Below are 72,089 nucleotides of genomic sequence, written 5' to 3'. Positions count from 1 at the left end.
GAATGTCTGGAACACAGACTACCCAGTGAAGAGGCCATTTGAGACGGTGACTGCTTTTCTACAGACATCAGGGACTCATTGCAAATGTCAAAAGATCTGTCACTTGGGCTTTCTATGCCTGTGAGCTGAAATGGCCGTTATTATACCGCTCTCTTTCCTCTACCTAACTATCAGTTTTGCTTTCTCTTTTCCAAGGCAGACGCTTTCAGGTCTTCCAGGCCTACCTCACACAGCACTGTTGTACATCCTCTAGGTCCTACCTCCCTCTCACAGGTCTCTCTTGGTCAGCCCAGCTTCCCTCTTTTTTTTTTTTTTTTTTTTTTTTGACAGGCAGAGTTAGACAGAGAGAGAGAGACGGAGAGGAGAAAGCTCTTCCTTCCATTGGTTCACCCCCCAAATGGCTGCTATGGCTGGCGCACTGTGCTGATCCAAAGCCAGGAGCCAGGTGCTTCCTCCTGGTCTCCCATGCAGGTGCAGGGACCAAGCACTTGGGCCATCCTCCACTGCCTTCCCAGGCCACAGAAGAGAGCTGGATTGGAAGAGGAGCAACCGGGACAGAATCCAGCACCCCAACCGGGACTAGAACCTGGGGTGCCAGTGCCGCAGGCAGAGGATTAGCCTAGTGAGCCATGGCGCCGGCCAACCTGCTTCCCTCTTGAATGGTAGTTCCACACAGAACACCCCTGCAGGTCAAGGCTGAGCAGCTGACACTAGCTCCAAGCTCCACTTCCCCCATGATGCATCTGGAAGGTTCATGAATTTCCTTGGCACCTATATCAGGTGGTATTGAGTCTACCTGGACTTGGTAACTTCACTTACTCAACAGCTGTTCCATCCTGCACTTTTTCAGGTGTGAATGAGGGTTCAAGAGCCGCACTGTATGGTTACCTGCATTCCATGCCACCTTCCTGGGATCACAACCCAAAGGAATCCCAATAGGAAGGAACAAAGCGTCAAATCTGTCATTCCACAAATCACTACCTCTTCCTTTTTTATGTTGTCATTGTAGTTAATAACTATATCTGAGAGTGCAGCTTGGTTTAAAATGTAGGCTTTGAATTCATATTTCTTGGGTCAAATTTCTGCTCCTTTGTTTATTATTTTGGTGGCCTTGCTCATGTTGTCTCATATTTTTAGCTCTAAAATAATAATCACAGTGATACCTACTGCAACGATTATTATGAAGATGAAATAAGACAACACATACAAAGTACAAAATAGGCCACATTAAGTGTATATATGCATTGATGATTATGGTTCTGACATCTTACTCCAAGAAAGTTTTATTCCTTCATAAAGAATGTGGCCATAAAAGATGGAAAAATCTTCCATGTTCATGGATTAGAAGAATTAATATAATCAAAATATCCATATTACCCAAAATAATTTACAGATCAATGCTATCACAATCAAAATACCAAAGACATTTTTCTTCTCAAATTTGGAAAAAAGTACCCTAAAATTCATATGAAATCACAAGACACTCTGAATAACTAAAACACTCCTAAACAATAAAAATAAAGCTGGAAGCACCACAATACCAGATTATAAGACATATTACAGAGAGGTTATAGTCAATACATCCTGGTACTGGCACAAGAATAGACATATGGATGAGTGGAACAGAGACTCCAGAAATTAATCCATGCATTTACAACCAATTAACCATTGAGAAACAAACTAAAATCATTTCTGGAGAAAGGACAGTTTATTTAACAAATGGTGTTGGGAAAATTGAATTATTGCATGCAGAAGTATGGAACTAGACCTTTACCTTACTCCTTATACAAAAATCAACTTGCAATGGATCAGGGATCTACATCTAAAAACTGAAACCATCAAATTACTAGGGGAAAACAGGGGGGTTGAGGCCGGTACTGTGGCTCAGCAGGTTAATGCCCTGGCCTTGGATGTCAGCATCTCATATGGGTGCCGGTTTGAGACTCGGCTGCTCCGCTTCCGATCCAACTCTCTGCTATGGCCTGGGAAAGCATAGGCAAAGACTCCTTGGATAAGACTCCAGAGGCATAGACAATAGAAGCAAAAATAGACAAATGGGATTACATTAAGCTAAGAAGCTTTGGCACAGCAAAGGAAGCACTCAACAAAGTACAGAAGCAACCGACAGAATGGGAGAGATTACTTGCAAACTATACATGTGGTAAAGGATTAATATATAGGCGGCTGGTGCTATGGTATAGAAGGTTAAGCCTCCACCTGCAGTGTTGGCATCCCATATGGGTGCCCGTTTGAAGCCTGGCTGCTTCCCTGCCCCCTGCTGATGCGCCTGGGAAGAGCAGAAGATGGCCCAAATACTTGGCCGCTGCACCACGTGGGAGACCCCAATGAAGCTCCTGGCTCCTGGCTTCAGCCTGGCCCAGTCCTGGCCATTGAGGCCATTTGGGAAGTGAAGCAGTGGATGGAAGATCTCTCTATCTCTCCTCCCTCTGTATTTCTGTGTTTCAAACAAATAAATAAGTCTTTAATAAATGAATATCCAGGATATATAAGGAGCTCAAAAAAACTCAAAAACAACAAAACAAGCAATCCAGTTAAAAAATGGGCTAAAGATGTGAAAAGGCATTTTTTAAGGATAAAATACAAATGGCCAACAGACCCATGAAAAGATGCTTGTGATCACCAGGCATCAGGGACATGCAAATAAAAACCACAATGAGGTTTCACCTCACCCAGAAAGGCTATCATCCAAAAATCAAAGAATAGCAACTGCTGGCAAGGATGTGGGGGAAAAGATGCCCTAATACACTGTTGATGGGAATGTAAACTAGTTCAACCATTATGGAAGACTACAGTATAGAGATTACTCAGAAATCTGAAAATAGATCTACCATATGACCAACCCAACCATCCCACTCCTGGGAATTTACCCATAGGAAATGAAACCAGCATGTGAAAGAGTTATCTGTACCCCTATGTTTACAGCAGCTCAACTCACAGCAGCTAAGATAAGGAATAAACCCAGATGTCCATCAACTGATGACTGGATAAAGAAATTGTGGTATATATACATGATGGCATACTACTGAGCATAAAAAAGAAGGAAATCCTGTCTTTCATAACAAAATGTATGCAACTGGAGACCATTATGCTTAGTGTAATAAAACATACCATGTTTCCCCTGATTTGTGGTAACTAATATGTAGAATACAAAAAACGTAATGTATATGAGTGATATTGACATTATGAGATTTTATTACTGTTTATAGCCCTTGTCTATACTCTTGAGAAACATTGGTTTTCCACTAACTACTCTTTTTTTAATTCTTCATTTAGTGGAGGGTTAAGCTTGTGATTACAAAATAAATTGAAGGTATGCAATTGTAAACATTAGAAGAAAAATAAGAAAGGAAGGAGGCAGGGGGGTGGGAGTAAGGGATGCAGAGGGGGCGAGGTTAGGATGAGAAGTATCATTATGCTCTTAAAACTGAATATATGGAATGTGTTCTCTTTATAAAAATAAAAAATAAATTTAAGAAAAAAATAAGAGATCTCAAAAAAAAAGGACTGTGTCCCACACTGCACTTGCATGCTGCACACCCAGCAGCTATCACTCTTGACCCCCTGTACTCATTTTTCCTATTTGCTTGTACCTGGAGGTACTGAGTTTTCAGCCTTTGTTTGTGTATCAGTCAGGGTTCTCCAAAGAAACAAAATCAATATGATGTATATTTTATATAGAGGACCATATTTATTTTAAGGAATTGGTTTGTGAGATTCTGGAGGCTTCACTAGTCCAATATTTGATGGGGAAGGTCAGCAATGTAGAGAGTCAGGAGTTACAAATCAAGTCCAAGGTCATCTGTTAGAGGACCAAGAAGAGCTAATGTTGCAGTTCAAGTCTGAAGGCAACTGCTAGAGAATTCCCTCTAGCTAGGGTAGGAGAGGATATCAGCTTGTGTGTGTGTGTGTGTGTGTGTGTGAGAGAGAGAGAGAGAGAGAGAGAGAGAACAGCAAGAGTGAGTGTGAGAGCAAGAGCCAGCACACTGCCAACCATTGGTTCACTCCCCAAATGCCTGTAATGGCTGGGGGTAGGTTGGGGCCAAAGCCAGGAGCTGAGAATATAATCCAGATCTCACACTTGGGTGACAGGAACCCAACAACTTGAACCATCATTGTTGCCTGTTAGGGTCTGCATTAACAAGAAGCTGAAGTCAGAAGCAGGATCTAGAGATCAAACTCAGGTCCTCTGATGTGCATACAAGCATCTTAACTGCTAGGCTAAATGCCTATTTCCAGTCTTTGTTTTATTCAGGCTTTTAATGCATTGGGTGAAGTCCAGCCACATTATGAAGAGTAATTTTCTTTACTCAGAGTTTTCAGATTTAAATGTCAGGCTTTTCCAAAAATCATGGTAAACACCCAGGATAACATTTGAACAAATATTAGCATTATCATGGCCCAGAAAAATTCACAGTTTGATATCATTTCTGTGGTGTCCCAACCTGCTAAAAAGTCTTCAAAATTTCGAATATTTGTGTTACATGCAGGAGCATGGAGGTCTTCTCATTTAAAGGATAAGAATTAGAAGATGAATATGGGAAGACAGACACTGAGAGTTTCAGAAATCCAAATTTTGTTTTGCAATTTGGTTTTCAAGAAAGAAAGTTCATTAGTACTGAAGGTACTCATAGTTTATCATTCAACTAATGTATATTTTTTCTAAAGAGATTCACATGACATTTGTGATTATTAAATTTTATAGACACACATTATACCCTACAGAGATGTTTTCTTGTGATGGCTAATTTGATGAGTCAGCTTGGTTAGGCTATGGTGCCAGTCCCTTGTCAAACACTAGTCTAGGCGTTTCTGTGAAGGGATTTTTAAAAAGTGATTGACACTTACAATCAGTTAACTTTTAGTAATGTAGATTACTCTCAAGAATATTGATGGGTTCATCCAACTTATTGAAAATCATAGTAGCAAAAACTGATGATTGCAGATAAAGAAGGCATTCAACCCCAAGATGGCAACAGAGAAATCATGTCTCAAGTTTCTATAATTCAGACTTCCCAACCCCACAATCACAGGATCTAATTCCCTGAAATAAATCTCTTTGTATGTAAGCACATCCTGTTGGCTCTGCTTCTCTGGAGGACCCCAAGTAACACAACAGTGCAGGTTGAATATCCCTTATCTGAAATGCCTGGGACCACAGTGTTTTGGATTTTAGACGTTTTTTAATTTTGAAATGTTACACATACATAATGAGATATCTTGGGATGGGACTCCAGTCTAAATAAAAAATTCAATTATTTTTATACACACTGATACATATATTCTGAAAGTAATTGTATACAATATTTTTGGTGTACCTATGTTTTGAGTATGATCTATCACAAGAGGTTAGATAAAAAATTTTCCACTTGTGTTGTCACATTGGCATTTAGAAAGTTTCAGATCTTGAAGCATTTCAGATTTCAGATCAGGGATAAGCTCTCTCTCTCTCTCTCTCTCTCTCTCTCTCTGTGTGTGTGTGTGTGTATCAAATCTCATAGTTTAGGTAAGGCGATATGCAATATTTACCATTGGCTTTCTGGATCTACTGTTTTAACAGGAAAAGAAAGTAGGATACTAAAAAATAAAAAACTGTGGGGCCGGCGCTATGACGCAGCAGTCTAACGCTCTGGCCTGACGTGCTGGCATCCCATATGGGCACCGGTTAGAGATCCAGCTGCTCCACTTCCAGTCCAGCTCTCTGCTATGGCCTGGGAAAGCAGCAGAGATGGCCCAAGTCCTTGGGCCCCTTCACCCATGCGGGAGACCTGGAAGAAGATCCTGGCTGGGATTGGCACAGCTCTGGCCGTTGCAGCCAATTGGGGAGTGTACCAACGGATGGAAGACCTTTCTCTCTCTCTGCCTCTCCTCTCTTTCCAACTTTCAAATAAACAAATAAATCTTTTAAAAAAAATGTGCAGTAAAGCCGTGGAAGAGGCAAATCTGTGTCCCTCTTCACGCTTCACCTCTCAAGCAACATCTTTCTCCCGAACTGACACAATTCGTGAATGAGTTTCACAGACAGCACGTAGTACTCAAACGGACACGTTCTTCCTAGCTATCTGTGTCACGGCTCTGGTCCAACTTCAGATGGCTGTGGGATCTCAGGCAAATCACCCAAGCTTCTCAGGCTTAAGTTTCCTTATGTTTAAATGACAATGATCACACACCAGCCCTTCTTTAATTCTTGTGGCTCTGAGGATAAAGTGAAACTTAAAGAAAGGTGAAACCATGTCCTAAGAAGTGGGTGAAATGACCAAATAAAAGGTAATGGTATCCTCATATTTCCTTGCAGTGGTTTTTAAGGGATACCTTCTGAGTTATCACATGTCACTGCTGCAGGCTGTAGATAAACATGGGCTTTTCTCTCCCTTCCTTCGACATCCCCCAAGCCACATTATGAAACTATAGTAGAGAGTATAAAATTCTAGAGAAGATTTACAAAAATAATGTTCTGTAATATGAAGATACACTCGGCCGTGCAGATTTAGAGCTTTCTATGGTAAGACTTTTAAAATTGCCTGACTTCTGTAGCTGACAGGACTTAGAAAGATTGTTGGGTACACTAATTTGAGCATTGGCTATAAATTGTTATAAGTGAGCGCTTGTTTTCATCTCATGGTGAAGGATGTGATTTATCATGATCTAGAGATTTAGCGGAGACTTATAAACTATTAATAAAATAAGTGTGGAATGTGGTAAAGGAATAAATAAGCCTTTCAGGTTGTCCCTTCTCTTCTGGGAGGAGTTAAGATTCATATCCAACTATGCTTACAAACCCTCGATCCTCCACATCTCACCTCTACTAGCAGTGGACACTCTGTCATAAACTCAGTGCGCATCACAGTCTATGTTTGGCAAATCAAATCACCCTTCTTGCTGGGACCCTTTTAAGGAAAAAAATATAAATATTTAATTGAATTTAATTTTGAATTTAAAATTTGGATTTGAATTTAAAATTTGGATTTGAATCTCGGCAAGACCTCATCAGGGATGCAAATTATATAATAACTTCATGTATGACTTGGAAACAGTTACTTTATTTTTGGGGATGTTAGTTTAGCCCTCTGTAAAACGGGAATTAAAAAAATGGGAATGAAAATGACTAATTCAAAATGTTGGTTGCAGGATTCTCCGGAATAGAAGCTACATAGAAATAAAAGAAATGGTAGAAAATTGTATCTGATGTAGCATCCACTGAGCACTGACCGTGAGTAAAAACACTGTTCTTGATACAAAAAATAATGGGAACTAAGTCTTGCATTTAAGAGGTAAACATTCTATTGCAATGCAGAAAAATAATCTTCCTTCAGTTACCTAAAGGTTCAATGGAGTAATGAGAAACAGTCAGTACGTTCTTCCTTATCTTCTTTCTGGGGAAAAAGCAAGCAAGGAAAAATTTCTTATGCTTAGTGCTACAAGGGTTAGCACCAAAATAATGTAAAATAAGACCCACGCCACCTTGACTGCACATTCCTCAATGGACAAGGCTGAGCAATTGTTTCCACATCCAACAGTAGCCGTACAACAGCTCCAGTGATGGTTGCTAAGAAAGAGGTTTATACAGAGAGAAAGAGAGTCCCCTGGAGACTGCAACAGTCAGAACAAGGTAGGGAGACCCATCGGGTCACTAAGTGGAGGACAAAGCTGCTCTCCTGTGCTTCATGGCCTTCTACCAGTATTCTCACCCTCATCTCCCCTGTCTGATCTACCTCAATTGTCTTCTTGTCAATTAGCCTCTCGTCTTCAAACAGGAGACCCTTCCCAGTTTTTTTTTTTTTTTTTAACTCTCTTTCTTCTCCTCACTTTATGTCAGCAATGAGCAGCTCTATGTCTAGGAAGAGGATTCTGCACTCACAGCCCTGGCCGTTGTTTTGACCTCCCATTCATCCCTCAACCCAAAGTCTCTGATGCCTGGCTTCTCCCAGAAGGGCTCTTTCTGAGTCACCAACGAGCAGCCAACCTTCCTTGGAGTTCTTCATCAGCCTTGGCCATTTTCAGTCTCTCTTTCCTGCCTGAAAACTTCTCTTCACTGCATTTACTTGTTATCACTGTCCATCTCACTGCTTTCAGTCCCTGCTCCCAGCCTTTCCAGTGCTCGCTGTCTGCTGCTCATCTCCTAGTGTTGGCTGTGCCTGTGTTCTGTCCTTTCTGTAGCTCCTGGAAGACACACACATGCTGTGAACCTACATTGATCTTCAGGACTTCCTTCTCTCTAAGGCCCAGGCCAAAATTGGCTATTTTCTGTATTTGCCACAGATGGGTGTCTTACAAAATGCATTTCATCTTCTCCGTCCTCTGCTATTTCTCAGTGATATTTCTTAGTGAATGAAGTGAACATCCATCTACTACCAAAGTAAAATATGAGACTTACGTTCCAAAGACCCCTCTCCCTGTGAAGTACTATAAAGTCTTACCAAGTCTCTCACCTAAGACGCTATTACATCTTTTCCACTTCAGCCATTCTTTCTGGGGTTGTGGACATAAGGGCTTAATCCCTTTTCTTGTCCCAGACGATTCTCCATCCATCTATATTTCTAACAAGAAACTGTGATCATAGCACTCTCTTGCTCAGAATGTAATGACTCCCCATCACCCACTCAATCTCTTTGTATGTCAGGCTTCCCACTCCTAATCCAGTCTAACCCACCTCATGTTCAAGATTCTATGTCCACCTAAGTCCCCTTGAGCCTGACCATCTGTGTGCATTGCCATCTGTGCCAGGAGTCCCTTCCTACCACGGCTATGTGACACAATCCTATGCAATTTGCGAGCCTGAGCTCATGTTCCACCTTGGGCACGAGTTCTAATCAGCACTCATTACAATAATTTTTATAATCATTACTGTTTACCTATCTGCCCACTCCCCAGACTATAAGCTTTCTCTTAAGTAATTGTGTTTAATCAGTGCTTGCCCAAGGTAGGAAAAGAATAAGGACTTGTTGATGGTTGAGTCCAGCTTAGCCTGTATTCAACACTGAAATTCCTCCTTAAACATAGCTGCCTGCTCCTCCTCCAGAGTTTATTTAAACCCTGCAGATGATGCTTGGTCTATTCTCAGCAGGAGATCCCCACCATTCTTAGATAATTACAATTATTACAGAGAAGCAAGTTTCAGCCTAAAACAGGAGGAACTCTTTTACCTCTCTACTCAACGGTTTGTCCACCTGCAATCACACATGGTAAAATGAATTCTTCCAAATCACTAGAGGAAAGGCAAGCTTACAAGATACTTGGATGATTTGGGGTGTAAAAGTCCAGTTTAAATCACAAAATGTTCGATTTTAGGGGAGTGAGGAATCGGTTTGCTCATTTTTTTGGAAGTGACACAAAGCAATTTCATGATTCCCCCCCCCCCTTTTTTTTTGACAGGCAGAGTGGACAGTGAGAGAGAGAGACAGAGAGAAAGGTCTTCCTTTGCTGTTGGTTCACCCTCTAATAGCTGCCGCAGCCAGCACGCTGCGGCCGGTGCACCGCACTGATCCGAAGGCAGGAGCCAGGTGCTTCTTCTGGTCTCCCACGGGGTGCAGGGCCCAAGCACTTGGGCCATCCTCCACTGCACTCCCGGGCCACAGCAGAGAGCTGGCTTGGAAGAGGGGCAACCGGGACAGAATCTGGCGCCCCAACCAGGACTAGAACCCCGGGGTGCCAGTGCCGCAGGCAGAGGATTAGCCTATTGAGCCACGCACCGCACGGGCCTCCTGACTCCTTTTGTCCTACTCCCCTTGACCTTTTCCCTGCGTACCTCCACTAAGATGCACGAGGCAAGAGAAGCTAGCAGGAGGATCTAGGGAACATCTTTCTCAGGCAGACTTTGCAAGCAGTACCAGCACCACAGACCATGCAAGCCGTTCATTGAGTCATCAGAAAAGCATTCCCAGGACTGGAGAGAAATGAATAGAGTTTCAAGGAAATGAGGGGGTGGGTCTCCTCAGGCTTGTTACAGCAGCATGGGGCCCAGGCTTCCAGATACTATGACTGCCTTCCCTCAGTCAGAGCAAAAGGGTCCTCCACTCTCAGGCTGAACTTCTGCTACTGCACATGACAGCTGCCTTTCCAAACACCCATTGGAGGTAGGAAGAACAACTCCAGAGCAGGCTGCCCTGGTGCAGATGCTCTGAGCACAGAGACCATTCCAGGTGCATGAAGGGAAAGAGATCTCAGAATGGCCTCAGGTCATCAACGAATCTTGGCCAATGCTCAGGAACACAATAACATAGTATTTTTTTTATTTCTGCTAATTTTGGGCTTATCCTTTAAAACATGGCAAAATTATTGTGAGCTTGTAAAGAGTAGACACTACACATTTTCTGTTCCATATTATTTCCCAGCTTTGCTCAATGTCATGTCATATGCAAAATGTGAATCAAAATACCTTCATCAATTGTCTTTAACTGTGTTTGTTTGTTTATTTAACATGTGCTTAATATAACATATTGGATGGCCTTGATTACTGCTCAAATGAGATGGGGTTCCTGATCCTTCTAGGAGAAAACAGAGCCTATTCTCATGAAGGTGTTTAATTGTTTTAATGGGATGGAGCGGTCTACATTATAGAGAACAATTACATGAGAGTTGTATTTAACATGTATTACAATTTACATTTTTAAAATCATGTCATATACCTTTCCTTATTTGATGCTTTCAAAGAAGGAAGGATGGAAAATCTGTATAGAACACAATTATCTAAAAAAATATTAATATTCACATTTCAAAGTACTTTCCTCAAAGCCAAGAAGCTAGTTACTGATAGGCAGAGGCCAGCATCCTAACTCACACGTGAACCATCATGGTAGTCTTGCTGGTTGCCTTGCAATATGTCCAGAATTACTTATGGTAAAATGCCCCATGCAACATTATGCACAATTGACTATTATTTCCAAACACATTCATCTAATTTCACAATTAATCTCTCTCCCTTTCTTTTACAGATACATGGAAGTGTATTCATACATAATAACATATGAGTTTCCAAATAAAACAAGAAAAGCACTTGGTTCTTCTTTGTCATATGTAAACTATGGAAGTACCTCTGTTAGGTAGGAAGTCAGTTATGAGCTTATGTGTGTGTAACAGGCCTAAAGAGAAGACGTCTGTGTCCAGCATACGCATCTGCATCTCAACGTCATCCCGATAATGTTTCAGGGGCAGCCCAGAGTTCCCATCCTGCCCTGCCCCCTTCTACCTGATAACCTGCCAGGTGGAGGTCCCTGCCCCTTCTGCCTGACAAATCTTCCACAATCTCCCAGGTGCAGCCCAGTATCTGCATCTCAAACACCCTGCTCCCTTCCTCCTGCCTGATAACATTTGCATCCATAAAGTCCTTTGTTTCAGACCTTCAAGAGAGAAGTTTTTCTATTTACATCCAAAAAGCCCTTTGTTCCAAGAGGAGCAGAGGTGGGGAAGCAAGACCCATCTCCTTAAAAACCCACACCTCAACCGGACTCCGTGCTCAGCCCTCTGTCTGTCTACTGAGCCGCCCACCCGCCTGCCCAGGTGTACTCTCTCCACTCAACATGTAACCTCACTCCTTCCCACTCCCCCTCCCCCAAGTCTCTCAGGCTCTGTCTGGAGAGGTGCCCATCCATCCTTAGGGATGTCCCTTCCCTAATAAACCTTGCTATTTTACCTCCCACAACTCTCTGTCTCACGCCTGAATTCTTTCTTGAGCGAAGACAAGAACCCTGCAATTTCTCAGGTAATACCTCCTGCTAGTGACAGAGAACAGTATGGCCACAGAATTGGAATTTATCATTATTGTAAGTAAATAGCACCTTAGTTTAAAAAATGATAAGTGTTATGTGCTGAATTGTGCCCCTTCCCAATTTTATAGTGAAGTCCTAATATCTAATACCTCAGAATCTGATTTTAATTGTAGATGGGGTCTTTTCGGTGGCAATTATACAATGAGGTGACTGAGGTGGGCCTAATCCCAAATGACTTATGTGTCTTCACACAAAATGGTGGACACAGACGTACATGCAGAGGGCAACAGGATTCAGGACATGCTACTCCAAGAAACTGGCACATGGACTATGTTAAGCAAGGGATATTCCTGCCTGAAGGCATTTGAGACACGGCAGGTGTAGGAAGAACTGTAATCGCCCCTCCCTCTCCCTTGAAGCAGGTCATGTGATCCTCGTGTGAGCAGTGCCCTCTCTGTACCCAGGAGCACCATTTCACTGATGATGACAACAGGCATCCCTAGGTTTTCCCACGCATAACCTTTCACTCTTCCCCTCTGTCCTGTTTCCCCATGATTTCCCACTCTTCATCAGACTAGCACCAGAAACTTCAGGTTTGCTACTTTCTGGTGCTTCACTTCCTCATGAAGACTCTTGAGCTGTATAAAATGTACATTAGGGCCGGCGCCGTGGCTCGATTGGCTAATCCTCTGCCTTGCGATGCCGGCACACCGGGTTCTAGTCCCAGTCAGGGCACCGGATTCTCTCCCGGTTGCCCCTCTTCCAGTCCAGCTCTCTGCTATGGCCCGGGAAGGCAGTGGAGGATGGCCCAAGTGCTTGGGCCCTGCACCCGCATGGGAGACCAGGAGAAGCACCTGGCTCCTGGCTTCGGATCAGTGCGGTGCACCGGCCACAGCAGCCATTGGAGAGTGAACCAACGGCAAAGGAAGACCTTTCTCTCTGTCTCTCTCTCTCACTGTCCACTCTGCCTGTCTAAAAAAATAAATAAATAACGTACATTAAATATGCTTTGATAAATCTGTCCATCTAATTTACAGGGTCCCAGTCAAACAACCAAGGAACGTAGAGGGAAGAAGATGTTTTCCCCTTTCCTACAAGGGATAACTCCATGCTAACACAAACGTCATCAGCAAGGCAAGGAGAGGGGCCTAGCAGAGACCCTTCATTAATATCCCTGGAACTCACCCTCTGATGCCTGGATTTCAGATCAGGCACTTGGCCTCTGCTGTTTAAGCTGCCCAGTCTGTGGTATCTTGTTAGTAGCATCTCCAGAAAAGGAACACAGTAAATGCTCTGGTCTGAATCTACCAAATGATATGTCTCTTATTTCCAGTGAAGGATGTCGATGGATTTCTATGGATCCTTTGGCTAACAGAAGCTCAATTTTTTTTTATTTATGTATTTGACAGGAAGAGAGAAAGAGAGAGCTCCCATCCACTGGTTCACTTCCCAAATGCCCACAAAACCGGTAGGCATGGACCTGGTGAAAGCTAGGAGCTGGAAACTCAATCCAGGTCTTCTACATGGGTGGCTGGGATTTTACTTGAGGCATCACCTCTGTCTCCCTGGGTCTGTTTTACCAAGAAGCAGGAATCAGGAGCCAGAACCGGGAATCCAAGTCAGGCATTCTGATGTGAGCATCTTCAATAGCATCTTAACATCTAGGGTAAATGTCCATCTCAAAAGATTCTATTTCTCCAGCCACTTCTGTGAAAGGCAATCACTTGCACACCCATATGAATTACTCCTGTTCACATCAGAACTTTACACCCTCAACAGGGGAGTGACTATGGTAAGTTAACAGAGGGGATTTCAGCCTGGTGAATGGAACCTGCTATGGTTTTGCTCACCATCGGTTTGGAAAAGAACACTTTACTCCAGAAAAAAATCAAGTGCCCCATGGCAAATCCTTCATCCATACTTGCCCAAATTGCTCTCTTTCTCTACCTAACATTCTCCATCCCTTCTCAGTGTTGCTAAATCACTCCGGACCACTATGGCAGAAGGTCTTTTCCAGATCGCATACCTCTATCAATTACTTCCCACCATCTGGACTCCTGAATGATATGTAACATGCAATCATACTGCATTTTCTGCCCTGGGCTATTCCATCCGTGTCAACCTTCTCTCAGCAGCAAAGTTGCAAGCTCTTTGGAGCTGGGCTTGGACTTGGACATCTTCCCTCTCTTCCCCATGAGATTTCTCCACCAGGAGAATGCCACCCACACTCAAATGTGCTCTGCTCAGGAATCTGATTCCATGATTGAAAATCAATCCTGTTCTGCTTCAATAAAAACAGAGATCTGGGAAAAGTCAATACTCTGTCAACACAGTGTGCAGGTTGGCAAACACAAGGACAACACAAGGCCACAAAGTCCCTTGAAGTTGCACCACCCCCAGACCTTTATAGATTTCCTCCCTTATTTAATTAGACTGTCTCCTTCTCACATATTGATTGGCAAAACTACTTTTGAGAAACATAAAATTTGGCAACTTTATTGGCATGACCATGACCCTTAGGCGTATCTTTAGAGGAGAGTTGCAATGAATAAGGAAAACATGGGCAGAAGCCCCCGCCCATGCAGTCACAGGTTTCCCACCACAAACCCCGAGTCTCTCATTCTTATCTGAGGAGATTTCAGAGACCCTTTCCTCTATCACTCCATTTTTTTTTCTAACTCTCTAATTTCACAAGTCATCCTTTTTCTCTGAAAACATGCTTACTCTCACTCCTTCCCCTTCACGGCCTCTGTCTTAGTCCAAGCAGGTGTTCTCTCTTCTCTGTGTATTTCAACACTGTCTACCAGGACTTCCAGCTCTGGCTCTCAGCCATTCATTTAACAGACACTCACGGATAGCATCCTCTGTGCCAGGTAGGGTTAAGTAGTGGGGAAGAGAGAAGATATGGAGATGGGCCCGTCCTCCCATGGAAATTAGGAGAAGAAGGATTCACAGCAAACAAGCAAGTAGAGAAAAAGGTAACTACAAGCTCTGCAGGGGTCTGGGGGCATAAACAGAGTGGTATGGTGTGGAATTATCAGCACAGAGTGGATCCTCTCTGTAAATGAGGTTCAGATGGCCCTTCAGAGATTATGTCAGAGAAGACATCTCCAACACAGTCATATTTAAGTTGACACCATGAGAAAGAACCAGTCCTGGACACGGCAGGGCACAGGTGGTGATCTGGTAGCAGGAATAGCAAATGCAGTTAGTTCAAGGAATAGAAAGGTAGCCTCTGTGTCATTGGCCTCATGCTGGGTGATCCAAAGAGGAAACAGAGCAATGATAGCTTTCAAGACTCTGTGTGTTGTGAGGCCTCCAGTATCTTCTGTCTCACTTTTGTGCACCACTGTTACCCTCTTTGCCCATGGTACAGAACAACAGGCCATTCTCAGCACCTCCGGACTATACCACAGCAACTTGACAGGTGCGTCACCCTTCCTTCCCTCCCTTATTATCATCCCATGAATCAGACAGGGCTTGTGTCGCCTCCTCACTCCTCCACCTACAGATCCAAGGGCATGGCTTGGCTGATAGCACATGTCGAAACAAATTGTTAGAAAGACCTTACTCTAGCATGCATGCATATACACACCACCCTCCCCATCCCCCAACACACACACATTAGCTGACCTTAGGTCAGAGCACATGCTAGTTGCTAAGTGAATGGCCAGACAGATCTGAGCCTGGGGTGCATTGGAATCAATGCAGTAACAAGGCTCATTATAGCAGGGCTTTATTATGCAAACTTATTTCAATTGATAATTTGGGGGATGATTTCACATGCAGGAGCAGCCTCCTCCGTTATTTCACTTGGACCATTTTCCATGTACACAGCAGATGCTCATTTGCCTAAGTGGGGAAACCATGGAGCTGCTATTCGAGGAGGGAGAGAGGAAGGGAGGAAGGAACAAGACACAACAGATCCAACTGGAGCTGCCTTTGTTTCAGGCTGGGCACTGGAGCTCATCATTCTTTTAAATTCCCTTTCGTAAAAATTGCAGTGTAGCATCACTTCACTTGGGGCACAGAGGTGTTTAAATATTAAACATAAATTTTCTATTACATGTTTAATAAACACTGCTAGCTTATGGGGAAACAAAATTGCTTTTTATAAACACTGGAGCTGGCAGACACATTTTTCTGGCAATAATCTATGAAAAACTCCTCTCATTGACTTGTCCATTCACACCACGGCAGGAGCTGAATGGAGCTGAGTGTGTTGCTTCCTGGGGGTGTTGGCGATTTGAGATTGACACTGGAAGGGGAATGAAAACAGAGGCAAGTCATTAGAAAGCAAATGAATATCTGAAACCAGAGCATGCCAAAGGAAATCTTGAAACTCCCCAGTCCCGCCCTCCCCACCTGAGAGAAAACACAGCGAGATAATAGGTAAGGAAAGAAAGAGTGTGTGTGTGTGATATGAGGTGCTTCAGGGGTCCCCTGGCATGGGTCTCAAGTGCTGAATTAAACTGCCCTCTGAAATTTCCACGACTAGTCACTCTTTCGGGTGGATCACACAGATGCTTACTGATAGATTTGGGAAACAAGGGAAGGTCTACACACCTCAAAATATCTCCCTACCAGCAAGATAGTGTGATGAATTGGCTGTTAGAGATTCATCCCTTTGGATCCTATTTTAAAAAGTAGGCCCATCCCTACTTTGACTAATGTGGAGTAAATCACATTAGCTTAAAAAATGTTATAGGGATATATTGATACTTAGTGAAGAACAAGGCTGTTTTAAATTAGAATAGCCTAAAAGGAAATAGAAAAGTAAACATAGGGATAGGGGGGAGGTGGTGAAATAATGCCAAAGGCTCACTCAGACGGTTGACAGCTTAGCATTAGTTCAATCCTGCCTTTGAGTGAAGTCCTTGCCCACAATTTATAAAGGTCAACTCTGAGTAGAGCGGCTGTTTGATGGTTAGCATAGGGCACATCCATCATGTACACTGTAATTACTGGATAGGGTGCTTAAATACATAGGCAAACAGGGAAAATGTGATGACAGCAGGAGCAAGGACTCAGAAGCATGGGCAAACACAGACAGCAATCTACTGACTAGGTCCCCAGGAGCCAAATATGGGGCAGATTTATAGATGGCCCAAGGATCCCACAGCAAAAGACACAACCTGTCTTAGTAAGAGTGGCCACAGAGACAGGTGAGGGAGCATAATGACAGCACTGGAGTGGGGCTGTCGCTGGACACTGCATTTTTAGTTTACACTGTTGAACTCCTCAGCCCATTCCGAAAACATACAGTGCTAGGCAAGAGATCAAATTTTAGCAAGAGTCTGCCCACACCCATGCGTTCTCTCAGGGCAGTGGCATTTAAGTTTCATCACACAGGGTCATGACAAAATTTTGTATCCTCAAGCAAGTTTTGAGCACCAACAAACAGATGAATTGTACAGTTCACAGAATTATTCAATGCTGCCCGCACTGTGGTGTAGAGGGTTAAGCCACTGCCTGCAATGCCAGCATCCATTGTAGGTGCCAGTTCACGTCCCAGTGGCTCCACTTCATTTTTTTTTTTTTTAATTTTTGACAGGCAGAGTGGACAGTGAGAGGCTCCACTTCTGATCCAGCTTCCTACTCATGTCAACAGGAAGCAAAATCCAACCCTGAAAAAGACTGAACTTGGAAGGTGTTAGGATGCTGGATGGGTGTCTGGCACATAGAAGATACCTAATAAGGGGATATTGCAGGTTTGGATGGATGGGTGGGTGTTTTGCCTCTTTTTAATGGAGACGTGCACAATGGAGGTGAGGGAACAGCAATTTCCTTAGATACCACTTGACACTGGAACAGCTAACTCAGTATTCTCTCTGCCCAGTGTCTTTCCACGGAAGGTTTAAAGTTTCCATTGCAAATATTCTTCAGAGACACTTGGATCATCACACTTCCCTTATTTACCAGTGGGATAAATCACTAGGCTAAAGGAGTTTATATAAATTGAACTTTCCTAGGAACCACAGGGAGGAAGGAAGAGAGAGAAAAGGGGGGCAGAGAGAAGGAGAGAAAAATAGAAGAAAGAAAGAAAGAAAGAGAGAAAGAAAGAAAGAAAGAAAGAAAAAAATTCTTATTTAGCATATACTAGAAACTCCTCTGATAATTCTCTCAAAAGCCTCAGTGGCAGAAATTTATCCTTTTTGGTTAGGATTGCATTTCGTATATTGCCGGGTACCTTATACTTCTTTAGCTCCATGATCAATGGAGCGTAAAAGCCTGATCCTTTAAATTCACGTTTCCAGAAAACCCAGAGCTACATGTTCTGACGTGAGGAGGTATCCTCAGATTGTCATAGATGAAAGGCAGTGGCCTCAAATTCCTTCTTAATTTTCTTTCTTTTATACAAAAAGGTCACCCAAGTGATGGGGCCTCCTGGGGCTCTCCCTCCATCCATCAGTGTCCTGCTGCCAATTCATCCCATGGATGTGAAATACAGGCTTGGGCTTCAGGGAGAGCATCTTAACCCCCTGATCTCAGAGGGGCCTGCAAATCTCTGTTCCCTACAGAAGTCATTAACACTACCTCCTACCTCCAATCTCAGTGGCCATGGAGATAATGAAGTCCATGTCTGCTCTAGAGAAAACATCATGGCTGCCCTGGTTGGTTCATTTGACATCACGGGCCATAGGCAGATTTAGGGTTCTGAGCTGGCCTGGCTGCAACTATAGCTGGCTTCTAATCATGATGCACTCTAACATCCAATGGCACATTTCTGTGTCGGTCACTTGTGCCCTCCGTACCTAAAATACATCAGCTCATTTCATCTTCATTAGAAACCAATTATGTAGTGTACATTTATCTAAGACATCAGAAGAACCTTTCAGGGACAACACATACACAGCAGCAAATCCACAATGAACAGATATTCCATCCATGGTTAATGTCTTGGTTAACAATGGGAAAACTCTTAGGGCAATTCAGGCACTCCTGGAAAACAAACTGTATGCCTTAACACCCTCTGAGTCTCTTCTCTGTGAGCAGAGACCTTGACCAACAATGTCACAGTAGTTCTAGATTTCTACATGGGAGACACAACAGTAACAATCCGATTGAAAGAAGAGGTCCAACGCCTTGCTTAGAGCTGCACATGCCTAGCAAACACTCGGGTTTTAGATAGATCGTGTGTGTATTTGCGGTTGAAGATCAGGGCCATGGAGACCGTTCCAAGTGGCAGCTGGAATGGTGACTAACTCCTGGTAGCCAGGTAGGCTCTCCGATCTGAGATCAGGGATGGAAATTGAAAGGAAGAATCCACCCGTGGGATGCAAACTGTCAGAGTCCTCTGAGGACTGTAGAGGAAATGGGTGCAGCGTAGTAGACGCTGCAGCTGGAACCTGCACTGTGGTGCCCATCCCTACTTTGACTAACGTGGAGTAAATCACATTAGCTCCCCAGGACCTTAGCTTCCCCTGCTATAAAATCATGGATCACCTCAGGAAGGCAATTACAAAACCACTCGCAAATAATTCTTAGCCTGTTCTTGAGACCACATTATTGCAGAGTGATGACCTACATTACTAGACATTTAGATTATAGCCTATTTAGTTTGTATCAATCCTGCCAAGAGTCAAAATAAAGGGTTTTCATGAGAACATTCCAAGCCCTTGAACCTTTCCAGTACTGATTTTGGGTCTGGACAGAGGTAGTGAGCAGGTCTACATCAGCCTTTAAGTAGAGTGACTGAATGCCTACTGCCCTTTGGCTCCTGAGCAATTTCTGCAATCTACACGCAGGTACCCATGCAAAAAAACTCTTCCCTGTACAGTCAGAAGAAGTAGGAGAAATTTAAAGCACCTTAGTCACTGGTAGTATGATCTTATTTGTGAAAGTAGCCATTCCATCTCTTGTCCTAGCTAACTCGCCAGTGCAACGTACTAACCAGCCTTCTTCACATTCTGCTGCTCTGATCATGCTCATTATCATATGATCGTCAGTATCATTTCCTTCCCTTCACTTTGTAAGAGAAAACCTAAGGTTGTACTGCCACACTGTCAACTTGTCCTCAAAGATCCAGCTGTTCTTTACAGTCCACTGTGCTGCTGTCACTTAGTTCCTCCTTCTAGGAGGGCACCCAACATATCGTCTTCCGCAGAAAAACAGAGTGAAATGATACAGTAGAAGTCTGAACAATTATTTGCTTTTTATAAGTGTCTCTCATTCTGGAGAAGAAGAATTTTGTCTTACTCATCGTCTTATCTCCTTGATACATTCAAATAAATAATAAGGTAATAAATGAAGCCATCAAAGAAATCAGTCCTGGGGGAGGATTCTCTAACCTCAACCTGGGTCAAGCCCTTTTCTCACACTCCTCAGAGTCCCCAGTCTCACCTTGGTGTCCTAACCATTACACACATAATTTAAATGCAATTCAGTGATTGTTTACCATCTATCTTCATTGCTGGATGGTGAGCTGTGTGCTCTATGAGCCCTGAGGGCATGTCTGTTTTGCTCAAGCTGTGGCACAGAGCAGGCAGTTAATAAATATTTGTTGAATAAAAGAATAATCCTTGGCAGTCAGAAGAGAAATTTCACAGTGCTAGAAGTTCATGCTTGTACTTTATAGACTCTATGAGGTATCTAGAGCATTTTGAACTGAGTCAAAATTAACTGATAGTACAGAGTTTCTACCATACACAAAGCAAGTGGCTAATGGCACCATTTCTAACTTAATGGATGATGATCTTACTGTGCCTTCTTTTAGGCATTGAAAAATAAAAATAACATTATCAAAATGACATCACTCCGCCTTTTACTGAGTATTTTTATTCTGATTGCAGAGGATCACAGTGGTATCCCAGAAAAAACACATTTCATTTAGTGGAAGAAATAAAACCTTTGTGTTATAAATGCACACAAATGAATTAAAACCTACTTTTGGTTGGCATTGATGTATGTCGAAAAAGTGCTTCTGTGTCCACGGCCCAAGAATTTCTAATTAACGGATTTGGTTGGGCAAATTGAGTGTGTCTAACCACTGATGGGATTCCATCAGGCATTCTCTGCTCTGTGCAGTGTGGTCACTCAGATTCCCTGTCAGAGTGCTCTGTCCTCTGGAACAACGCTTCGCCATGGCTGCTGCTTCGCTTTCTTTCTTCAGGAGAAACATTCTTAAGAATAGGAAACTAAACATGAAGATTTTAGGGGCAGGGTGCTTAACTTAGTGCTTAAAACTTTGGTTAAGACGCTCATGTGCCATAACAGAGCACCTGGATTAGATTTCCACCTCCAGCTCTTGAGCCTAGATTCCTGCCAATGCAGATCCTCGAAGGCAGTGGTCTTGGTTCAAGTAATTGGGTTCCTGCCATTCAACCTCGTGGCTGACTTGGATTGAGTTCCCAGCTTCCAGCACCAGCCTCAGCCTTGCCCGAACCATTGTAGGCTTTGGGGGAAGTGAACCAGTGGATGGAAGTTGGTATGCATGAGTGCTCTCTCTCTCTCTCTCTCTCCTTCTCCCTCTCCCTCCTACCCTCTCTTCCTCTTTTCCTCTCTCCCTCTCCCTCTCTCTTTCTGTCCTTCTCTCTTTCTCTCTCTTTGTCCTTCTCAAATAATGAAATAAATTTTTTTAATGATGCAGGAAAGAGGGCAGGCAGAGATGTGAGGGAAGTCAAGACAAACGGGAACAGCAACAGTCTCATGGGGTTTAACATTCTAACTTCCCACAGCAAAGCCCAAGCATGCATGCGATGAACACATTAGCAATTTTGACGCATAGTGTCTTTTTATCCTCAACTCATCCATTAGGCTTTTCCTAGCACCCAGTCATCTACAGGCAGAGAATCCTCATGGTTTTCTGAAAGATCAAATGTCATTTTCTTTGCTCTGTTCTCTTTAAGATTTAAGAGGCTTGGTTTCTACCCTGGAAACTCATTTTTTTTTTCCCTAAAAGGATTTGAGAGCCTGCTCTGGACTTCCATGTGATAAATCTGACTGATTCCTCGTGCACCTTTTTAGCCGATCCAATGACAGTACTTCAATACAAAATGGGAAGTCCCTAATCCCCACATTGGAAAAGCTTACCTGCTCTTCTGGGGCAAACGCACGAATGGAAGGAAGATAAAAGAGAAATCCGAGAAAGGGTAATGGATCAGATATCAGGCACAACGAAAATGCCATAATCATCAAGGTCCACTCACTCCCTACGGTAAGAGAAGAGATCACAATTTGCAAAACGCTGATTATATTCTTCAGAGACAAAGAACTGCTTGGTTAGAGCAACATGCAGGAGAACTGCTTTTCTTATCTCACAAGCTTTCATTATTAAGGCCAGAACCAGGGTATTCCTTGTTGTGCCTAGCAGGCTTCTTGAATCCAGGACACCCTCCGTTAGAATGGACTTGGCAGGTGTAAGTTCACCCCGCCTAACAAAAGGGTGTGCATCCTCACTCTACCCAGTGCAGTGGCAGTTTCAAGGGGCAGCTCAGGAGACTTTCCTAGCACATCCCTGGGTGGGACCCCTGAGAATGGGTTCCCTGGGATACACTCTCACATACCAGATACTATCAGACTAAAATGGGCATCAGAGAAAGCTTTGAAAGCACAAGGGGACAAATTCAAGAAAGGAAATGTCTTGAAAGAATTGGAGAGCACAACTCCTTTGTTTTAGTGATAGCCAGGAGAGAATTGGGCTGCTTTTATGTAATAAACTTTTCTTGTGACAGTCATTAGCCAACAGAATCTTCCACCCCTCATTTCCTTACCATTGGATGGCGGCTAGACGGATTTCACAGCCAAGAATGGTTCTAGAATTTGAGACAAGGCAATTTTTCTTAAGTCAGGACCATGTCCCTCATGGACCCCCAGTTGCATCTCCACAGGCTCCTCCTATGACCTATGTCCACCATCAGCCATATGCTACCTGGGAACCAATTTCAAGTCAACTGCTTTCTCAGAATTTCTGAGTTCTGGCCTTGAGTTTCTTTCTATTTCCCTAGGTTTCTAGTTGCTGTCTGAGTTTGCTAGGGCTGCCAGAGCTAAATGCCCCAAATGGAACAGCTCACGGCTGTGAGGCAGTGCTACAAGTATCAGGCAGCATCCATCTCCCACATCAGAGTCAGTAATTTAGTCACAGGTCCATGTCTAGCTATAGGAAAAACAGAACACCATCCACTCACACACACAGGGAGGAAAACAGTGGGTACTCATGGGCTCCCCTGTAGCGATTTCCCTGCACACCTCCTCTGCTCATTTAGCTCACTTATCTTCAATTCACAGTATGAAACCCTGCTCTCCCTGAGAGTATGTCTCAATCTTGCAGGACACCAGGTAATTTCTTCTGTAATGCTGTCCTGTGTGTCTTACCTCAATGTACATGCCATGTCTCCAACTACTAGTTTATAAGCTTGGCTGGCAAGCTTTGCATCCTATTGTAAAGCCTACACATTTCCTAAGAAAAACTGGAGCTCAGGAGCAGCTATGGACAGAACAGCTTTTCCTTCGTCCTAGAGAAAACATACTGGACTCAGAGTTGAAATAATGAGTACACGTGGCACTGGGGTTCTTGGAAATGGATGGAAGAGAAGTAAAATTTCAGACTGCTACCTAACAGGTCGTCACATGTAGGTGAGAGTGTCCCCGTGGACCTTAGAGACTGAAGTAACATAGGACTAGCAGCAGGTGTGGGGTGTGGATGGTGAGTGGGGATGGAAAATGGGGGAGGGGAGGCACAGGTGTGGGCTGGGGATTCCACAAGGACTTCATAGCACCCTGTTGACTACAAGATGGGAGTCAGGCGAGCAAGGGAGTACAGCACTCTGTGGTGACAAAGTCCACAGCTTAAAGTCAGAGCAGGACTGTGAACCAGGGCTGTGTGTCCTGCTCCATCTGAGTTTCTTCCTTCCTGGAGTGGAACTAATATTGTGTATTCCCCAGGGTTGCTGTAAAGGCTAAACAAGATGATAGAAATCACACAGGCAAGCCATTGCTGTGCGTGACTGGCACTGTGCTACCCTCACTGAGTGGATCTTAACCAGGAGGGCATGGGTAGGACCTCTAAGGGCAGGTGCTGAGCCTGTTCCTGGAGCAGGATTAATTCCCAGCACAGAGCTGGGGAAGGAAGGCAGAACAGGATGCTGGGAAATGTAGGGAGGATTTTAAAGCTGGGATGTTCAATGTTACCTCACAGGAAGTGGTTGATTTCTAAGCTAAGAGGTCATATGGTGAAAGCCAGGATTAGCTAGCCTGGTATGACAAATGGTCCCCTCTCTGAACGCTGCCTGCTCATCCCTCCCTCTGCCCTTTACTGCTTTATCCTGCTTGGCATGGTCCCCTTCCATAGGCCCAGGACACCTGAACACTTTCTCTCTGTCTGGCCAGCAGTTTCTTCTACCCTCTGCCTACAAGCGATGAGTTCACTCACCTGTCACTGCTCTAAGCCAGTTCTTCCATCAAGGGTCCACAGCACACACCAGGACTGGCTCAGCTGTACATTAAGATGCTTGTCTTCCCTGGTGCTCCCCTAAGTCTCTGACCCCGACATCCGCAGCCAGGTTGGCTGGCACCCAGGGCCATGACAGAGCTTCTGCCACTTCCTTGCCACAGCCTTGTTTGCATTTTCATCCAAGCATGCTGGCAACTGTGGGGTGAGATGGTGCCACCACACATCCTGTTCCCAGGAATCACAGCATTTGGCTCCTGTGATCAGCTGACTCGTGTCCATGCCAGAGGGCACACCATCCAACACTGTCTTACGTGCACAGACGGTCTCTTGCTGCTCTGCCTGGTAAATATGCATTCTGCTTCCTAATCACCTACAAATGGGTTTGTAGCAAACCAAAGTCTATATTGCTATCCGTGTGGTCCTAGAATGTCTTTCCCTTTAAAACTGCAGCTATGAACGTGTGTATGTGTGTGTGTGGTTGTGCGCGCATCCAGGTGCAATGGCCTTTCAGAACAAAAATGTCCTTGGACATACCTCTGCACCTTATAGAAAACACTCCCCTCCTCACTCTAGAATTACAGTAATGCAGAACAGGGCAGGTGAGATTCAGGGTATCCTGCTTCCGGGAGAAGTTATACTCCATTTTGAAGTGGTATGTCAATGCGGAAGAGAATCTGAAGCACTGACCACAGAGCCTCAACTGTCCCCTTTTCCAAAACTATAATATTCATACAGATGACACCTGGCCAAGACAAACCCTAATAACAGACCAGATGAGCAAAGGGAGGGGAGAACTGGCAGCCCCCACACTCTGCACCCCTTCAGATGGCCAGGTGGCCACAGAAAGGTGCCACAGTCCCTGAGAGCCTCTAGTTCCTTGTTCCCCTCATTTAACCAGCCCTCAGCCTGTGGATCACAGACCAGTCCAGGTTACCAGGTGCCTTGGGGAAGAACAAAAGGTGCTTCAAATTAGATGGGGGCACCCATAAATATCCCCACATTCCTGCAACGTTGTCCTCTCAGAGCAGCCACTGGAGATGGCAAAAGATACACAAAAGCTGATGGCATCCTTCCATGGCATGGCTCGGCAACCTTTCCTCCGTAAAGGTACAGACAGTGAGAGTTCAGGCTTTGCAGCCCACGTATGGCTCTCTGCTCCAAACCCTCAACTACGCAATTGTCTTGCCAGCCACAGACAATCAGCAAACAAGTCACAGTGTCTATGCACCAACATAACACATGATTTATAAAAGCAAGCCATAGGATGAATTGGCCTACAGGTGCTGACCCCTGTCTTATGGACCAGGCATGACACAGTATAAGCTGCATAGCACATGGTCAGACAGAGAAACCTGTGTATGTGGAAGGAACCACTAGGAAGAGAACTTGTGTCTAGGGTGTATATTTCCATACAGGTATGTGCTCACAGGTGTAGGTTTATGAGACAGAGAGAAAATGTGGGACTTGAGGGCAGGAAGAATGTTTCAACAAAAGGTAAAGAATGAGCTGGTGTAGAGAAAAAAATTGTCTGTATAATGTAAAGGAATCATGCTCTCATTCTCTCTGTATCTAACATGCCACAGAGTTGCTAATGCAGTACCAGGTTCCTGATGAATTATCAGAAGAAATGCACATATTTAAGATGGTAGAAGCGTTCACAGCACTGATAAAGACCCAGAATATTTGAGCTGTGATTCCTTCTAGCTGTTATGAATTTAATTAAATTTTCAAGATAGATAAAGGTTTATCTGCTTGAAAACACAAGAGGCAGGCATCCTTGCCTTTATGGGAGGATCCACACATTGTCCATCTGTCTTTGCCAGACGAAAAAGGAGCTGGATCAACCAGAAGGTGAATGAGGGGGGCCGGCGCCGTGGCTCACTTGGTTAATCCTCCGCCTATGGCACTGGCATCCCATATGGACGCTGGGTTCTAGTCCTGGTTGTTCCTCTTCCAGTCTAGCTCATTGCTGTGGCCCGGGAGGGCAGTGGAGGATGGCCCAAGTGCTTGGGCCCCTGCACCCGCATGGGGAGACCAGGAGGAGGCACCTGGCTCCTGGCTTCGGATCAGCGCAGCTCTGGCCGTGACGGCCATTTGGAGAGTGAACCAACGGAAGGAAGACCTTTCACTCTGTCTCTCTTTCTCACTGTCTATAACACTACCTGTCAAATAAATAAATTAAAACAAAAAGAATGTGAATGGGGAACAATTTTCATGGAATCCTGGAATGTTAACGCTAAATGAGATCCTGGAGACTATGGAATCAATAAACATCTCATTCACTTCTGAGGCAACTGAGGGCTTACTCTGGTTAGAATAATAAAGAAGGGGCAAAAAAAAAAAAAATGACACATCTTGGGTTAGATTCCCTGTCCAAAGTTCACAAAACCATAATGATTTTATGTTTTCTGTATTTTTTATGGAATAAATTAGCTTCTTTCCAAAGTTTGGATCAAATCCAATGAGCAATGCTTCTTTACTGGATTCCCAGTCTCAGCTGTTCACAGCAGTTGAGGGGAAAAAGACAAAACCGCCTCTTGTCCTGCTGTTGCTCTGTCTCAGTGTTCTTCTGAGAAATGAAAGAAAACTCTATCAATCAAAGGCATTTCCCCTTTGTGGATGTTGGTGGCCTGTAATTCATATAAACAAAATGATCAATCACAGGCAAGCAGAAAAAATAAAATTAAAGATTTATTCTCGCCTTTTATAGCTCCCATTTTTGTCACCTCTAAATGACCAAGGGTTCTTTGTGCAGTTCCCATCAGAAAGCAAATGAGAAGGCGCGTTTGCCTCCACGTCGTTTGTGGACCACCTCCCTGCAATGCCATAAACCAGCCAGCACGTGAAGATGGCATTCTGTGTTCAGCAGATGATCAGCTGAGCAGGCAATGCAAATTAAGGCACAAGAGGCTGGAAAACAACTGGGTGTATGGCACTTAGATCTCCTACATCCATTATGGACACTTTTAAGAGGCTGCTGAAGCACCACACTTAGGTTACTGGCCATATTAGAAGTTCAAGATAAACATATTAGAATTCAGCCGTTATCTGAGGAAAATTCATTCGTAAAAAGAATTTGCGTACTTGCAAATGGCAGAAGTACATGCTCAGAGAGGGGCTTGTTTCTGACAACCTCAGAGGGCTTTAGAGGAAACTGACAGAATAATGGATTTAAGTAGTTACCCCCCACCCCCATGAAATACTTTAGTTTTTTCTGCAAAGAACAATATTTTCCTTTCTAGGACACCTACCTGAAGGAAAAAAAAAGTTGCATTTAGAGCAATGAGCCGAAATGATGGCAAAACATGTCTCATTTGCCATTGTAGTAAGACCGTCACAGCTTCCAGGAGAATGCAAATTCCATCAGCGCTGATATTTTTCTTGGCAAAGGCTTTGAGGAATGTGATGCTTCTTTTTCTTCTCAAACATGGTGAATCTTTTCAGCACCTCTACTCTGATTTTGAGTGTTGAATTATACTCTCTTACAGAGAGTGGGTAACACGATTTTGCAGTTCTGGCTTGATTTTTATCTGTGTAATTTTAACACATAGTTTCCAGTAATTAGCTGATGTTTTTGATTCAAGGGGAAAGCTATAAGTGCACAATTGTGACTAGAGTCTTCCAAGACTGCTTTTTAAAGGCCAAGGCAACACATAGCCAAGTGAGCATCATTTCCTCCAAAGGAGTCACCTTGGAAGGAACACAGCTAATCCCAATAATGCTGCTGCTATTCAAAATATTTTTGGAATTCCTTTTTTGAGAATTGTTTTCAGGACCATAAAAGAAAATTAGTCACATTGTTCCAAAATGAACCATGCATAAGTAGCATAATTGGCATGGGTAGGTGACTGGAAGCAAACCTTAGGAAATGTCCCCCCAGTCAAGCTCACCCCAATAACCACCAGTGAGTGCCCTCATTTTCTTTTTTCTTGCAGATTTATGATTTTCAAGAGACTATGTCCCTAGATATATCCCAGGTCCTGAAGGCAATTCTAAAAGCCAAATTCTGCCTCACTGAGCTGTCTACCCAATGATTTCTGAGCTGCTCATGTGAAAGCCAGCAGGTGGATCCCTAAGGTTTTATGCTTTTTAAATTTTTTGGTAAAAACATTTAAAATCTACTTTATTATTGATTTCTAAAATATAATGCACTGTTATTATCTAGAGTCCCTGTTGTACAATATGTTAGTTACCCAATATATACATATTTCAAAACATAATGTCTTACATGATACATAATTTCAGCCCATTAAAAAATAAAAGAGTCTTTTGGAATCATGTCCTGCAGAGACCACTGGGTACAGTGGTTGCTAAGCATGGGTGCTATGTCATTTTCCCTAAAGACTTTGACCCACTAATGACTACCCTGACTACATGAGCAGTGCCAGCTCTTCCCAGTTTGTTGAATTTGTGGAGGTTGGGGGTGGAATAGGAGATTGAGTCAATAATTGGTTTTAAGCAAAAGACAACAGAATGGAAATTTCTCTATTTTCTGTCTTGATTCAAGGCTTGCCAGTGATGCTAAGTGGTTGTTACATGTCGCAGCCAGCATTTTTTTGCAGTGATTTCATTCCATTACCACTCAGTTAACCCATTCATACTTGACTCACAGTTATCCAAAACCAGTTTCTCCAAAACTTTCAGCAAGGTGAGGCTCTGGTGTCTGAACCCCTGGTCAATTAATTATACAGAGAGGAGGCTGTGATAGGAATTTCCCTGATAATATTTCCAAATAAACACCTACAGCATGCTGTGCTCTTTAAAAATGTTCAATGGCTTCTATTGGGACAGAATAAAACATAATCAGAATTATGGAAAATCAACAGATAATCTACTTCATTGTAAATAATGCAGATGACTAATGCAGTTATGAAAATCACTTTCTGACAATCAAATAAATTACCATTCAAACAGCAATTACAGTAAAAAAAAATGTTTTTCCTTTACGTTGACCAGGATTAAAAACAAGTAACACAGACAACAGGTGTGGTGAGATAATTATTCCCATCCACTGCTGGTGGAAAAGTCCCTTGGTGTCTTTCTCTGAAGGCATTTGCAATTATGTTATCAGAAGCCTCACAAGTTTTCAGATTCTCCCCAAGGCTCTTCCTTCTCTACCTGCTGTCACTCCCTTCCTTAGCTCATCCATCTCGAGGCTGTAAATACCAACTATTCACTGCTGACTTCTAAAGGATATCCCCAACCTCGAGGCACTCCCAAACTCCAAACTCACCCAACTTCTAACTCCACACTGTTCAAAACAGAAAACTTCAATTCTAGACCTGCTTCCCCCACATCTTCCCAATGTCTACAAAAGGCAACACTATTCTTTCAGTTGTTCAGTTCCATATCGTGATGCCATCTTTCACCCCTATTTGTGTCTCATTCTTCTTATCTAATCTAATAAAAAGTATGTAGTACCAAAAATCATGTCTCAGCTGAGTTAGAGAAACAGCCTCCAGCTCTGGCCCTTGCTCACCTGTAGCTTCTTCCAACACCAGAAGGAGTGTGATCCTGTCAGCCCTCAGGTGGATCCCTGTGCTTTTCTGCTCAGAATCTTCCAGTCGTGCCCATCACACTGAAGGAAAAGTCAAGCTTTCTCAGTGTTACGGAGCCCTGGTGGAATGGCCCTTTGTTCTCTCCCTGATCTCCTTTCCCACCGATGTCCTTTGCGTTCTCTCCATTGTTCTACTTTTTCTCAAGTCAACAACTTCCAAGCAATTTATTGCCCTGGGTTCTCTGCTCTCTTTCCCCTCTGTGTGGACTCCTTCTACCAGGTTATCCTGTCTCTCAACCATACATTTCCTAGTTGGAAAGTAAAGTATGATATTAACATAAATCTGCTATGGTTTAAATGTTTGTGTCCCCTCTAAAATTTATATTTAGAAGACGTGACCTTCAGGAAGTGATCTGGTCATGAGAGTACGCACTCACGAATGGCATTAGTTCCCTTATAAAAGAGATGTCAGGGAGTTTATACACTCATTCCACAACTCCTTCCCAACAAAAGGGAATCATCTGTGAATGAGGAAGAGGGCCATTGCTAACCATCAAATCTGCCTGAATCTTGGAGCCTTCAGTCTTCAGAAATAATTGTTCACATACCCAGTCACCTAGTTAGCCATATTTCTTGGACACTCAACATTCCCAGTTGATAATATAATGAATATAATTGAAGTAGAATTTATGCTCTCATTCATGACATGTAAAATTCTACACTATGTACGTTTCTATGTATGCATGTACATACATGTGTATACATACATACATATATACATACATACAAATGACATGAAATGAAGGATGTCTATCACAGGTATGATATCAGCATGACAGGACTTCATGTAAAGTTTTACTTTGAAATTTCTTACAATGAATATTTGTGTGAATTTTTCACAGTAAAAATTTCAAGTAAACTATATTATTTTTCTATAAAATAAAAACACATGCTCAAAAACATTTTTGTAGCAAATCTATTTTTTTTTAAATCTGAATTATTCTAGCAGACCTGGGAATAGCTTTTTGGTTGAATGTTATATAAGGAGAAATCCAAAGGAGCAAATGACTTCTCCCATCCCTGTCCATGTAAATCAAGTTCTGCACCAAAGACATATTCTTGGATCCTTCCCAGCACAGGCAGGGAAAAGATGGAGGAGGTAAAACACACAGCTAACTTTTTGACCCTTCATGTGTCCTTTGGTCAAGTATCAGTGCCCATGACTCCCCCCACTTCAAAATTCTGAACCACCCATCTTCCAAAATACTCTCTGCAAACCAGCTGAAGAAAAATCGGACCCCATGAGTGCTAAAGGCATGAGAACAGATATTCTCTTTCCCCCGATTATTTCACAGAACCCTTCTTACTCCTAATGTATTAATTCTCTTACATAGAAGTGGGGCCTCAGGGATTATTTTTTTCCCTCTTTTTGCCTTCTAATAGGATAGAAATTCTATTTTAAGCAATTTGTAATAGAATTTCACAAATTCATCAGGTGATTCCTACTCTGATGTGATTTCCTTGTACATATGAGCACAAGAGAGACAAAAATAGAAACAAGTACGTGATCAGGGACAGGTAACAAATTATGTGAGAATTGAGTGCCTATGAATCAGGACTGTGGATGCCATAAAACTTAGGAGAACGGCTCTTACTCCTGTAGTTGCTCTAAAACTTTGTGTTGAATGAATGGATCTCTGAGTTCAGCTGGAGAGTTGACATGGAGGCAAATGCTGTGGCGACTGCCTCTCCATTGTGTGTGAGGAATTTGTCCCTGAGAGATCACAATGCCTGCAGTCAACTGCTGTAGTCAGCAGTGAACTGTATAAAGATGCCATCACCACTGTATCGCAGTAGAAGGACCTGTAATGCAACTAGAACCATATCGTTGTACAGACAGGGTAAGTAGACACACTTACTCATAGTAAGTGCGAATTTTATAGTAGGAATGGGACGGGAGTTTAAGGAGCGTGCCCTGTTTTACACTGTTAGGATAGATTTTCCACCATGCTTGTCTACCACCCTTAATCAGAACCTAGAAGGTAATTCAGCAGGGTCCAGAGCCAGCCTTACTAAGGAATCAGAAATCTCTCTGAGCTTCCAATTAGTAGGCTCCTTCCTCCTCATCCTCACTCTGCCCCACGGCTTCCGTCACCCACACTTTGGATTGCAGCTAGGATTCAGGATTCCAGGCTAGCCCTGCAGGGCCCACATTCCTACAAGTCCAGCGTTGATGAGCAGAGGAAGAACAATGAGCCCCAGAAAAGGACAGTGGCACCCACAAGCACAGAATCAGTCCTGACTGCCACAACACTAACTTACAGAAACTATCACACCAAGCCCTGACGCTGAGGATCCTCAATGGCTCCCTGGTGCTCCCATAGCCAACAGAGCACTAAATCTGCTACTATGTCTTTGCTATGCAGCCCGGCTCCTGGGAATCTACAATACCCTAGAACATCCGGCCCCCTGGGACCACTTTGCTCTTTGGATCTGGCCCTGGATGACTCAGACCAACAACCAGACAGATGGTCTATTGCTCATCAGCATCAGAGACCAACGCAACAGGCTACAGTTGTTCTCCCACTTCTCACAGCACTGATCCTAAAGCAGAGTCATGTGTCCAAATGCCGAGATCCATAAAGAGCATGAAAAACTCTAAAACAGTCCAAGAGCTAAAATTTTGGGTAAGATATCGAAGAAGGAGTGAAAGTTGGCCATTAGAAGGGAGAGGTTTCTTACTGGCAACTTTAATCATCACCATCATATTTATCATCCTCAATGAATATATTTATTTACAAGGGTACTTCAAACATTCATGGAAAAGTTAAATTAAACATGAATTCAGTTTGGTACAAAAAATTTTCTTGGTGCAATTTTTTTTCAGAATATGTGATAAGAGCTTATTATGAAAAAAAAAAAAACTACTCATTGATTTCAAATATTTTTTGCACCAAAAGATACTTTTGTTTAAATTTTTCCATGTATTTTTTATTTATCTATTTATTTAAGAGGCAGAGTTACAGACAGAAAGAGGTAGAGACAGAGAGAAGGTCTTCCATCTGCTGGTTCATTCCTTAAATGGCTGCTCTGGCCAGAGCTGGGTCAATCGGAAGCCAGGAGCCAGGAGCTTCTTCTAGGTATCTCTCATGGATGCAGGGGCCCAAGCACTTGGACCAACTTCCACTGTTTTCCCAGGCTTATTAGCAGGGAGCTGGATTGGAAGTGGAGCAGCTGGGACATGAACCAGCACCATATGGGATGCCAGCACTGCAGGTGGAGTCTTCACCTACTATGCCACAGTGCTGTCCCCAAAGAGAAATTATTGAGTGTTATGTGGCTAGTGATATTTCTACCACAGCATGGGAATGGGCATTTGTCATAGCAGTTAAGATAACCCTGGGTTCAATTCCTGGCTCCAGCTCCTGACTCCAGCTTCCTGCCAATGCAGATCCTGGGAGGCAGCAATTGATGGCTTGAGTGATTGGGTTCATGCCATTCACAAGGGATCCAGTTCCCTCCACCTGCCTCTGGCCCAATCAAAGTCCCACTCTGGTATTTCTGGCATTTGGGAAGTGAATGAACAGATGAAAGGAATGGGAGAGTGCTTTCTCCCTGTGTGTTCAATGTATCTTTCAAATTTCTATCTCAAAAAATCCCCATAGCAAGACTTAGATGGTATTTATTTTCAAACAATACCCTCTTTTGCCCCATATCTGTTATTTAAAGAGATTGACCAACAACTATATGAGAATCATGAGAGAAATACAAGCAGTTCTGCTAAGAGGAGTGAGTTCTCTAATCATGATCATGGCTTCCATAGACTTTGGAATTTCTACAGAAAGTATCATCTTGACCCTCAACTCAGCATAACTGTCTGAGTTTTATTTAGAATGCTTAGCGTGCAAGATTGAAATTACATGAACACACACACACACACACATACAAACTATAACCTTAGCATTAGATGTTTTAGAATTTAAGGATGCTAGGTCCATGTTGCCTGTTGCCTTAGGAAGCTAGTATAGGAGGAAATGATTTTCAATAAAGAGACACTGGAATTTTAAAGATTGGTCCCCTAGGTGTTCTGTACCTGGCTCATGCCCCTTTCCCACGTGGGAAGCCCTCACTTCCCAGTTGTAGCATCTATTTCATCATCCCCTCCTTACTCACTGGAGACTCAAGACAATAACTGCACCATGCATGCCTACAGATTACTGAATAAGTGACATTGACCATTTTAGACAGCAAACTTCTAGTGTAGTTAAAATCATAATGAGGGCCACCACCTGCAGCGCCGACATTCTATATGGCTGCTGGTTCTAGTCCCACTGCTCCACTTCCAATCCAGCCCTCTGCTATGTCCTAGGGACGCAGTAAAAGATGGCCCAAGTCCTTGGGCCCCTGCACCTGCGTGGGATTCCCAGAAGAAGCTCCTGGCTCCTGGCTTCAGACCAGCCTAGCTCCAGTCATTGCAGCCATTTTGGGAGTGAACCAGTAGATGGAAGACTCTCTCTCTCTCTGCTTCTGCCTCTTTGCAACTGTGTCTTTCAAGTAAATAAATCAATCTTAAGAAAAAATGGTCCAAACCATTTGTAATGACTGATGTCCAGGATTATAGATCTATGTTGCCTCCCCAAAACTGTATTGGAGTTGGATTTCCAGTTCTTGGCTGAACTTTAGCAATTGGATGTCAGATACTCCAGGAGACTCTGAGTCTTACTTAGAGCCTTACTCAAATCCAGCGTGGTGTATTAAGGTTAAAATCCTTTCGCAGTGAGGCAGGGTTCTATTTTTGCAAAAGTAAATGTCCTTTTAACAAATTTCATCAAACCCCCACATTGTAATATGCAACATTATTTTATGGCTTACTTGTGAGGAAACATTACTTTGCAACATTATTTTACAGACTTCTTATCAGGAAAAAATTACTTTCAATTAAATTATGGCATGCCATTATTTATAAGACATACCATGACATTAGAGGTATAAAATATGTAAATAATTTGCATATTAGAGCTGAAGAAATGCAGTGTTAAATCCAATGACGGGCTGGTGCTACGGCGTAGTGGGTAAAGCTGCTGCCTGCAGTGCCAGCATCCCATATGGGTGCCAGTTCGAGTCTGGCTGCTCCATTTCTGATCCAGCCCCCTGCTAATGTGCCTGGGAAAGCAGTGGAAGATGGCCCAAGTCCTTTAGCCCCTGCACCCGTGTGGGAGACCCAGAAGAAGCTGCTGGCTCCTGGCTTCGGAATGGCATAGTTCCAGCCATTTGGGGATTGAACCAGTGGAGGGGAGACCTCCCCTCCTCTCGTGTCCTGGCTGCTCCTCTTCCAATCCAGCTTTCTGCTTATGGCCTGGAAAAGCAGTGGAAGATGACCCAGGTGCCTGGGCTCCTGCACCTGTGTGGGAGACCTGGAAGAAGCTCCTGGCTCCTGGCTTAGGATTGGCTCCTATGACAGATTCTGGGGTTGTTGCCTTTATTTTCAACAAAGTAAAATTAACCTACCTGAGCCTGTAATTTGTTTGGGGATTACAAGTGCTTCCACCCCATCCAGAGTCGTCACTGACCATGCAGGCTGCCTCTAGATTCTCACTGAAGCCAGCATACCAGATGAGCACAATTAATTCTGCACCAGGATGCTGAGCGTAACATACAAAGCCATGAGTTCCACCCTTTTTGGGGGGGCCACGATTCTGCGGTAAGCAAGGGCAGGTCCCGGCCTGACTCGGCTTTGCTGCAGGCTCTGCATATACAGCAGGGTTTATGAGCTTAGCTGGAGCCTCCACTCAGATTTAGCTACCCCCTTCCTTGCAGACATGTTGGAATCTGCCAGAATCAAGATTGAGATTTGGAAGTTGAGAAGAAACAAAGGGAGGCAGAACTTTCTACTGAGTCTGTGGACTTAAGGGATGTGTCCTAATCCAGCACTTCATTCAGGGACTGTCACGTACTCTTCGGTCACAAATCCAGTGGTGTACTTTCATTTTCACTCTGCTATCGCTCACTGTGTGCCAACCTCACTGGAGGTGAACCGGTCGGTTTATTCAGGGGTGGGGAACACCTGATCCATGGAATCATTTGTTCTGGCCCAGCCAAGATGACTACAGGCAGGACTCAATATTCAATAAATCTATAGTAGGCTAACGTTTAAGTTGATAATTTATATGACCTGAGAATGATTTTATTATTAATATCCAAATGGCCCTTGGCAGAAAATAAAGGGTTCCCCATCCCAGAAAGCAGGAAAAGCATGCTCCCTCTTTATAAATGCACTTCTACTCACCACAGGTAGACACCTCACATGTTCACTGGATCAAATGGTACCAGGCTTGCCCACAACTTATTTCTCTGCCTTCATTTTCTTTCTCTTAAATATGACTTTATGTATGTGCTATGTATGCAATGTATGCATTTGGATACCACTGAGTTGGGTATATGTTGTAAATGGCATTTAATCCTCTTTTGGAACAATATGACAACATGCTTTTTTATTTATTTTTTTTTTATTTTTAGATGTTATTTATTTACTTGAGATGAGGAGTTGCAGACAGAGAGAAAGGTCTTCCATCTGTTGGTTCACTCCTCAAATGGTTGCAATGGCCAGAGCTGAGCCCATCCGAAGCCAGGAGCCAGGAGCTTCTTCCAGGTCTCCCACACAGGTGCAGAAGCCCAAGCACCAGGATTATTTTCCACTGCTATCCCAGGCCACAGCAGGGAGCTGGACTGGAAGAAGAGCAACCTGGACTAGAACTGGTGCCCACATGGGATGCCGGCGCCGCAGGCAGAGGATTAACCTAGTGCGCCACAGCGCCGCCCCCAACATGCATCTTTAAATAGACATTAAGTGCAGAACCCCAGACTGTTCATCCTTCAAGTGTCTGTTATCAGTGAGGGTAAGGTGGATACATCACAACCACAATCAGCTCCAGGAACACATGGTTAACGGTGCACAGACTGCTGCTCCGTGTTCTCTTCACTCTGAGCCCCAGGCTCACAGAACAGCCCCTATTTGGCATACATGCTGACCTCCCAACAGAAGAAAAAGAGATGGAGCCAGCAGTGCTCGTAATACACATCGCTCTCTCTTGTGTCTTGCTCACCAATATAAGCTACACAGCCAAGTCTTCTTTCCACGGAGCAAAGAATTGAATACTTTGAAAGATAAATGCACTCTCCCACAGGTCCTTCAAGATCGTGTCGGTAAATGCCATTATTTAAGGCTTTTGAGCTCTGGTTTTTTTAATTGATGAAGTGACCTATTTATTACATACTGACAGTGAAATTGGTGGCACCGTTTGTACTGTGATTAACAATGATTCAGAAAGACTGGCTGTCTGAATAGGAAATGAGGTAATGGTCCATCAGCAAGGAGTTCCTGTACCCACTTTGGAACCACACCCCACTTTCTGAGAACACACATCCTTCTCTCCCGCTTATCTCTTTCTTTTAAAAACACTTTGCTAATTTATTTGGGAGACCGACAATGTGCTCATCCACTGGTTCACTCCCCAAATGCCTCCAACAGCCAGGAATGGAGCTGGTCGAAGCCAGGAGGCGCTCAACCCAGGTCTCCCAGGTAGGTGGTGGGAATCCAGTCATGCTGCCTCCCAGGGTCTGCATTCCCAGGAACTTGGTACGAGGACCTGGAGCCAGATTTGAACATAATCACTCTGATATGGGACACAGGCGTCGTAACTGGTGTTTTCCTGGCTCTTTTTCTTTTTCTTCCTCCTGTTCTCTTTTTCACTCCCTTCTTCCCTCCCTCTCACCCTTTCATTTTTGTTCCTTTTAAAATGATAAGAAGAGATACTACACTTGATTTCAGTCAAAAGGCCAAAATTACTTTTGTTCCTTTTAAGTCAGTCCTTTTAATGACTGGAAGCTGACATTATTCCCAATTGTCACTACAATATTCTTTGCATTCTGAATAGCAAGTTGTGGGTTCCTGGTTCCCTTCACCAGTGCTGGGAAGACCAGATACATGAAGGACACTGGCCACCATGGAAATTGAAAAAAACTGAAAGCTAAATCCCAGTAGCATGTCTACAGTTACTCACCCTTCTCAGCTTATTTCTGAAAGCTAATTATCAGTGATAATAAAAAGGCTTGTTGGCTATATCTGGAGGGAACCAGGGACCCCCCAAGAGCAGCTAGGTGTGCAGATTTCATATTCTTTGTGTGACCTTACTTGATTTCCTGTGAGATATATTTCAATCATTAGTACTGCAGAAAATGTTGACCTCAGGCAGCAGTAAAAATCCATTAATAAGTGAATGCCATATTCAGGTGCTTTTACCGTTAATGAACAAGTGTCCCCTGTGCCGGCTGTAGGTGTGTTTTTTCTAGAAAGACATTATTTATGGTGTACAGTGTATATGCATCCTCTGGCTAGCTCTACAGTAACCTCCATAAGCAAGTAACATACAACTATCATAAAGACAATGACAATATCTATAGTTCCTACTTGATTTATCTGACCTAAATTATACAAAACAATTGCTTATAAGATTCGCTGAATAGGGGGCTGGTGTTGTGCTGTAGCAGGTAAAGCTGCTGCCTTGCAATGCTGGCATCCCCAGTAGGTGCTGGTTCATGTCCCGGCTGCTCCACTTCCAATCCAGCTCTCTGCTAATGACCTGGGGAAAGCAGTGAAAGATGGCCCAAGTTTTTAGGTCCCTGTTACCCATGTGGGAGACCTGAAAGAAGCTCCTGGCTCCTGCTTTAGCTTAGTCCAGCCCTGGCCATTGTGGCCATCTGGGGAGCAAACCAGCAGGCTGAAGATCTTTCTGCTTCTCTCTCTCTCTCTCTCTCTCTTTCTGACTTTCAAATAAATAAATAAATCTTTAAAATTTTTCACTGAGAAATTAGTGGAATGGAAGCTTAAGCTTTTATTATTTTTTAAAGTATTTGATACAATATCTTACATTTATGTCATTTTAAGTGCATTCCATATGCTTATGAAACAGATCAATTAGGGAGCAGTTCCTCACTTTGTTAAAAGACATTTCACTGGGATGCTTTAAATAAGTCATTCCCTTAACAGTATTTTATATTCAATTTCATTTTCAGAAATCGGAGTTACAACTCTTAAGGGCCATAGTATAACTGCTGAGACAGATTCAACAGTATACATGCATTCACAGTTGGTTGAAATGCTGCTACGCAGAAAGCTCTAGGAATGGGAATTAAAGCACATTTGTGGTAAATTGACAATGTGCGTCTGTAAAGCTGGCTGTTGGCTGCTCCGGGCGTCCAGTGCCTCTCAGAGAAACTCTGCCTTCGGATGGTGCCCCCACCTGCAGCCCTCCCTCTCCACCTGCAACACATACCAACCTCGGTTCTGAAGTGGACAGGCAGGCAGCTGCTTCCTGCAGAGAAAAGTCTTTCTCTCCTTGAGACCCTCCCATGAGCACTTCAGACCCAGAATCACACCCAGTGGAAAACAAATAAAGTTTTCCTGTTGTTGTTGTTTGGCTTTGGTCATTTGTTTCCTTTGTTTCTGACACAGTGCAGTGAGGAGAGTGCCAAATTGCTGTCACTTTATGAGCCTGGCCTTCAGCAATGTGGTCTCTCTCCCCAGGAATGAGTTTCCTTGCATAAATAACCCAGGCTGGATTAATGGCACCTGTATTCATCAAGCCTGGGTTCACATTTATTTGATTAAAGAGTATTCCATTTTTCTAATCCTCTGCAAACTATCACTTACAATTTACTAAATCAGGAAACGTTATCTTAAACACATTTTCCATCAATGTAGGCAACTACACAGACTACTGCGAATTAAATTAAATGGTGGTAAGCACTCACGGAAATGAGGCCAGGAATGAACCTGGGGTTCCTCTGGGAGCCAGCTCCCTCCAATCTCCCTGACAGGGGTCCTGGAAGTGAATGCCTTTGGTGCCTAGAAGACAGCAGTAGAGGCTGCTAAAAGAAAAGCATAATCCAATCATCCACTGGTGGAAAAGAGGATATGACAGCTCACCCAGCACCTGGATGCCATCGAGTCCTCACTCAGCCATCTCCCCTGCCTGCTAGGATGACCTCACCAGTTCAAGAGCAAGACCACGGAAAACCAGCTGTGGTTAAGGACTTGTTTTCAGTTCCTGAATTCTGACAGCTATTCTGCAATGGGGAGACGCGTGAGATCCCTTCTTTCTGGGGCACAGAATAGCTTTGACTTTATCACTCACAACCTATTGGAGAATACCATGACCTCCAGTGGATTCCCTGGCTACAGAAAGACATCACTCAGTAACTTTTTTTTTTTCAAATTTACCTCTTCTTTTTGTCTCAGTAGAAATAGCTAAAGTGATTAATGTGATCAATCACTTTAAAAATACCAAAAGAGTTTCAGCTGAAAGGAGTCTACTGACACGTTATTTCCAAAGTTATAATAAGGAATCAGAAATCTTCAACAGGCAATCTAAAATTATATTGCATTCTATTTTAAGTGTCACTCTCCACAGCAATCAAAGTACCCTAGGGTCATGTTGCAGAGACCAATAAGAAACCATAATTTACAATGCTGTTATTTCCAGAAAATGTTATTTGACACAACAGCTTTGGGAACGAATGCACCATGTGGTAGTTAATGTCTCAGGTCAGTGCATGAAGTCTGACGACTGTATTAAGTATAATATGTTCTCATTCGTTTAAGTCCAGCAATCAATATATCAGATACGGATCCCACATCCCTAAATAATTCTTCCAAGATGACAGGAAAACATCATATGTGAACAAATAAACTAATTACAAAGAAATTTTCAGCTTCCTGAATTGTGTGGCAAAGGATGTTAACATTGAGGAGATCAAATCATTTTAGTAAGATCTTTGAAACATTTCCGTTTATTTTTGCATCAATGAAAGGTAAAAGTAGCATATACATTTGCTAGGACTTAAGCCTGATATGATTTGCAAATGGAAATATTAAATGTCAAATAAAACCCATTGTTAAGCAGGAAGCCTAGCCCACTGTAACCACAGAACCCTAGAACAGCCATATACGATTCACACAAAGGGTCTGCATAGATGATGAGGTTTTATAAGCATTTTTAAATGGAGAGAACTCATCCTGTCTTCCCAGAGCCTTCGGGTCCCTGAAGATGGCGTGAGGAGGGGAGGGAGGGGCCGGTGTTTGCCACAGCAGTTATGATGCTGCTGCTTGACACCCGCATCCCATACCAGAGCGCCTGGGCTTGAGTTCCAACACCGCTTCCGATTCCAGCTCCCTTCTAATGTGCACCCTGGCAGGCAGATACCTGCTCCCCAGGTGACAGACTCAGATTGAGTTTTGGGGTCCAGGCTTCAGCCTGGCCCAGCCCTAACCACTGGATAGAAGACGTGTGTGTGTGTGTGTGCGTGCACGCATGCTTTTCAAATACAAATAAAGAAATAAACCTATGTACCTTGGAAGGAGAGAAACGTTGCAGCTGCTTCCTAAGAGTCTCCATGCCTTCCTGAGTTCACAAATACTCCACTCTCCACTGCCCCGGGAGATGGAATGGCAGTGAAATGAGGTGGTGCCGCCAATGGGGGCCTTATCTACCTGCTGCAGGCAAAACATCCAGGGTTTAGCAATACCCCAGGGTTACATTCATTTCTCACCAAACGTACAACCCCATGCTGAATCTATTTATTTATTTATTTATTTTGACAGGCAGAGAGAGAGACAGAGAAAGGTCTTCCTTTATTTATTTTGACAGTGAGAGAGAGAGACAGAGAAAGGTCTTCCTTTTCCATTGGTTCACCCCCCAATGGCTGTTGTGGCCGGCACACCACGCTGATCCGAAGCCAGGAGCCAGGTGCTTCTCCTGGTCTCCCATGAAGGTGCAGGGCCCAAGCACTTGGGCCATCCTCCACTGCCTTCCTGGGCCACAGCAGAGAGCTGGCCTGGAAGAGGAGCAACCAGGACAGAATCCGGCACCCCGACCAGGACTAGCGCCACAAGCAGAGGATTAGCCTATTGAGCCACGGCGCCAGCCATGAATCTATTTAAAAACCAGTAACATAAAGGAAAGATGGCATCTTTTCTCCAAGCAGGCCTGTCCTAGAATATATCCACCCATTGAGCCTGATGGGAAACATGCCCCAATTCACGCAAAACAAGGTGCTGGAAAAGCCAGGCTTTGAGAAAACCTGCATTACTTGGCCCTGTCTGGTTCATCATCCCACAGTGCCTACAAGAACTTGGCGCATAAAGTGTGGCTCCCAGAGAGAGCACTGACCACATGATGGATTTCTTAGAAATGCAGAATCCCAGGCCCCTACCTCCCAAGACCTGCCAAACAGAAACTACACTTCCACGGGACTTTCAGGTGACCCGTCCGCACACTCCAGCTGGAAAAGCTACAACACCTGCAGCTCGACAGTGACAGCGACGATGTAGTGGTGCTCTGGCCGTGAATTTCTTTTAGAGACAAAAACCATGTCAGAACAAGTCACTGGAGCCAGTAGCAGATATAAATAAAAACAGAAAATCCACCAGCAAGTTTTACTTCTAGCACATATACGCGCACAATAAGATGTCATGGAATACATTAGTTTGATCCTACAGCTTTGAAGGGGAGAGCGAACGTAAGGCGAAAGCTGACTCCCAGTCCTGAGGAATACACAAAAATAGAGGAGAGGGTTATAAGAGAAGAAAACTTCCCGAGCTCCACTTGCTTGAGAATAGGATGCTTGGCACCAAAGCAGAGGAATTCTTCACCTTCCAGTGCCAGACTGGCATTTTTTGTATTTACTAATTTTGCTTTCTCAAATTTTGAAGCCTTAATCCCTGGAAGATGTGTCTAAAGATTTTGTTGTCTGATAGTTTCCAATGCTATTCTTCCTGGCTCTTCACCAAAAGTACAAAAAAGCTGCCCTTCACGCCCAGGCAGCACAGCAACCAGCAGCTCACAGTGGCAGGAAACCATCATACATATTCCGTGAGGCCATTCGGTCCCCCAGCCTCTCGGCCCCCAGCCCCAGTGTCCAGTGCTACCTTCCTCTTGTCTTCATCCCAGCCTGGAGTCGCATTCCCCTGGAGTGAGCCTCTCCCATTTCCCCAGAACTGTCTCCACTTTCTCTTCAGTTCTTACTCTGCTTCTCCCTGTCCCCACCTTCCTGTTGTTAACATGACTTTTCCCTCACAGTAGAGTAATTGTCACATACTCAAACAGCTCCTAGATGATCAAGCCATACCTGGCCTTTTATTTTTATTAATATAAAGATAACAGATTTAGGCCAGCACCGCGGCTCACTAGGCTAATCCTTCGCCTGCGGCGCCGGCACTCTGGGTTCTAGTCCCGGTTAGGGCGCCCGTTCTGTCCCAGTTGCTCCTCTTCCAGTCCAGCTCTCTTCTGTGGCCCGGGAAGGCAGTGGAGGATGGCCCAGGTCCTTGGAACCTACATCCACATGGGAGACCAGGAGAAAGCACCTGGCTCCTGGCTTCGGATCGGTGCAGTGCGTTGGCCGTAGCGGCCATTTGGAGGGTGAACCAAAGGAAAAAGGAAGACCTTTCTGTCTCTCTCTCTCACTGTCTAACTCTGCCTGTCAAAAAAAAAAAAAAAAAAAAAAAACAGATTTCATGTATTTCATAGGTACAATTCTAAGAAGATAACTATACTTCCCTCCCTCTCTCAGTTCCCCTCCTTTGTTCATTTTTTAAATATTTTAAAAATATAATTTCAATCCATTCTGTAATCACAGGCTTAATGCAGCACTGAACAATAATATTAAACAAGTAAAAAGGAGAAAGACCAGAATCCCACAGGAGTATATACAAGGGCTAAAAACAACACCACATCCCGAGATGTCCACTTCAACAGAGAAGACAAGAAAGAGACAGGCTCAGGATCAGGAATAAGAGTGGGGAGGCACCATTACTGAGTCCTTTGCCTTTAGACATCCCTGAGCATGTCAGAAAATGGTCCAACACTTGACTTTTTTTGTATTTCCTCATAATCTCTCATGTGATAGAGTCATTTTGTACAGATTTAAAAAATGCTTAGAAGGCTCCTATTAATATGTTTTTGGGAGAGGGGTAGATTTATACACCAGACGGAACAGAAATTATGAGGCCCTACCCCAAGCTCTGGGCTTCATTTTTGTGCCAGCCTCTTGATATCTTTACAGGTCAGCTTTTAGGAGCAAATTTGTTCCCTCCAAGCAAATAGGCATGGAATATGAATCAGAAAAGCCTTTATCAACAAAGAGGCCATTTTATTAATTAAACCTAAAAGGGAGCAGGAGTAATTTTAGCTAGACGATATAAAGAACAACTTGGAGATATTAAATTATAAATAAGAGTAAGAGTCCAGACCCAATTATTGATGAGCCTAGGAGAGAGGAGGACAGAACACTGCACAGATGTAATCAAATGCTAATCATCTAACACTAAGCAAGCACTCCTGTGGTCAAGCGCTGTGGACCCTGTGAAACAAGGAGCAGAGACTGTGGATCCTCTCTGCACCTTGATGTCATCATCTGGCAAAAATAGGAAGAAGGGACTTTTCCAAGGAGGTCCTCACTCAAAGTAAGCGCAAGAGGTTTCATTTCATAGCGAGGCAAGTGTCCCAAAATGAGATTGTGGTGATAGTAGTACTGTAAGGATACTAAAACTCATTTCATTGTACATTTACATATGCTACGCAAAACATAACTCAATAAAGTTATACAAAAAGATATGCCTGTTGTCGGAGGAGGCTCTCTGATGAAGAACAAATTCTAGTAGACACACATCTGCAGAAAAGGTAGGGGTGATGGAAACTCCTGAACTCTGAACCAAGTAAGTCAGTTTTCAGAAAATACCAACTGCAAATTTTCTTTCTGGCTATTCAGACTAGAAGGGACAAATTTTGTGGCACTCATAAGAAAGCCCCTAGTTCTGGTATATAATTTTCAAATACAAAATGTTCGTGATGCATTCCTAGTAAGAACACCCCAGAGGGGCCGGCACTGTGGCACAGCAGGTTAAAGCCCCGGACTGAAGCGCGGCATCCCATATGGGCGCCAGCTCTAGTCCTGGCTGCTCCTCTTCTGATCCAGCTCTCTGCTGTGGCCTGGGAAAGCAGCAGAAGATGGCCCAAGTGCTTGAACCCCTGCACCCATGTGGGAAAACCGGAAGAAGCTCCTGGCTCCTGGCTGCGGATTGGTGCAGCTCTGGCTGTTGCAGCCATCTGGGGGGTGAACCAGCAGATAGAAGACTTCTCTCTCTGTTTCTGCCTCTCTCTGTAATGCTGTCTTTCAAATTAATAAAATAATTTTTTTTTAAAAAAAACACTCCAGAATCAGCTGGGCTGTCTCTCCAGCATTATCAGAAACATCCGTGCGACCTCCATCCTGTTCCACAGTTTGCTGCACACGTAATCATGCAGTTACAAAGGGCTGCTTCCCAATGCTTTAAAGTGCTCCCAAGATCTGAAAAAGGAGAACAATGGCCCCCAAATTGGACTTAGTAGTCTTTTTTAAAAAAAAAGATTTATTTATTTATTTGAAAGGCAGAGTTACAGAGATGGGAGGTAGAGAGAGAGAGAGACAGAGAGAGACAGAGACAGAGAGAGAGACAGAATCTTCCATCTGCTGGTTCACTCACCAAATGGCCACAAAAACCAGAGCTGCGATAGGCCAAACCAGGAGCCAAGAGCTTCTTCCAGGTCTCCCACATGGGTTCAGGGCCTAAGTACTTGGGCCGTCTTCTGCAACTTTCCCAGGCATATTAGCAGGGAACTGGACCAGAAGTGGAACAGCCAGGATACAAACCGGCATCCATGTGGGAGGCAGCACTGCAGACTGTGGCTTAATCCACTGTGCCACAGCCCTGGCCCCAGACTTAGAAGTTTTTATTTTGCAAAAAACATCGCCTAGGGGATAAGTGATGAATTTCCTCAGATAGTGAAACATATCAAGTAAAAGAAGATAAGGCTTAGTTGGTGCTGGTCCAAACTACAGCTCTAGGACCAATCAGCACAATTTACAAGGAAGAGGAAATTAAGATCAATAAAATTAATTTTATAAATTCAAAGGAATCAATAACAAATAACCTTTGCTAGGATGCTTTCAATTTGGGGACTTTATGATGCCGTAATATGGTACTAGAAAGGAACATGACTCTCTATTTTAACAGCCAGTTGGTTCCCTCCTAGTAGTAATCAAAGAATTAGCACGTTAAGAATGGAGAGAACCAAGCATCTAAAAGCAACCCAATATGTGAAGACGAGGAAATGGATCATGGCTCCCAAACGCAGTTCCACACACACACAAAATCTTTACATGTGCACTGACTACTGGAGAAGAGACTTCCTACTCCTACTCCTACCTTGGTTATGAGCTAACATACAGGGCTTTTGGAGAGGCAGAGGCAGAGGCCGAGAGAGAGAGAGAGAGAGAGGGAGAGAGAGAAGGAGAGAGAGAGAGAAAGAGAGAGAGAGAGAGAGAGAGAGAGAGAGAAGGAGAGGGAGAGGGTGGGGGGAGAGAGAGAGAGAGGGAGAGGGAGAGGGGGAGAGCGAGAGAGAGAGAGAAAGGGAGGGAGAGAGAGTCTTCTATCCATTGGTTCACTCCCCAAATGAATGCAATGACTAGAGCTGGGCCGATCCAGATCCAGGAGCCAGGAGCTTCCTCAGGGTCTCCCACATGAATGGAGGGGCCCAAGCACTTGGGTCATCTTCCTCTACTTTCTCAGGCCACATCAGAGAGCTGGATTGGAAGTGGAGCAGCCAGGATTCAAACCAGCACCCATATGGGATGCTGGCACTGCAGGCAGCAGCTTTACCCATTAGGCCACAGCACCAGCCCCAATACAAGGTTTTTAACAGACACTATGATGTTCAAAAGTTAGACTGCAGATGTTTATACTCATCTTTCTCAGGCTGTTCTGGAAGTTCACTAGTTTTCTTAAGTTTAATTAGCTGCAAAGCAGCTAATTAGAGGGCTAACAAGAAGGCCACAGAGATTACCTGGTGAGTGGAAATCTTGCACTTTAGCTATTTCTCTCCAAAAGTGTGTGTGTCTGATGTGATGTGATGTGATGTGATGTGATGTGATGTGATGTGATGTGTGTAATTTTAAAAGTTTAATTTGCTCTCCCTTAAGAAAAATGAGAGTAGAACTCCTTAGAGAAAACTGAGTTTGAGAAATTTCAATATGAGATTGCCCTTATTTTAATCCTCACTTTTTTTTCCTTTTTCAAGTTCACCCTATTATTCTCAACAACCCACTTCTCTACCTCCATTGCTTTCCTCTTACAAATAGCTCTGTAGGAAATGCTGCAATTTTTAGTCTCTCTAAATCCTTCTAAGCACCAAATTCAAAGAGCTATTTTGGCAGCAGAAATGTAATAGGAAACAGAATTTGGATCCAGGCTGGGGAGGTTTCGGCTTTTGTAGAGGGTCCTTCACCTAAAGCACATCTCCAGCCTCATTACTTTCATGTGGCTCTCATTCGCACTCCCGGGCTGACTCATCTCTCAGCTGACGTCAGCCACTTCCTACTGCATCCATCGCCATAATGCCTGTTCGTTTTATGAGGATGTGCATCTATCTCAATGTTGCAGTGATTTTCGTTCTTGGAAGGTGAGGGTATATCATGCATAGGCCATAATTTCAAAATCCATAGAGAGCTCCTGGAAGTTCGGTTGGAAACAAAATCTTTTCTGCCCTGAACTCCTTTGGTGGCAAAAAAGTATAGAGGGTGATGTGGAGCCACTGATAATTTTATATATGCTACTTAGTGTGGATATTATATTTTTGCCGTAATTACTAACGGTTTGTTAATGGGGTGCTTCATATACCATTGGTGTTGTTACTTAACATACAATAAAAACAGCAACTTTGCTTCTTAAACTCCAAAAATTCTGAATTCCTAACTTTTTTATAACTAAAGAGCCCTGATTTCCACGAAGTGTTTGCCTTAAGGATGTAACTAAACTGAGCCTTTTCCCTGCCCATCTTGAAGGGTCAGTACAGTGACTGTTACAAAGCAGATCTCAACAGTCTGAAGCTCTGGAGACATTAACTGACAAAAAACACTTCCATCTAAATCCTCATAAAGATGTTCAAGTTAAAAAGAAGGAAAAAAGAAAAGAAAAGAGTGGCAATGAGGCTTTCAAACTGAACAAGATTCTCACACTTCACCTAATACATTCAGTCTTGGCTACAGTATAACCAATGGAAGCAGGATCACCATAGTACAAAACTCCCACTATAGCACACTGTACACACCTGTGTTCCTAGCCCACCCCTGTCCCCCTAATGCTTCCAACTCCATTATTTTCCCAGCTGTTGGGCCTGCCAGGGGAGGAGCAGGTAGAGCTTCTGTTTGATCCAATATTTGTTAGAAGGCTGGCATGTCTGGGTATAAGACCAGTGAACAAGGCAGCTGTGTCTGCCAGATCATCTATAAAATCAAACAGCTCACTGATATCATATGTGATAGACACACTGTTGGGATTCATTCTTTTCAGACATTCCTCACACATTTTACAAACACCTTCCATGCGTTCATTCACAGATTCATTGTCAGTTTAAGTTCTGCCTCTGGCCTTTTGGTAGGCCAGCAAAATGGTGTGAGACATCTTGCCAAACTCTTTTTTTATACCTGCTGCTGATACCACCACTGCCAATGAGCTTAGCCCTAAATTCCTAGTATAATCCAAAATTTTCAGACAAGTAGTTCCAGACTTGTACCAACATTGGCTACACAGCATTTGACTTGGTATAATAGCCTTATTAAGTGCTTACTGGATACCACTGCAAATAGTCCCTCATCCCAAGAGGAGAAGACCTGACAAGAACCTTGGAAATATCTCAGTAATACAAAAAAGGAAGGAAAAATGAGAAAGCCTGAAAACAGGGTTCAAGATTTATGGGATACTATCAAATGGCCTAACAAATGGGTCTTAAAGAGTTCCTGAAGGTTTGGAAAGAGAGAATGGATTAAAAAGTCTATTCAGTGAAATAATAGCAGAAAACTCCCCTAATTTGGAGGAAGAAAGGGAAAGGAAGCACATAGAAATCCTAATAGACATGACCAGAAAAGATGGGTACCATAACACATTATAATCAAGCTTCCAACAATAAAACATACAGAAAAGATTCTAAAATGTACATGAGAGAAGCAGATTACTTTCAGAGGCTCTCCAGTTAGATCTGATAGCTGATTTCTCATTAGAAACCCTACAGGCTAGGAGAGAATGGAGAGACATAGTCCAAGTCCTAAAAGAAAAAAACTTGTCAACCCAGGATACTGTACCCAGCAAAGCTCACTTATGAATGAGGTGAAATAAAGACCTTCCAGAACAAACAGAAATTGAAAGAATTTGTCACCACTTTCCAGCCTTACACAGAACAATAGTCATCATTATAAAAGAATGTGAAGGCAGAAAATATCATGATAACAGTGCAAAGCAACTACAAAGTAAACAACAGAAATATATATGGAAAAATGACAGGGTCAAGTCATTACATATCAATAATAACCTTGAATGTAAATGGCCTAAATTCTCCAATTAAAAGATACATACTGGATGAATGGATTAAAAACAAGACCCATCTATTTGCTGTCTGCAAGAAGCATACCTCACCAGCAAAAATGCACACAGACTGAAAGTGAAAGGATGGGGGGCTGGCATCGTGACTCACTTGGTTAATCCTCTGCCTGCAGCGCTGGCATCCCATATGGGCACCGGTTCTAGTCCCGGTTGCTCCTCTTCCAGTCCAGCTCTCTGCTGTGTCCTGGGAGGGCAGTGGAGGATGGCCCGAGTGCTTAGGCTCCTACACCCGCATGAAAGACCAAGAAGAAGCACCTGGCTCCTGGCTTCGGATCGGCGCAGTGCTGGCCATAACAGCCATTTGGGGAGTGAACCAACAGAAGGAAGACCTTTCTCTCTGTTTCTCTCTCTCACTGTCTATAACTCTACCTGTCAAATAAAAAAAAAGTGAAAGGAGGGACAAAGATATTCTCACAGAAAGAAAAAAAAGCAGGTGTAGCCATCCTAAATCAGACAAAATGTACTTCAACACTAAAATTGTTAAAAGAGACAAAGAAGAGCATTATGTAATGATTAAGAGATAAATTCAACAGGAAAATATGACTATAATAAATGTATGTGCACCCAATGCCAGGGCACCTGGCTATTTAAAACAAATGTTAATGGATCTAAAGGGAGAAATAGACTCCAATATAATAAAAATGGAGAACTTCAACACCCCACTTTCATCAACAGACAAATCAACTAGACAGAAAATCAACAAAGAAACAACAGAGAGTAAATCTACACTCTGTACAAAATGCACTTAATATCAACAGAGTATTTCATCCCACAATTACAGAATACACATTCTCATTGTCAATTAATAGAAATTTTTCTAGGACATACCATAAGGTAGACCATAAAGCAAGTTTCAATAAATTTTTAAAAAATGAAATCAGGGGCTGGCACTGTGGCACATTGGGTTGACACCCTGGCTTGAAGCTCCAGCATCCCATATGGGCAGCAGTTCTAGTACCAGCTGTTCCTCTTCCGATCCAGCTCTCTGCTATGGCCTGGAAAAGCAGTGGAAGATACCCAAGTTCTTGGGCCCCTGCACCCACGTGGGAGACCCAGAAGAAGCTCCTGGCTTCTGGCTTTGGATTGGTGCAGCTCTGGCCATTGCGGCCAACTGGGGGAGTGAACCAGTGGATGGAAGACCTCTCTCTGTCTCTACCTCTCTCATAATTCTGTATTTCAAATAAATATAATAAATCTTTTAAAAAATGAAATCAGACTATGTATCTTTTCTGATCACAATGGAATGAAGCTGGAAATTAACAACACAAGAATCTTTAGAAAATATGCAAACACTTGAAAATTGAACAACATGCTACTGAATCAACAGTGGATCAAGGAAGAAATCAAAAAGAAATAAAAAATCCTTAGAAATGAATGAAGATGACAACACAACATATCAAGACATGGGATAAAGCAAAAGAAATACTGATAGCGAAGTTTATAGCAATAAGTGCCTACATCAAGAAATTAGAATGGCATCAAATAAACAATCTAACAATGCATCTAACAATACAGAAAAAACAAGAACAACCAATCCCAAAATTATTATGAGGAAAGAAATAATTAAAATAACAGCACAAACAAAATTTAAACAAAAAATACAAAAGATCAGTGAAATGATTTTGAATATCCCTCCAAACTCTTGCTAAGAAACTAGAATAACCATAAGCCAGAAAATGACACAACAAAGAAAGAGAACTATAGGTCAACATCCCCAGTAAACATAAATGCAAAAATTCTCAACAAAATGCTAGCCAATAAAATCCAACAACACAACAGAAAGATCATTCATCCGGACCAAGTGGGATTTATCCATGATATGCAGGGACGATTCAACATTCACAAATCAATAAATGTGATACATCACATTAACAAACTGAAGAGTAAAAGCCACTTGATAATCTCAATAGATGCAGAGAAAGCACTTGATAAATTACAACATTCTTTCATGGAGATAGATAATAGTCAATCTAATAAATAGATCATATGATTTCAAGAAATGGAAATTGTAGGGTTAGCGAATGACTATGGAGGCATCCTGATACTGGAGCAGAGATTTAGAGCACAGAGAATGATTGTACAAAGAATATTCTGGAACAAAGAGCCAACATCTGGGAAAGATAGTCCCAGGTGAGAGAAACAACAGATGCAAAGGAACCAAAGCGGAACAAGAACAGATATATTCCAGGTGGTGATGCTGAAGGCTTCTACAGCTGCCAGGTGGTGTCATGGTAAGGAATATGGGTTTTATGCTAGCATGGCAATAAGCTATAAAGAACATGACCGTGTATAAAAAGATCACTCTGGAGCCTATGCTGAGCAAGGTCTGTGTCCTTGGCTCAAAGAAGAGGTGGAACAGGTAGGCAGGAGGTTATTTCTGGTCCAGGTGGGACATGATGGGGGCAATAATGACTGAGCTGGAAGCCCTAAAGGAGGGGAGATATGGTGAGTACAGAATTCATCAGAAGCCAGGCTGCTCACCGATAGACTGCTGGTGAATCTGAATATCAGGGTAGATAACAGTTCTGTGCATGGAGAAAGGGGAATCAGGATTTGCACCGAAGCTAATAGAGTACCAAAAATATAGGAGTAAAATTCACATTTTGAGATGTGATGATTGTCTACAGCCTTTTTCTTTACTGTTGAAGAGCAGTGTTTTTTCCTTCTATTTGTTGAACTCATTGCTTAGTATAGAGTTAACCTTATGAGTATAAAGTAAACTGAAAGCAGATCATAGTAAAAATTAAAAGATGGAATAAGAGAGGAAGTAGGAGGAAGAGTGGAACTGTGGACCAGGAAGGAGGGTGGGGTGGGGCGCTCACTACGTTATTAAATCTGTATACCTGAATTACGTGAAATTTGTTCACTTTAAACAAAAAAAAAGGTGCACTGATCTTGCTAACTCACTGGGCATGAGAGAGGTGAGGACTAGCACAGAGGTTAGTGTGAAAGCCTGGGGCTCAGAGGCTGAGATATAAATTGGTGACTCTTTAGGACACAGATTGTGCTTAAGGCTATGCAGATGAATGAGATTATCTAGGAAAAAGGCAGAAGGAGGACCACACACTAAGTTTACTTTTATAAGGATTGTACATGTGTTGATAAACAGCATTAAGACATGCCTTCTGTTTTGTTATTGCATTAATTAGATGACCTTGGGGCAGTAAGGGGGCATTGAGAGTCAGTCTCCGTGAGAGAGAAAGGTGCTAAGAAGCCTCAGAGAGCCCCATGCTAGTGCTGCTGCATGCAGACCTGTGTGAGAAAGCTAGGATGTGGTGTGGCAGTGGAAGGGCAGCTCTACTGCGCTGCACTCAACAGCATCCAGCCTTCCGCATTATATTGTTCTCATTGGAGAGACACACATGCTTTCAGATTTTTCTGTCTTAAAAAGCAAACTTAAAATTCACAAAACTTTCCTGATACCCTATATCTGCCCAGGCACCAATTGTTCCCTTGCAAACTCTCATCACACACACACACACACACACACACACCCCGACTGTGCATTTCCTCTCATCAGTTTGGTTCTTGAAAGACCACCAGCTGCAGAGCTCTGTCATCTAGGGGTGGGCAGTCTTCTGTTGTAGTCAGACTTTTAGTCAGCTGGGCCAGGCCCACCTGATTTCAGTATTAGTCTCACACCAAAACACCCTCACATAAACATCCAAAATAAAGCTGGAGCACTAATTTGGGTACTGTGGCTCACCCATCACGTATGGGTTAAATATCATTATTTACTTCAAATCTCCTTTAGCAACACAATTTCTAATTTGTTTGCAATGCTGATTCCTCTCTTCTGGATGTACTGTACCTTGTCTGGTTCCTCTTTATTTGTAGTCCCAGAGCTGACAATCCTGCTGTAATTTGATCAGCACAAAAGGCATCAGAATGTTCAGTTCTCATATATTAGCGTTCATCCTACTAATGGGATTTGGTACTAACAGAAGCCTAAAAGATTTTTCTTCTATCTTGATGCAGACTTCTTCATAAAACTGGTTTTAAGTGCTCTTTTGTGCTCCGAAAAATGTATTCCATTTACAAAGAAAAGTCCATGGGGGTAGGTGTCATGGTGCAAGGGGTTAAGTTCCTGTTTGGTATATGTGAATCCTTTATCGGAGTGCCTGGGTCTGAGTCCTGGCTACTCGGCTTCTGTTCCAGCTTCCTACCAATGCACCTGGAAACGCAGCAGGTGATGCCCCAAGTACTTGGATCCCTGCCACCCACATGAGAGACCTGGATGGGGGTCCTGGCTCCTGCCTTTGGCCTGGCCCAGTCTCAGCTTTTGGAGCTTTAGGTAGTGAAAAGCAGATGGAAGAGAGCTCTCCCGCCATCCCATTCTGTCTGTCTCTCCTCTCGGTCACTCTGCATTTAAGATAAATTAATGAATAAAAATGTTTTAAAAGGAAAAGTACTTGTATAACAACTTCCATTACTTTGGCTTAGTTCCTGCCAACCCTCTCCCCTCCCCCCAGTTTTTATGTAGTATAAATTCTATCACCCAAACTTCACTCTTATTTTCCATTCTATTGCTTCACTATTTTTTTAAAACTTTTATTTAGTAAATATAAATTTCCAAAGTTTATGGATTACAGTGGCTCCCCCCCCAACTTCCCTCCCACCTGCACCAATCCCATCTCCCACTCCCTCTCCCCTTCCATTCACATCAAGATTCATTTTCAATTCTCTTTATATACAGAAGATCGATTTAGTATATATTAAGTAAAGATTTCATCAGTTTGCACCCACACAGAACATAAAGTGTAAAATACTGTTTCAGTACTAGTTATAGCATTACTTCACATTGGACAACACATTAAGGACAGAGATCCCACATGAGGAGTAAGTACACAGTGACTCCTCTTGTTGACTTAACAATTTGACACTCTTTTTTATGGTGTCAGTAATCTCCCTAGGCTCTAGTCATGAGTTGCCAAGGCTATGGAAGCCTTTTGAGTTCGCCGACTTCGATCTTATTCAGACAAGGTCATAGTCACTATTATTATCTATTTCTAAGAAATTCAATATTTGGGCCCAGGCTCCAACTGTGACACCTTCTTCACTTTCCAAAGCTGGTGCTGCCCATTGGTTGCTCCTCTAAGCTGGTGCCATGTTATTTCCCAGCACATCTTCCCATGTAGCCAGATGAATCCACCTGCCTTCCCCAAGAAAGTACCTTAGATTTGTCTCACAGCACTCATAATTTGTAGGCACATAAGCTTAATTTTAATTTCTTCTGTGTTTAAACTCATAGCTATAGTAGTAGTAGTTCTTACATCTACATTAAGAAATATTTTTAACTATGAGATTTTTTATTTTGCCTTAGATGATCAACTTGGGGGAACTACCTTTCTCATCAAAGCGTAGATATTAGCCTAAAACAATTTTCTTGTTTGTGAAAGGGCTCAAATCTAGACTCACAATGAAATGAACTGCATAGTCAGTTGTGTGCTGTCTGCATGATTTCTTCCACTAGAATGTAAGCCCCCAGATGAAAAAGCAAGGTTGCACCTTGTTCATATTTGTTGTCCTCAACAAATAGGGGACTTCATGTTTCTCATGAAGTCAGTCATTCAAAAAATGATTGGAGTAGTGAGATTCAAAATGCTCAAGTTGGGGAAGGTAGTCAGCCTGGGGGTTAAGATGTCAGTATCCCATATTGGGGTATGTGGCTTCAGCACCCAGCTCTGGATCCTGACTCCAGCTTCCTGCTAAAGGAGACTCTGGGAGACAGGAGCAATGGTTCAAGTAATTGGGTTCTTGCCACCCATATGGAAGACCTAGTTGATGTTCCTGGCTCCCAGCTTCCACCTGGTCGAGTCTCGGCATTGTTGGCTTTTGGGGAATGAATCAGCAGATGGTAGATCTTTCAAATAAATAAATAGTCAATGTCATCATTACAGTCCCTCTGCTACTCCCACCAAAACTTAATGAAATCATGAGCATGGGAGCAATTCAACATTACCAACTCACCTGGCCCTAGTCTGTACCAATCAGGGTGCTGAGAATAGACAAATTGCCCTAAGTACAAGAAACTGAAAGATGAGAAAGAAGAATCTGAGAATAACCTCATTTTAATTCTCTGGATAGCAAAACTATTTGCCTGTCTGTTTCTATCATAGGCAACACAGATACAAGAAACCCTCTGCTTGTCACAGATACGATGATTGGCAATTTCAGAAAACAGCAAAAAGCCCAAGTATCCAAAGTCTGCTCCCTGCATCAGTAGGAGCTGGGCATAGCTGCTGTACAAGTACTAAAGGTAACAATAGTAACACTACCCTTAATTGTGCAACCAAAACTCAACAATGAATATCTAAGAGGATATAGTTAAAAGGATGAGTGAATGAAGGAAAAAGCAGAGGTCAAGCCAACAGAATTGGAGAAGCTTCCAAAAGTCCCACATGAGGCCTCAATCAACACAGCATTAGCAAGATTTTGATAAATAATTACTTTTCTTGACTATTGAAGAGTACCATCTGAGTGTAGCACACCCAAAATGTGATCATTTTCTTAGAGCACTTACCCTAGAAAACTTGTAACTGCAAGTACTTTTTCCCTCCTTGAAATGTGTCATTTTGAAGACATAGTTGGGACTGATATGGGACAAATCAGGGAGCTAGACTAGGTTCATGAACTGGAGACCACATCCCCCCTGCCCCCATGTACTCTCACCTGTATCCACCCACCTGTCAATCAGACTCCGTAACCACTCCCCTTTTGCAAATGAGTAAGAGGCCTGTAGAGTGCTGGGCCCGCCCACTCTCTTTTGCCTATGTGCCCTCTCACTTGCTCCTGATCCCTCTCTCCTCATGGACTCCTGCAATGACTGGTATGAAGGTCCTCATTTACCCTTTTGGCCTTCTCTCCCTTAAGAAAGCCCTCATGCTCCTGTGTGCTCTTCTCACTTTCTAAATAATTTTAAATCTTACCATGCTGCATGCTGTGTTTGAGCCTGTGCTTACAATTATCCTCTAAATAAAAGGCAAGAGCCTTTTTAGCCCTAATTTAGCCTAATTTAGCCCACAACAGGACTTTTGTCAGCGTTATGACACAGGAATGTCTCTTCCCAGAACCTGGTAGCCATCTTTTTGAAATTCAAACATCAAGGGAGAGAGTGCTCCTAACTCTTGTTTTCTAGAATCAAACTTCCCTGGGCATCATGCTTGCTCCAGAATGCAGAATCACCTCCTGTCATAAAGATTTGAGGGTTTATGTTTCCTCTGGGTAGTCAATAGCCAGCTAACACAGATGTTTCCCAATCAGCAGGTAAAGTCAGCATGGATGAACTATGTGTGATAAGTGATGTTGGTTTTTTTTTTTTTTTTTTTGACAGGCAGTGGACAGTGAGAGAGAGACAGAGAGAAAGGTCTTCCTTTTTGCCTTTGTTTCACCCTCCAATGGCCGCCGCGGTAGGTGCGCTGTGGCTGGCGCACCGCACTGATCCGTGATCTGATGGCAGGAGCCAGGTGCTTCTCCTGGTCTCCCATGGGGTGCAGGGCCCAACGACTTGGGGCATCCTCCACTGCACTCCCTGGCCACAGCAGAGAGCTGGCCTGGAAGAGGGGCAACCGGGACAGGATCGATGCCCCGACCGGGACTAGAACCTGGTGTGCCAGCGCCACAAGGCTGAGGATTAGCCTAGTGAGCAGCGGCGCCGGCTAGATAAGTGATGTTGTTAAGGCCTCCAATTTAAAGACGAGTTACACTGATCTTGAGAACATTTATTTAACAGGTTGTATCTGCCTGACTCTATGAAGAGTGAGATATCATTTTGTTTTTGCGATTTTTTTAGTGCATTGCTTATGAAGTATACAACATTCTTGTCTAACAAAAGTGTTCTCTGAGTCTGCTATCTGTGTGGAGAGGATTTCTGGATTGGGAGAAGATTTTTATTTTTATTCTATTCCCCCAACTGGTTCTACTATAAAGATTCCAATGGAGGGTTTCCAGAAGTTACTCAAGTGGCATTTTCACTGTAACTACTGTGTGTGCTGCACATGGTTCCTCTCATTTTGTTTGATATTAAGAGCTCAATGAAAAAAGAAGGAAAGAAACATAGGTTGAATTATTCAGAAAAGCTTATAGCTGTTTGAACTATATAAAGCTGTCTGCAAAGATCCAACTCTCAAGGTGTTCTCCAAACACATTGCAGGAAGCATTTCCTAGGTGCTATGGTTTGCATATATGGTTTGAGGGCATTGCCCAATGGTTCACATGTTTGAAACTGTGTCTCTGGTGTGGCAACCTTACGAGCTGGTGTAACCCATAAGAGATAGAGCCTAGTGGAAGGGAAGTAGGTCATGTGAGGCCCTCCCCTCAAATAGGATAAACACTGATCTGGTCTCAAGGGAGGGGGCATTATCATAAACAACAAGACCTCCCTGTCTGAACTCTGCTTCCTGTCTTGCCTGGTGAGCCCTCTTACACCTGCTCTCACCACAGAGACTAAACAATTGGGGCCATCCACCTTGGCCACTTTCAGCCTCAGAAACAAGCCAGATACACCTCTTTTCTTTAGACTTCACCAGCCATTGTTATGGCAACCGAAATGAACGCGTCCACTAGGTCAGTCCAGGAGTAGCAGAGGTCAGCCTCACGTTGCCCAGCTACTGAACACCCACACCATCCCCGAGGGTCCTGGTGGAGGCTGACACCATTCTCAATAAGAGAAAGTTCCTGCCATCGTCTTCCTCATCACTGCAGAAGGGAATTCCCCCTTCAAACTGCACTGTCCATCTCAGACTCTGCACCTATCTTTGCTTGTGGTCTGAGGAAGGAGGTTCCACCTTTACCCCCAGAGGCCTCCACATCACACTGTACTGATTGGCCAGCTCTTCCTCATCTTTTACATTGGGCACTGAATACATTTTCTTTCGGGGAATTGATCTCCATGAAGACTTCCACTCCCGTGTATTTTCAGGGTGGTCCTGAACATCTCTGAGCACTTTGAATGTCTCAGATCACAGAGAGGCTTTAGGAATGCATTAACTGTCATTAGCATTGTTAATGTAACAGGGAATTAAAAAATTTGCATAAGAGCATTTTAACATTATCTCCTTTATATGCACTGAAGAAAGAAAAATGCCTTTGTGACTGGCTTCAGAACTGGGAGCCTTGTAGACAGTAATTAACATTTCTTAGGTGCCCCCCAAAATGAACTACTTTAAATAATCATAGTCAAAAATAAGCTTTAGAAAAAATACCCAATTCTTCCTTAGTAATGAAACTTAAAAATCAAAGTCATCTCTTTGGCCTTAGTTCTCCCCATATAAGCACTCCATAGTATATGAAATTCAAAACACATGGTTAAATTAAGAAAAAAATATTTGGGGGTCGTATCTCACAGATCTCTTATGTACAGATAAACTGGCCAGAAAAAAAAAGACAAAACACCTTCAAATTTTGTGGCCTAAGGGCAAATATAAATTAAATACAAGGGGGACAGCACTGTTCCACGTGGGAAACCTGCAACACCAGCACCCTATGCAGTTGCTCGTTTGAGTCCCAGCTACTCTGCTTCCAATCCAGCTTCCTGCCAATGCACCTGAGAAGGTACCAGAAGATGGCCCAAAGATCCAGGACTCCGCCACCCAGGTGGGAGACAAGGATGTAGTTCCTGGCTCCTGGCTTTGGCTTGGCCCAGACTTGGCTGTTGCAGTCATTTAGGGAGTAAGTAGCGGATCGATGATCTTTCTTTCACTCTCTTTCTTTATCTCTACCTCTCAATAGGTGTTTCAAATGAACAAATTAATATCAAATTAAAAAGAAGAACTTTAATTCTCCCCACTGGTCATAAAGGAAGAGACTATAAATAAATAACATCTTTTCTTTCAGAATTTATTTAGCTGCCCTTTACTCAACATGAGTTATGAAGGCCCTGGAAGGCATCTCTTTGAAATGGAAGCATCAAGGAAGACAAAGTCCTATCTCCCAGTTTCCTGGGGGTAGACGAGTCTAACTTGGCATCAGCCTCCACACTGCATGTAATGGGTGGCATCCACATAAACTCTGTAGAAGAGGGGGTTTCCATCTGTCTTTGCAATGTTGTCAGCAGACAGCCTGGAATGCCCATCCTATTTGGTTGAATGCTTCCTCAGTAGTAAGAGTGCTTTCTTTCTCTTCTAACTTTGTAGCAGGTCTTTCTTGGTTGGAAGGAGACTTTGCTTTCAATGATACATTCCTAACAGGGGCTTCACATGTTAAAGACTAACAATTTTCGAAAGGTGCTGGGGGCCTAGGGCACAGAGCTACACTGAGTGTGTCTGGGGCCAAAGCCAGCTGGCAAACAGCGTGCACTGGTTTTCTAATGAGTAAGTTCAGAAACTGAGAGTACACTATTTCATGAGGTTGAAAGCAATGTGAAAAAGGAAGTTCACATCTTTGGATCTAATAATACAAAATGTGGCTTCGTATTTTGTATCTTTCACTTTCTAAATTATTTCAATTATTTTGTGAAAGCACTGATACATCATGAGAATGAAATACAAAAAACAAACAAAAATTGGCCCATTTCGGGTAGGCAATTAGCTCACAGTTAAGATTCTGGTTGAGATGCCTGCACCCCATATAGAAAGTACCTGGGTGTGATCTCTGCCTCCAGCTTCCTGCTAAGGACGACCCTAGAAGCCAGTGGTGACGGCTCGAGTAAGTGGGTTCCTGCCACCTACATAGAAGACCTGGATTGAGTTCTTTCCTTCTAGCTTCAGCCTGGTCCGGTTCCAGCCACTGTGGGCATTTGAGGGGCAAACCAGTAGATAGAAGTTCTCTCTCTAGCTCCTTCTATCTCTTCCTCTTAAATAAACATTTCAATACAAACAAAACTAGCCTTTCACTATAGTTTGAGAATTGACAGATTCAGAACTAAATTTCAACATACATTAGAATCATTGACTTTGTCAGTTTCTGGATTCAACAGATTTAGGAGGGGGTCCACAAATGCTTCTGAAATTCTCATGTGATGCTAGCTCTACCAGCCCAAGCATTGTTGTTGAGACCCACTCCCTAGAGTATATTACAGAATGGTGATGACCTTATCTTCAGAAACCAACCTAGGATTCAACATCAAATTTATTCCAGTCTGTGTTTTACTCGCATGGTTAGTCTAAGGTGGTCTTAAACTATCATTGTATGAAGAATGCAAAATCCAGCTTCCTAACATTAACGTGCACGATGCATGCACACCTCCACATGCCTGTGCACACATATGAACACTCGCTCACACACATATACACACACCCAAAGCAGTCAGTGTGCTCTGATGATTTCAGTACACTCAATATTAATAACTGTTTGAATTCTTTGAGCAAAACACATTTCTTAGGAGCTAAGCTGCAGTGAGAGATCAAATTATATTAAACAGTTGTGTTTTGCAAGCAGCTATTTGCAAGGTCCTCAGAGAACTTTAATGATATTCAAAATCCAAAACCAAGATAGATCCGTTTTTCAAACAAGTCTATCTATAAAAATGGCATTTCCCACTTATTCTGGCCAAGGTGACTAAGGGAAAATATATTTCATGGGAAAATAATACACACCCTATTTCAGCTACCATTTTCCTGACTCGGCTCCCTGCCAACGAAGGCTATTCTTAGGGCTGAGACTATGGTTGGATAGTAAGATCAGAGGTGACCCAACTGTCCTGAGAGTTGGACTCTGCTTTCTCAAGCAATTTCCCGTTGCAAAAACAAGGGTGGGCACTTCACAGTCGTGGGCAGAGCATCAATTTAGTTTAGGGTACTCAGATTTAAAGAAGGAGGGGCAGGCAGAAGGGAGGAAAAAGGCAGTGGTTGCTAGAGGAGGGCATTTCTCGTCACTGGCCCTCAATTTTTTGTTCAGCTGTAATTCCCAACATTAATGGAAGCCCTGTGTCTTCATCTCTAGCTCTCTCCCTTCTTGTCTAATAACAAATCATGAGCAATATTCCCTAAGATCAGCTATTCAAAATGCAAGACACTACTTCATTAGAGTGAAAAATACCCACATTAAACTTACGCACAAATCAGCAAAGCCCATTAAACACTGGTGGTTCTTCTAGCAGTGACTACACAAACGCAGATGAGTCTGCTTCATCACTTGTGTTTTATCACAGATCCTACTTAGCAACCGACCATTCTCACTTCGCAGGGCTGTGACACCCACAACTGCAGAGAGACACTGTCCTTCCTCCCATAGTCAGCGATTCCTCGGTCCCGGAGGTTCTGTCAGTATCTCATAGCTTGGCTCAACTTTCATAATTCATTCCCTATATCTTCTGATGGTCTTGGCTACACATACCACCGTTACTCACCTTGGCATTCTCCGTTCATTGTTGGTGGTCCAACTCCTGGAGATCATCCATACCACCCCCTTCACACCACTGCTTCCTCTCTACTCACTCGTAACTCCACACACAACTGCATTTGTAATTACTTTCATATATGGAACATAACTATGCTTTAGCTACGAAGGTGCACTGAGTATTGCTGCCCCTCTCACCTCTAAAAGCTACAATTTTCCTCCTTGGGAGAAAAAATGGCACATAGCTAGGTCTATGTGGCAAAGGGCATTCACCCAGCAGACACAAAACACATTTTGAAACCTTTCTTAAGCATCGTAAAATACAACACAATCACATAAAGGTGCATTAAACATTTTTACACAGACCAAAAAAAATCATTATAAAGCAGTATGTACAAACACAACTCTGTTCAAGCTTTAGAATCTGTCCAAAGTTCCAGAATCCCTAACGTGTGCTTCCCAATTAGTCTTCTCTCTCCCCAGTTCAGGTGACAACTAACATGGTGTCTGCACTCATCATTCCATTAACTTTCCAAGAAATGCTATCATTTCTGCCAGGAATACCACATCACTAGCCCTTTACATATGCTTCAGTTTTACAAAATACGAACTTCGTACAAATAGAGCCATTTAGTATGTATTCCTTCAGGTGTGGGTTCTGTTGCTCAACACTGTGTTTGAGAAAGTCTCAATGTTGTTGAGAGTGATGTCATTCATTTTTGCTACTGTTTAGCATTACATGTACAAAGCATTACATGTAGGTGTACAGAGACATCAATATATGTATGCATTCTTCTCCTGATGGAGATTTGGGTTCATTCCACTTTTGAGCTTTTACAAATACTTCTGCTATAAGTATTCCTTTATATGTCTCAGGACACATCTGCTGTTCACTGATCGAGTCCCTTTTGCTTCCCTACTGATGTGTTCTCAGGCTGTCGCCATGGTCAGGGTACGATACATTTCTCAAGTGAACAGAAAGGTTAATTATAAATAATTGGTGTTTTTCTTTCATTCTCGGGTAAAATTGAGCTATATTATATATATCAAACAGTACAGACTGATTTTAGAAGCTAACCACTTACAAGCACTAGACTGAAATAATACTTGCTTTGTAGAAAGCTCATCGTTGTAAAATTTGGTAGGGAAGGCATCCATCTTTTCTGTAAGCAACTCTGAAGTTTGTGGTAGGGATGACTTCTATCTTTTCTATAAACTACCCTCTGGCAGTCAGGAAGAAAGTCATTGAATGGCCACAGTATTTTAAGTGACAGCCTTTTCCTTTCTAGAAAAAAAAAAAGTTTGCAGCATTCTAGAAACACTGGTGGTATCGTACGTACCCTATGTGTAGTCATAGACTTTTTTTTTTTTTTTTGACAGGCAGAGTGGACAGTGAGAGAGAGAGAGACAGACAGAGAGAAAGGTCTTCCTTTTGCCTTTGGTTCACCCTTCAATGGCCGCCGCGGCCAGCGCACTGCGGCTGGCGCACCGCACTGATCCGGAGGCAGGAGCCAGGTGCTTCTCCTGGTCTCCCATGTGGGTGCAGGGCCCAAGCACTTGGGCCATCCTCCACTGCACTCCTGGGCCACAGCAGAGAGCTGGACTAGAAGAGGGGCAACCGGGACAGAATCCGGCGCCCCAACCGGAACTAGAACCCCGTGTGCCAGCACCACAGACGGAGGATTAGCCTATTGAGCCATGGCGCCGGCCTAGTCATAGACCTTTAAAGTTAATTTTCAAATGCTTTTTTGTGAAATCCTTAAAGGGGTGAAAAATAACAACAATAAGTAAGAAAAAATTTGCAGAAGCTGGGAAATTAAAGAAGATAGCAGTGACCAGGTAAAGGTAAAGCATCACTATGTCTTAGATTTATAGTTCCTTCAATCAAGCCTTTAAATAACTTGAAGGAAATGATGATTTTTTTTTTTTTTGCTAGAAAAGAGAACATGAAGGGACCATGGATAAGTGTCTGAATTTATTTGAAAGGTTGTCATGTGAAATCTGGATGAGAGCTACATTGTGTGGATAAAAGGCTCTGAGCTAGGGTGTGGGTGGAGGTTAAATGAAGGCAGTTTCTAGTGAACATCAGATGCAGTGTTCTAGCAAATAGAACGTGTTCACAATGGCAAAAGTTTCTAGTGCCTGGCTGTTTTTCAGAAGAGGCTAGAATTCCTGAAGCAGGGTGGGGAATCTCTCTTCTGTCAAGGGCCATTGGGATACTTATAATGTCATTCACGGGTCACACAAAATTATCAACTTCAAAATTAGCCTGCTGTCCATTGATTGAATTTTGGGTTCCTCCTGTAGATGCTTTGGCAGGGCCAGATGAAATGATTCCAGGGCCTTATGCCACGTGTGTGCCAGATGTTCCTGACCCCTGTCCTAAAGGATACAGCCTAGAGAGTACAGTTCTAGATAGTCCCTCCATCCCTTTCCATCTTTCAGGCTCTATGTTTCTTCCCAGCTGTGACTGGTAAGAGGAGAATTTCTCAAAGAATGTGTTGCAGACTTCAAATAACTTGGCCTAGAAATGGATGAGCACCTGTATTCCTAGCTCACTCCTGCTGCACAAGCTCCTCAAACCTTAACACTTTCAGATGTAACAATGAAATGACATCCACCTCTCCAACACAATGGGTTGCTCTGGTATGATAAATTAGAGTCTACAAAATTATTTTGCAAGCTGCAAAGGCTCAATGCAACTGCAAATTATTAATACAGTCATGCATAAGTCACTCCACAATGGGACTACATTCTGAGAAATATGTTGTTACACCATTTCATGGTATACATACATCATGGCCCTGACTTACACAAGTCAAGATGGTGTAACCTACTACACACACACACACACACACACGTCTATTGTTCACAGGGCCATGATGAGCAAAACAACATGAGATTAAATCAGGCACAAGAGAAAATGATGCAATCTAGAAACATACTAAATGCAAGATATGTAAGGCTGCTGCTGGCCTAACTCTCACAACTGAAGAAGTACACCAGGAAATAATGATAAGGCAAGAAGGACCTTAATATGAAATCCATAAACGAGCAATAGATTATGTCTATCTAGTCTCATGTATTTTGTACTGTGCATAATTGTGTGTGCTCTTTCATAAGATGGCTAGTGCAATATGTTTGCTTATACCATCACCAACACAAATGCATATGAGCAATGTATTGTGCTGCCATGTTATGATGGCTACCACAGCCCTAGAACTTTCCAACATCATTGTAATCCTATAGGAACACTGTTATATATACAATCCATCTTTGATCAAAGCATTGCTATGCAGCCCATGATTATAAGTGGTTTTTTAAAAAAAGGATTTGGAGAAAACTTAATTGTAGCTTAGACAGCACCTTTCTTAGTTCCTCTAATAATGACTCTGTCCTTTGTTCTAGACCTTGTCTAGCGCACTTGGGCCTCATTCCTTCGTAATCATAACCTCTACTCTACCACCAATGGATCTATTCCCAACCTGTGTGTACTGATGGTCCTCTTCCCCACTTAATGCTGTATAATTGTTCAAACCTGGTAAATGCCACTCTTAGGATCATTGGTTACTATCCTCACCCTGTCTTTTATGACCTTGTCTAAATATGATCAGAGTCGGCGAACTTGGAAGGCTTCCATAGCCTTGGCAACTCATGACAAGAGCCTAGGGTGGTTACTGGCGCCATAAACTAGAGTGTCAATTTGTTGGGTCAACAACAGGAGTCACTGTGCACTTGCTTCTCATGTGGGATCTCTGTCCTTAATGTGCTGTACATTTTGATTTAATGCTCTAACTAGTACTCAAACAGTATGTTTTACTTTGTGTTTCTATGTGGGTGCAAACTGTTGAAATCTTTACTTAATATATACTAAATTGATCTTTTGTATATAAAGAGAATTGAAAATGAATCTTGATGTGAATGGAAGGGGAGAGGGAGCGGGAGAGGGGAGGGCTGCGCGTGGGAGGGAAGTTATGGGAGGGGGAAGCCATTGTAATCCATAAGCTGTAGTTTGGAAATTTATATTCATTAAATAAAAGTTAAAAAAGAAAAAAGAAAAAAAGGAAAAAAAAGGATTTGGATCTTTAAAATGCATATACAATACACAGAGTCATAGGAAGAAGAGCAAAAGAAAAAATCCGCTTATAAAAACTTTGCTCAAGATTTGATTTGGTCTGATAAACAGAAATCTCCAGGAAACTAGTATTTAACCAGAGAATCCTTAATATTCTTTTAGGGATAATTGCAATTTTTATGTGTTTATTTCTTTGCTTTAGCAGAGAGAAGCTAGTCTACACTTGAATCATTTTGTAAGGATGAAAGAATTTTGGCTTACATCTTGTAAATCCTCACTTTCCAAAAATAGGAAATAAGAAAGTAGAAAAAATTGAATTGAATGTATACTGTGGCAAAGGCACACCCTAGAAGTTCAACTGTAGATTAAGGTACCAGAATAACACAATAGAGTTTGGTTTACTCAAGGTCATAGTTGGGTTCCTATTAGTGGAGATTTTACTACATATTATTTATACACAATCAAAGTCATAAAATGAGAATTATTTGAAGTAAAATTATATGCTGCTTACTAGGGTCATTAGTCTAGTAGATGGGGGGAAATAGAGAAAGGAAAAGATTACTTTTCCAGTATCTGTATTAGGAAAAATAATGAAATCAAACATATGCTTCTCCCCAGGGTGGACTCAGTGCAGTCACACCCCATCCAGCTGGGGCCCTGGCCTCATGGTCAGCCTGGCCAGCCAGCAGCTCCCTTTTATCTTCACAGATGAGTAGCACCAAGTCAGAAACCGGAACATCCTTGGTGTTTCTATTTTATCAGAATATGATTTTTTTTTTTAATAGCCAAGAAAGACAAGCAATCAAAGTGATTGTACCCACAGCAGCAGCTCTTATCCAACAGATCTGTAGATATGCAGGGCAGTGGTGAGAGAAATTTGCATCTGAGAGCTGTGTGCACTGTTGTGTGTGTACCTACAGCATACATGTGTATGTGTGAGTGTGAACACACAGTCTTCTGACTGGGTCATCAAAGCTTATGACATAATTGCCATAAGATGCCACACAAAACAATGAAGAAATTATAAAGCCAACAAGATAATTTATTCTGGCAGGGAAGGTTGCTTCTAAAGCATGTCCTAAGACCACATTGAAGAGGCAGTGTTAAAGTTACCCTTGCCTGGGAGGGGGAGCCAAGAGGGCCTTCAGGAATAATCAGTGTTCTCAAATTTGCTTGTTTTACTGATGAGGACGTACAGGTCCATGAAGCTGTGTGTAGAGGCCACTCAGTCACTGTTAGTAAAATGGTGCTGTCTTATCTGTGGTACTATCTATGTCGCGGACACCATCTTGGGCTCTGCCCCCATTACCACCCTGCACAGTAAGTTTTGGTCCTAAGCCCCATATGGCCCAACCACAGGTGTCAGCTCCACCCCACCTTAATGGGATTCACTGCTCCTACTTCCCTGCCCTTCCCCTCACCCCAGGGAAATGTATAACAGGACCTGCTTCCAACATACCTGTTCTCTCTCTCCCGATTCCTCTCTCTCTTACTCTCTCACCCCTTCTCCCTAGTCTGTAGGGCTTCCCCCACCTGACAATAAACCTTTCCCTTAACTCTGGTGTTTGGGACGTTTTGTGGTGGCCTTACAGTCACTGCAAACTCCAGAACTTCAGTTGGCCCTGCACTGTCGTTAGCTACATTCTTTCTATTCCCTCTTGGTTTCCACTTGCTGTGTTTGGTTTGAAATAAATTTTCGCATGGACTACAGACAAATAATAGAGTATCTTGCAGTTAAAAAGATTGTTCTTTTATGGGCATGAATAAAAAGGAGAAAAGGACAATTGAGTTTCTTCAAACATTCTTGTTTTTCCATGGCTCCCGTCTATAACTGAGGTTAGAACACTAAATTAGAAACTCAGCATGCCTCCTCAGCTTTTTCTCTGGTAACCATTTTCTTCTCTCTCCTTCCTGTATGTTTTCCTTCATTGTTCTTTTCATTTTATGCCTTCTACCTGACTTTCTATGTAGTTTGCTTCCCCAACAACCCATCAAATCACTCTTGACTGCACGCTTTCCAAAGGCCTCCTTATAAATGTTAGGACGTTTTTTAGCCCTTGATGACGACAATGCTTATTTTTAAAATTCACCTCTTACAAGTAGTTCTAGATCTTGGCTGCACAATAATAATTAAACTTATTAATGCCCAGCTTGCTTTTCAGTGCCAGTAATTCAGAATTCTGAGAGAGAAGGGGGTTGTGGAAAACAGGTTGCAGGGTGCGGGGAAGGGAGTTCATAGCCAAAAGCAAGGCTGAGCATCTCTGCTTTTAACCAATGATCCTCTACTCTGTATGATGTATCATTTATCCACCAGATCTATCAGTGCCCCTGGATTTTTCAAGACCTCCCAGCTGATTCTAATGTACTGTCATTACTAAGAGCCACAGCCATTGACAAATTTTTAGAACCTCATGTCTGGAATGGAAGCATCTCTCCCATCCTCACAGAAAGTCACAGTGCTAAAAGGCCAATTCTAATGGGTACTGTCTATTTTGTATTCTTATCTGTCTATATACAGGACTTATGAGGTCCGAGGTATGTTCTTGACTTCTACAGTGTGGTGTTGTTAATCAAATAAAATTGCCTTCTAACACCAAAAGAGGTCACAAACTCTCCCATGTTTTTAAATTTATTTCGGATTAATAAATTGAGAAGAAAAATTTACCTGGAGTACATTTATTTATCTCTACAAATAAAAATGATATCGTGGCAATAATGATTCGATCTCTAAACTGACCATAATTTCAACTTTTCTGTAGTTATTTGTAGAAAATATTCTATACATGGAATTATCTCATGTTATCTGATACACTGGAACTTGAAGGAGTTCTTAAAAGGAAAAACGAAGAAAGAAAGAAGTGGGCAACTAACATTAGGAGGCTTTCTCACAAAAGCAGTCTATGATAAGAAGTTGTCAGGAAACAACTATCCATTCAGGCAGCAAATCCCTCCATGTATGTGCCTACTGTGCAACACTGTCCCTGGAAGTAACAATAGCGTTCAGTAACTCAGGATGTACCACACTTCTTGGTGATGGGACAGAGATTTCAAAGTCCACATGATGAGTAAATTTAGAGAAATGTGATTAGTATCTGGGATCAATTACAGAAAGGGTAGAAAGTGCTGAGGGACAGGACACCACGCAACTCAGTGTATTCATAAATGCCCTCAGACAGCGGCCACAAGAACTAAAATCCTACACGGGGCTCTATGGAGTTGCAGGACAGATCTCTCTTCCAAAAGTTTAGGACGTTTTATACAACATTCTGAGCTGACCACCAGTTTCCGGCTTTGTCAATTTCTTCTGGGAAATTTTGTTAACGATATATTTTTTTTTACAGACTGTTCACATATTAAAGTCACCCCAGTCATAAATCCTATAAAGAATTTGTGTGAAATAGACCAATGTCCAGCCGTCTTTTCCATGCACAGATGGATTAATCAATATTTCCAAAGGTGTCTAGTCACAGGGCTGATGATTTTTATGAAAGGATATTGAACAACTAGAAAAGAGAAATAACTTAAATATCACACCAGCAGAACACGTGGTGGTAACTCTCAAAAACTGGTGATGTCTGAAGCAGTTTTTGGAATTCCCTTTGAGAAGGAAATCCATGCTCAAATCCATGCTCATATGCTCACATTTAGAACAAGCATCCAGGATGTTACGCCACCAAGATGCCAGCCCTTAGAGAGAAGCAAGAGTAATCTTCCCAATTGTCCTCAAACAGGAGAAAAACACTGCATCACTAAAAGTCAAAAATCATCTCACAAGTGAATGTTGCAATAGGAGGTGTGTGTTCCACACAAGCCCCCATAATCTGGCTAAAAATCTCCAAGAGCCTGTGTTCATCTGGGTTGATGATAAGTACAGCATCACAACTTGAGTGTTATCTTGTTTGGCTTAACTGAATCAGTGAAAGTCTCAAATGGCCTGAAAAAATACTCTTAACTTTGGACAGTTTTGATCCAGGGGTTTCATCCAACATGAGAATGGAAAAAAAAATTAGTCCTGAAAATATCCTAGGCTTATAATACCACAGATAGATCCCAATAGTGAGCCACGACCTAAAGCAGTCTCCATGACCACAGGAAAAACGTGTGGCTTGCCTGCAGAGAGAATTCCCAGATCACAACTTTCATTCAAAACCAATGCCAATCAACCACAGGATTCTCCAGTGACTCCACCTCTTGCAGGTCTCTGATCTTGTGAGTCTATTTCTGATTCTCCTCTGATACCACCCACAACGGCATGGTCAATCCTCATTTCCTCTCCGAGGGGTAGTCCCCAAGATTTGCAACCTTTACTCGGTGTCTATTAGACAATTCAGTACCTGGGAAACACTCATGCGGACAGAGGAGGGGAGGACGAAGTCGTGTCTTCAGCTAACATTGTCCATTGACCTTAGGACCTACTGCAAGAGCAGATGCTTCTGCTAAATAAAGAAGTCAACACATGAGCAATAAAAGACTGGAAGAAAAAATGTGCACGTGAGCCTCTCTGTGAATTTTCAAGTGTGGATTTTATGAGCATACAATTATTTTTGAAAGTCCTATTTAATGTGAGACTAAAAACACTTGATCTCTCTAAGGGTACTGAAAAGACAGACTGAATGTCGCCTGGTTAGGCTGTGAGTTCTTGCCATGCTACAAGTAAAGTTTACGAAATAGACTGTTCTTAAAAATTAAACTAGAAATTGTGAAGTGACTGCTCTGGTGGCATTTCTTTTACTTGTTGATTAACACAAAACATGATAAGACAGCCTTTGCTTAATGCTCTAACTGTAATCAGAAATACTGCTAAAGCAACCTGTGAGGAAGAGACCGCTGATTAAGATTTTAGAAGGTTAGATTTTCAACTAAGCAATGTGGCAGGGCAAGGTCAAGCCAGGACGTTGCTGTCACAGTGCTTGTGGGTCAGCGACAGAACAGACCAAGGTCCAGGATGCTCGCACAATGTGCACAGAAACAAGAGGAGACAGGATTAAAAAAAACAACTCACATGCAGAGCTGTTAAGTGGATTTGGCATTTCCATGGCCATTTGGACAGTGCAGAGTGTCTGTCTCTCTCTTTCTCTCTTAAATATCAAACCTCAAATGTGAGTCCAGACGGCTCCAAGAGCTTTGAGAACTCTGAACTAAGATTTGGTCTGTGTGTCTCAGTGTGTATGTGGAGGCTCGGATATTGCATAATGCAAAACATTCTGTCACTTTTTTGTAGCAGGCAGATGTGCGGCTACTCAACTGGCAGCCATCGGAGTAAATCATCCCGTCTTCATCTTACTGTGAAACTGTCACCTGAATTCCAATCAAGTTGGGAGTGCAAGGAGTTTGCCAGTTATCGAATCCAAGACAGGCTGTGATTAGGACGCTTCCAAAGCAATTGATGATAAATCCCAAATGCATGATGTAAGTATGAAACAGTCACCCAGCTGAAGCCACACACATTTAGCTGGAAACAGGAAATTTCAAATAAGTTACAAACCAGGCTGTAGAGTCCTAATTATCAATTTAAGAACTGACAGAATTTAAAAGTTGAACAAGCTTGCATCTCACTTTTCTCTTGGTCCAAAGGATGACTTCTAAAACACTGGTGGCTGTAGAATTTTCTAGGCTCAGTTCAACTAGCTCTAATTACACTTACCAACATTAGACACTGCAGGGGGTCTAAAATAAACATAGCACAGAAAATCCTTTTCAGAGCGTAACACATGTGAATTAGCAATCACTACATTCTTTATTTTTGAAGGTAAAACACATAGAGGGGCTAGTGGGACAGAAGACCTTAAAGTCTGAATAAAGTTGTAACACAAAGATTTTACTACAGCATGCTACACCATATAAGTTATGAGTAGAAATACTTCTTTGATAATAGATTTATATGATCAATCAATAACTCATCATTATCAGTAAAATTAAAATGAATCTTAATCTTCAGCCTCAATCTTATATGTAGGTTTTACCAGTACATTATGACACAGTATAAAAGGAGAATAATGGGTGTGGGTGGACATTTAATTAAAATATTACACACATTTGCTCCCTGTTCCTACAAGAAATCATGTGGACCTGCACAATGGCTTAAAAAAACAGGGTAGAGAAATTAGGTTTTAAAAATGCAGTTTTACACAGCAGCCAACAGCTGGAAAACCCACAGGCTGCAGAAGGCCTGGAACAAGGACTTCTGAGAGCTGATTTGACTGGAGCAGCCCACACCTCCGCCCAAAAGTCCAGTGCCAAGGCACTCTGTGGCAGGCAACAGGTGCCTTGCTGAGGGTGTGGCTAACCAGCCAGATATTTGTTCAATTAAAATAATTCTCAGTTCTTATCCCTTTCTGTCTGAAGGGGCAGAAATGGGCCACGGAAGGGCTCTCCCACACTCTTCCCACTCCCAGATCCAACCCACTTTTGTAAACAGAGCTACTGAAAGTATTCTCTCCTGCTGAACCATCAGAAGTGACGCGACAGCCCCCATCTCCTGTCTCAGACAAAAAGTACCCCTGAGCAGTACAACACCAGGGGTTTCTGGCTGAGCATCCCACACCAACACCTAAAGGGTTAACACATGGCCCAAGTAAACACAGGCAGGCACACAATTT

The 72,089-nt window shown here is 42.8% G+C and overlaps 1 pseudogene; it reads right to left on the bottom strand.

Moving 5' to 3' along the window:
* Nucleotides 1-47,856: 47,856 nt before the first annotated feature.
* Nucleotides 47,857-48,164, bottom strand: LOC133761148 (enhancer of rudimentary homolog; annotated as a pseudogene).
* Nucleotides 48,165-72,089: the final 23,925 nt, after the last annotated feature.

The sequence above is a fragment of the Lepus europaeus genome, chromosome 5 (assembly GCF_033115175.1).
Source record: "Lepus europaeus isolate LE1 chromosome 5, mLepTim1.pri, whole genome shotgun sequence".
Taxonomy (NCBI): domain Eukaryota; kingdom Metazoa; phylum Chordata; class Mammalia; order Lagomorpha; family Leporidae; genus Lepus; species Lepus europaeus.
This window is presented reverse-complemented; position numbering and strand designations above follow the sequence as displayed.